This window comes from Sturnira hondurensis, unplaced genomic scaffold, assembly GCF_014824575.4.
Source record: "Sturnira hondurensis isolate 20B ecotype Veracruz unplaced genomic scaffold, ASM1482457v3 Scaffold0010128, whole genome shotgun sequence".
Lineage (NCBI taxonomy): Eukaryota > Metazoa > Chordata > Mammalia > Chiroptera > Phyllostomidae > Sturnira > Sturnira hondurensis.
This window is the reverse complement of record NW_028082759.1, coordinates 24,693,618-24,765,706: the sequence shown is the minus strand read 5'-3', so window position 1 is coordinate 24,765,706 and position 72,089 is coordinate 24,693,618.

Here is a 72,089-nt window from a genome sequence, read left to right as displayed (position 1 = left end):
GTGTCCACTTTTCACTGTTCAATGCCGACCACTTGCTTCCCCTGATCTAACTCCCATGGCGACCCTAGGCTACTGAAGGCCCATGTGGCCTATTCTGCTGAAAGCTTCTTTGGATTGCCTATTTGACATCTAATCTCGAGTATTTCTCAAGGACACAAAACTTAGGATGTTAACATGTGAAGTCTTGGTGTTCCACCTAGAACGTGATGTTTATTCAGTCCTTCCCACTTTAGTTCCACCCTGTGTGTTATTGGTCAAGCTAAACGCCAGAGAATCGTAAGCTAAAACGGAATGCCCTCCTAGACCTCAGCCTCCACTCTACTTCCCATCCATCAGGACGTTCTGCCAACTCCAGCTCCAAACCAGGTCTCGAAGCTTCCTGTGTCCCTGTCTTTACTGCCACCAGCCCTGTCCAAGCCACCCTCCCCCCTCGTCAGGATCAATTCTCAACTCTATTCCCAATTATCTTTGTTATTTTTCTAATATTTTTAATATTAAAGTAATTTTTATATTTGTATTATTATTTTTAAATGGTCAAAAGTATATGTTTTTTTTCTTTACAATTAGTGTCTCGGTGCTATGTACCTGAATAGACACTGAGGTTGGACATCTTTCCTACCCACAGGACAGTGGAGAATGGGTGGGGGGAATCAAGTATTAGAGTATAATAAATGACTGAGGGAAGTGTGGGGACACCTGGGAAAACACAGGAAGAATATTTGTGAGGGTACTTCCCATGAAGCTAATGAAGCTCAAGCTGAAGGACTTCTCACTTATGTGAGCCCGTCTCAAAGCCCAGAGAGGGGCTTCTTCAAAGGAGTTTGCATGGTCATATTTTTTAAACATGCAGACGTTTAATATTTTCACCAAAATTGTAGACAGCATCGTCCTTTGTACTCAGACCTCCCTGAGTTCCATGCTCTCTTATTTAAGGTAGCACTGCAGTGGCCACAGACATTTTTGGAGATCTGATAAAAGGAAGTTGAGTCGGAAATGCATTTATTTCTGGTTTAGTGGAATATATCTTTGTGGTTCACAGTTATTTCAGTGTATAGTCGTGTTCTTATGCTCTGCACGCAACAGTAATGGCTGCAAACAATGTACTTCCCCTTCTTGACACCCATTATCCTGATGTCAAAGTCAGGACTAGAGATTGTGTTGAATGGGTTCTAAAATTTAGCAAATTAATTTGAGTGAAACTACATAAAAGTTTTCCCAGACTCAGTATGGATCATATGTTTATATGACATCACAGGCTGCGAAGCAAGGAACTTTTTAAAATGCCTGTAGTAATTACTTTTAAAGAAATTCTTAACTTTTTTTTATTTTAATAGAACTTTATATTCTAAGATTATTGTCATATAAAGAGGCAATCAAAAAGGCTGAACACAACTTTTAAAGTATCATAGGCTTCTGACAGCTAGTAAAATGTTGTTATTTTTATGGATATTGTGATACAGTATTTGATAAGCTTCGCATTTTTACTTTATTCCAACTAACTGTGATTACACGAGAGGCAAGTGTGGGAGAGGGTCAGACGATGGAAACGTCCACTTCAGTGCTGTTCCTTCAACACCTGTCACTGCAAAGAGGGGATCCCTTTGTGGGTGACAAGGACATGTTCGAGGAAGTTCTTACTTGATGGTCTGAGATCTTGGGAGAAACAGACTGGCTACTCCTTTCACTAAAAACGGGGGCGGGTGGGGGGCATCAGAGAAAAAAATATCGTGTGGCACCACATTAGAAGGCCAAAGGGACGGAGAGCCGGGTATTCCCCCAGTCAGCAGTGAGGGCCCCGGGCTGCCCTGTGCTTGCCTGACTTTCCTTCACAGTCTGTAGAAGTGCCCATCAGATAGGAGTTCGATAGCCAAGAAGAGGCAGTTTGCAAGTAGCTAAGGATTTGTGAGAGAGTGAAAATACCTGACTCTCAGAGCTCTTAATCCTAGTACTGGGGCTATAGGAATCAGGGTTAGTAAAAGGAGAGGAGGAAGCAATAAAAAATGAAATATTGGCATATAGTTTTCAGAGTTAGCTAAGTGAAAGCTAGTGACATGATCGAAGATGTTCATATGAAGCAAACAATGGACCAAGGTTGCTTAATCCAAGTGTGGGTGGCGGCTGAGCAAAGCACACCCTGAGCAGACAAAACGAGTGAGCTGGTGCTGCTCCGCTGACGAAGCCGCTCCTCCCGTTGGCCTCCCATTGTTTCCCACGCAGAAAAACAATAGAAAAATACAATTATTTTTAAAGTTTCTTTCTTAGTGAATAAGGACTTTGGGCCCATCTTTTAATATTTACTTTTTAGTGTGACAAGACTTAAATAGAGTGAAATATAATGTCCTAAGGAACCACAATTTGATTTTTTTGCTCCCAGTAGCTCTGCCCCTTTAATTATTGAAATTAATATTATTTGAGTTTCTATTACATTAATGAAGGATAAACATTGTTTTTCTGAAGTCTCTATATCTAAAATTGACAAAAATTGCCTATCACATGAACAACACAGGCACTTCCAAAGTCAGCCTCTCCAGAATCAGAGGTGGTTGCAAAACCTTGTGTCATATTTATGATGACGTCTAAGTGAATAAGAATACCCAAAACGGCCCTGGCTGGCGTAGCTCAGTGGATTGAGCAAGGGCCTGTGAACCAGATGATCGTGGTTTGATTCCCAGTCAGGGCACATGCCTGGGTGGCAGGCCAGTTCCCAGCAGGGGATGCAGGAGAAGCAACCATACATTGATGTTTCTCTTCCTCTCTCCTTCCCTTCCCCCCTAACGATAAATAAATAAATATTTTTTTAAAAAAGAATGCCAAAAAGGGAGAGACAGGGGACAGTGAGACAAGAATTGAAAATTCAACACTGCTTTGTGTTTATCATTACAATTTCCATGAACATTTATCATATACATGAGTTTTGCTGCTTTAAAAATCTTAATGTCACGGTAAACTTAAAAACTGTTTATTGCATTAGTGAAAATAATTTTTTCTAGAAAAATCCATCTGAATTTTAAACTCATTATAAATAAGTTAATGTGTCTTATGGGCTCTCAGCTTCTGATCAAGTAGAAACACATTCTCTAATGCTGGAAGCATTTAGGATGGAATGGGTTGGCTGAATGCAAATCAAGAGAGAAAGGAGTACATTCAATGCCTTCGGTTTTAGTTTGAAAGTAATGTAAATGACAAACACATCTCTGTGGATTTTCTTGCGGTACTTTCTGTCAGCTGTCTTAATGAGAGCCTCTCTCAGGATGTTAATTTTGCCTTTGAAGAAGTGTTGAATATTATTTAGCTTCTAATGCGTTGCTATGGCAAAGAAGGCTTTGCTGTCTGCTCTTTGGTGGCAGTTAAGCTGGAAGGGTTGTGCAGCCTTCAGATTATTCTTGATTTCATATTAAAGTCTGCAGCTGGGAAGAAAATCTTCCTGAAGGAAGTATGATACACAACTTGGTCGGGAATCAAAACACTTTGAAGTGGCTCCCGAGCCAGGGAGAGAAACCATCTGTCTGTGAAATATCTGTGAATGAAGTCTGACAGCAGATATCAGGGAAGGGGGCGTGATGTGGCAACGGGCTACCACACACAGTTACAAGACGCACTCACATTTCCTGCTGTATCCCCGTTCACACGGACGCCTGCTGTGACCGGTGAACAGCGACGATGGCTTGGCACACCCAGCCCATCATCAAATGCTGTTTGGCACCTGGGGCGGGGTGTCTGTTAGCTAGTCTCTTTAGAATGATCTAACAATAATGCACTGGAGGGAATGTGGGGAAATTGAGCCTGCTAGCCCAGAGAGTTAGAGGAACTGTCCAGGTCAAGAGCATCTCAAGAGGTCCACTTCGATCAAGATACCGTCATCCAATTCAACCCAGACACTCGATGTGATCCGGGGAACTTCGTTTCCACTTTCCTTTAATTACATTGGAATTCCTTAGCACTGCCTTTGGGGAAAGCATCATCTTCTTGCTTACAGAGAGAAACCCTATTAATATGTAATTAATGTGTTAATTGGGTTAATCAATAGGGATAAAGCCTATTAATATGTAAAACATTTCTAAAATGTCTTCTAGTTTTGAAGCTGGGTAATTATATGATACATATGTCTATATAACATGCCTTTTCACAGGTATACTATACTTAAAGAAACAGGGAAACTATACATTGGACAAACATTTTTAACTTGTTCATGTATGATGACTTAATACTATGTGGTATATATTATATTTTCACTTAAAATATTACTTAAAAAGATAACTGCAATGCCTATTAACCATACATGCAATATTTCATACAACTATTTCTTCCTTTTCTAGCTATTGATACTATAAATAGTATTTTATCAGATAGATGACTGACTGCACAGTAGCCTTAATATTATCTGTTGAAGCATTTTTATAATGGCTGCTTGAAAAATTGTTTAAAGCATCTTGTTTCTTGGCATCTATTGCTTGTCTGTTTTCATTGATGCTCTATAAATGCTTCTTGAATGGATGTAAAATGACCTTCTCTGCAACTTTCATGCTCTAGGTCACCAGCACCCCTTGAAAAGATTAAAATAAGAGTCTCTCACCTGGTCTCCCTCAGCCACCTTTGCCATTGTCAGTATTTTCTCAGTGCACATTGATAAGTCTCTAGCAATGTTAAACTACTCATGTCACTGCTCTTCATGTGTCATAAAAATATAAAATACAGAGTCCCTGTCATAATTAAAGCCACTAGAAACTTTGGAAACATAATGGGTTTTGGAAATAAATGTATATGACATTACTTTCTAGAACTGTATCTTGAATGCTTTCTACACAGTCTGAACCAATAGATGCCAGTCTCTCATCTAAGACTTGAACATCACACTGTAACACTCTTCCTTTCTTCTTTATAGAAAGTGCATTGTCTCATTAAGACGACTGTGGCCTTCTGGTGTAAACTGTTGGCTGAGCGAACTGAGGGTTTCTTAATGGATGATTAAATTAACCAGTCTTTGTGAACCATTCCTGTTGCCTGTTCTGGGTGTGGAGAGGAGAGAAAACTGTGAAACGAAGCATCGTCCTAACAATCAGCGTGATGGATAATCATGCCGGTGTAGCAGGTACTGCTGATGCTTGAATTTAAATGTTCTCAGCTATTTCCAGGTGCCTGATTATGGTGCAAATATCAGTGGACTTTCTGGAGAATACGTAATGTCTTAAAAATGTAAAAATATAGATAGTTGTTTGGCTTTCTCTTCTAGGGAAATAAATATTTGACATAGTCCAAAATATGCCTGGGATTATAGCAAGCATTATTGTGCTAAAACCATGATCTGCCATTGAAAGAGAAAGAGAGAGTATAGAAGAACCACCAATGGGTATAATCATGGTAGTATTGTTCATATAGTACATGAATGAGAATCTAAGATTTTAATTCAACTAGAATCATCAGAAAGAACATGATTCTTGTGCATGTCTTTTCTCCAGCACATTACCGCTCTGACGGATATTGCTGCTTTAAAAGAGGCAAGAACATTTCTTTTCTTATATTATGTCAAAAACTAAGCCAAGTAGGAAATATACTTACAATGTAACACAACAAACAAATGAGGAAAACAGAACTAGAGGCATGGAAATAAGGAACAAACGGTGACCAGAGCGGGGGGGAGCAAATAATGGAGGAGAGAAGGGGAAAGGCCTAGTCAAGGAACAGTATGAGGGACCCATGGACATGGACAACAGGGTGGGGACTGAGTGAGGGAGCGGAAGTGGGAAGGGATAGGGAAGAGCAACAGGGAAAAACTGGGACAACTGGAACTGAACAATAATAAAAAATAGTAAGTTTATGCCACACTTTGAACCAAATATTTTAACGTGCTTTTCTTTTTTAATTATATGTTATTGTTTATGCTATTACAGTTGTCCCAATTTTTACTTATATTTTTGCCCAGTTTCTTGGTGCAGTATGTGCAAGTGTGTCTTTTGCATCACACCATCACAATTTGCTAACGCTTGATGCAAAAAGTGCAAAGAGGCTCTCATTCTAGTGAACTTGAGAATCACCGGGTGCAGGTAATTTAGACACACTCATTTTTATGCTGTTTAGCTGAATACAAGTGCAGAATATAAAATGGAGATGTAGAAAAGTGAGCATTTTTAAAATGACTTCCCCAAAGTATCTCACCTTACAGTTGTTAATGAGCTATAGGTCATTAATAATTCAAATGTTTTCTAATAAGAATAGAAAATGTTGATGTCCTTTCTTGCTATCGAGGAAAGACTTATTTGATTCTATAACATGGATTCTGTTCTATAAGGGATAATAATTTCTTATTATTAACTATTGGAAAATACCATAAATGTTTAAAGATTCTGTTTATTTATTTTTAGAGAGAGGGAAAGGGGGGAGAAAGAGAGGGAGAGAAACATTGTTTGGTTGCCTCTCACACCCCCTGCAACAGGGGACCTGGCCCACAACCCAGGCATGTGCCCCAAGTGGGAATCAAACCTATGACGTTCCAGTTCACAGGCCAGTGCTCAATCCACTGAGCACTGGCCAAAGGTTGCAGCTGGGGTTGAAAATGTCACGTTTTAATCTATGAAAATATTGTTAACAGAATTGGAATGAACAATTTCATATTAGTCATTGAGGATAACTGAGGAAAATAAATCATAATTTGATTTAAATTACTTACTTTCTTCTCTATAAATTTCCCTTAGGCAGAATCAGTTTTCTCCCTAAGATTATGCGGTTCACAAGAAGTAAAATGATAAACAAGGGACTATGGCTACTAATGAGTCTATTTACAGTAGTAAAGGGAACACTGGTATCCCACGGCATGATCGGGCTGTAGAGACACCCACCATATCAATCCAGATTCCTAACCAACCACTTATAAGAAGCAAAGACATGGATAGCTATGAATATAATGTCTTCAAGCACTTTTAGAAATGAATGAATATAATGAGATTGGCCAGCTGATCCTAATGCCACCTCGAAACAAAAAAGAAAAGAGAAGAGTTCATGAATTCTAATTCCCAGCTCAAGTCCGCACAAGTCATCCATCTAAGTCTGATCCCTCCTGTGTGCCCTGAATAAGACCATCCTCTTCTGTGGCTCCCAGGCTGAGAGTGCTGGAAATCAGGCCTAAAATCTCATCCTGCGACTGCCATGGTGACAACTCAAATGAAACTCTCAACCTCACAGGGTGACCATTCTTAATATAAAGACATGGGGAAAAGGGGGCTTCTTCTTTTTTTTTTAACTTGCAGTGCTAATCTGAAATTTAATAAATTCTGATTGAGTGCTATGGGATACATACTGTACAGAAAAATGCATACACTTTGCCACCAACTGAACAAAAGAAATTATTCATGTTGGTTTCCATAGGCTTCCAATTCTTTGTAATTAACAAAGAATTCTTTGTTCATGCTTTATCTGAACAAATACATAAATAAACAATTGGATTAAAGTAAAAACTTTTTGTTGAACAATTTATGAATATAAGGAGAAAGGAAGCAGTAACCATGTGTTTTTTTGTCCACGGATCAATCACATTTACACGATCAGGGTTGTTTAAAGTTTTTAAGCTCTGCTTGACCCCATTCACTTATTATCACAATTATTCACTTATTCTCCAGCTATTTCTGTTAATCTCTAGATTGTTCTATTTTATTTCACATAAAATATTCTACCTTTTTAAAGATCAAAGTGGGTAGAAAATAATATTCATAGGGAATGAGTTAATTTATAATTTATTATTGTGCAGAGATTTGCTTTTTAAAGTTCTCAATGATTTTATTTTATTGATTTTATTTTATTTATTTAATTATTTTTCAAGTACAGTTTTCTGTCTATTACTCCCATCCCATCCCACCCCCCCATGCTTCCCCCCTCCCTCCCATTTCCACCCTTCTCAGTTGTTGTCCATGTGTCCTTCGTATTTGTTCCTCTAAATCCCTCCCCTATTTCCCCTGAAATTCCCTCCCCTCTCCCCTCTGGTCACTGTCCCCCTGTTCCCTATTTCAGTGTCTTTGGTTATATTTTGCTTGCTTGTTTGTTTTGTTGTTTAGCTTCCTGTTAAAGGTGAGATCACAATAAGGACATGTGGGAAGACCCAGAATAAGCTACAGAGATGGAGGCCTAGAATTCTGAAGAGCCATCTTTGCCCATGGAAGAGGCCTCCTCGGCCAGAGTGGGGATGGCTTCACAGCGTCCCCCCGAGGAAATTAACCCTGCAGTGGCCTTCAAGGATACTGTTGCCATAAGAGTCTCCTCAGGAAACATGGTCACTTCCCCCTGCAGACCCATCAAATCCCAGCAGGGCCCTCAAAATGCTGCACCAGGTGTGACCCAGCAGCAGGGGTACATACACACTCCAAAGACCGACCTGAATTTTCTAACTGATACAGTCAGAAATCCAGGCAACATGGGTGGGAATGGATATTAAGAATTTGGGATAATGGTGGAAGAAAAATAAAGTTGAATCAGAGGGAACTTACTGACAGGGACTCAATGAGCAGGGATTCTGCATTTACCGTTCCAGCTCAGAGGTGCAAAGGCCTCTGACAGTTTGGTTGATTGGTTAGCTAAAACGTGGACCAAAAATCCCAGGGTGAGCATCTTGTAAATACTAGACAGGCTCCACTTAATGTAGAAGGAGGCACTCAGTGATTAGGGGAGACTGGAATGTGAGAGTGGATTTGTCATTTCAGACCTACTCACTCACACTGGAACGAGAAGGTAGGTCTAGAAGACAGGTTTTTCACCAACACTGTGAGAAACAAGTTTACAAGAGGAGCCCCCACATCCTTGAAGAGTTCTTCAATTGCTCTTCTCTGTAGGTCGGACCTCGCAGCAGGAAGTGCAATCATTGAACTGGGGAACCGAAAAGCAGTGAGTGACTGGACCCCAGGATGAGGGTGGGTGTGACTTTGTAACAGGCAGCAGAGTCAAAGCATCAGTGACAAAAGTCTGACAGATTCATCACAGTGTTCTTAGAATAAAATAGGGAGCCTACTAAACTGTTACTTGGTCAGTGTAAGCAGAAAATTCTAGGTCAGGCGCACAAATTCTTAGCTGAATCATAATGACAGAGACACATAACCCCCTTTTCAGTTCCCAGATTTGAGCTAGCTTACTGACCCAGAACATCACAAATGAAGGGGAGACTGGGTCTCTTTGAGGAAGGACCCTGGTACTCTGTTGGAAATTTACATGATTAATCTTATTTTCAGCCATCCACAAAGAAACCAATATTCTTTTACCGAGGTAACTGCATTAGAGACAGGACGTGATCAAACGTTGGGGGTACCACTGGACACTGGCTCAGAACCGACACTTCTTCCAGGAGAGCCAAGGTGTCCCTGTCAGAGAAGGAGCTTAGAGAGATAGGTGCTGGAGTTTAGCTCAGGGTCGGCCCTGAGTGGTACCAGTGGGTCCCTGAGCCCACCCTGTGGTTACTTCCCCAGTTCGGAAATTAGTAAATGGAATAGATGTGCTCAGCAGTTGGCAGAATCCCCACATTGGTTCCTCTGCCTATGGAGTGAGAGCTATAACAGTTGGAAAGACCAAGCAGGTTAACAGTTGTGAGTACAACTGTTATAAGAGTTTATTCTTATATTATTATTTATTAAGTATTGTATTATTTACCATGTGGACAACTGTAAACCTACTGTTGCCCTCCTCTGTATGTGTCCACATTAAGATTTTTTATCCAATGTTCAAAGCCACATCATTGAAGTTAGCCAAAAACTTAAAGGAGTCAACCGGTGAATGAATGAACAAATTGCTGTATAATCAATGCAGTGAGATACTACTCAGAAATTAAAAGGAGTGAACTGTGAATACATGCAGCAATCTTGATGAGTCCCAAAAGCACTGTGGTCAGAGGAAGAAGCCAGACCCCAAAGGTTACATGCTTTATCATTCTATTTATATGACATTCTGGAATGGGTTATAGCACAGAAAGAAAGCAGATCAGTGGTTGCCCAGTGCTTGGGCTGAGGGGAGTGGGTTGACTATGGAAGATACCTTCGAACAGTCTCTGAGAGATCAAGATAAATGTTGTTTGTGTTGACAGGTACATAGCTGAATGCCCTTGTCAAAACTCTTCGACTCATATCCTTAAGTGGTCATTTTTATGTAAATTTTAGTTCAGTAAAGATGAGATTTAAAAAACTGAACTTTGAAAGAACTGTCTTTAAATTTCACATAGAAAAGAACAAGAAAAGATTCCAGTATGAACTAGCCAGTTAAACAAAAGATTTTTAAAAAAATACTTGTTTGGGGCTTTTAAGAATCTTGTCCATAAATTCCAGTCATAGTAACTCGTCAAAACACAGTCTCCATTTTTGCATAGCGACATTGCCATCATCGTAAAGGATCGTATTTAAAAATGAAAGCAGATATCCTGTTGAGTACATGACCCACAATGGAACCCTGCGTCAGAGCTGATTTCTGCAGGACAGGAAATCGATTCTGCCTGGTGCTCACACAGAGCACATGATGTCAGTTCTCACAGGCTCTAACTTCCTAACAAAGTCAAGTTCTACAGGGTGGGTGGAGTCAGCCTAGGGGGAGAAAAGATTGTTTGGTATGTATTTTGGCAAGTCGTGGGTAGCATTCTAGAATAACATTATGTAAAAAAGCAGTTGGCAGGATTTACAAGAAAAAATGTCTGCCATTTTAAATTATGTTACACATTTCTTTTTAAAACGCCTATAACAGAACGTAACACCGTCATTCAGAAATTGCCTGACACATGCTTTTTATTTATAATCTATTCAAGTACAATATTTCATTCATTCTTAATTAAATGTTTACATGGCTCAAATTTAGGTTCACTTGGAATTACGTGTTTTATTTGAATTCTGAGAGTAAGTAATGCCCCATTCCATCATAGCATAATTTTCAAAATATTCTCTGCAAAACAAACATTTGTGTTCTTAGCATAATGTTTTATTAGCATTTATTACATACTACACTTAGCAATTAAAATTCTCTGTTTTCATGAGCATTACAAAGAGCCCTAATGATTATTTTAAACTTGTCTTCAACAAAAGGCTACTTCAACATGTCATTTTGGGCATTTACACAATGAGAATTCTAGAACTTTAGAAAAAACATTTATAGGATAAGAAAGAATCAATCTGAATTTTCAAAACTTTTAACTCAATAGGACTTACTTGAAAGTTATAAACATTCAGTTTTTAAAATTTTTGTGGCAATGCCATCATACATTGCTCTTATAATAGCCTTCTCTGAGAATCTGAAATGAATAAGAGGAAAAGTAAATAAAAACAAATAATGGAAGTGGCCACGAGGGTGTCCGTAGTAAATCTGGTGAGGAAATTTAGTTTCGGAAGACCCTCACAGTCTGTTCAGACACCCACATAGTAGTTTCATTCCAGTAACTTCTCTTGGGAGCTATCTCTGTGGACCTTGGTGAGTCTGCAATATACACTATCATGTTTCAAGGGGGAAAAGAAAATATATGGCAAGTATTTTCATCATCTTCTTGTTGGAACTGGAAAGGGGTTTCCTTTTCTGAGTCAAGAATAAGCAGATTGACAAAACATGATTCAAGAAGGACCAAGTTCAGAGCCATTAAGGGTGTGACTGTGTGGCAGGCGCCATTCCCCAGCTTGGAAAACCAGTAGAGTTTAAAATATCTCAACCTTTTAGGAAGAGAACTTTTTTTCATTAATAGTCTATTGACATATGCATTTCCTTTCATGTGGACAGATCTGTCTTTGCCTGGCTTCAGATAGAATATTGCCAGAATTATCAGAAAAATTATATTTAGAAAATATGTATGTCCCAATCCTGTTTTCCTGATGGAAAAGATACTTATGACAGGTTAGACACAGGAAAAAAACATTCCTCTCCTTTCCGTCTTCCTGTCTCCCTTTCTCTCCTGTGTGTGTGTGCATGTGTGTTCTACAGAAACATACAAGTTAATAATTTGAATGGAAAGGGATATTTGTAACAAAATAAGGAAGGTTTCTACTTTAAAGGTGTTTATTAAACTCCCAAAGTTCTGTGGGGCAAGGAGTGAGGGGCTTATGCTTCCAAAATAGTGAAGAAAAACAGAACTCCCTAGATCAGAAGAACTAGGTGTTGCCCTTTGCCTGGGTGATGGCCCATTGTAAACATCGCGGTATAACTCAGATATCAGACAAGGACAATGAAAGTCCAGCCCACTGCTCCCTTGGCCACCAGAAGGTGTCAAAATGAATTCATACTCGAATCGTCTATGACTCTCATAGAATAAAATCTTCAGAATCCTGCAGGGGTGTCCAGCCTTTTGGTGACCCTGGGCACATTGGAAGAAGAAGAGTTCTGTCTTCGGCCCCTCATTAAATACGTAAACACTAACAAACACGGACGAGCAAAAAAAGAGATTTTAAGTAAATTTATGATTTTGCGTTGGGCCGCATTCACAGCCAATCCTGGGCTGCATGCGACCCGTGGGTCACAGATTGGACACCCCCCATTAGAGTCTGTCTTTCAAAACAAATAAGGGTGCTAAATTCTATACTGATTATTGTTATCAGTCTTTAAAAATAAAAGCATATAAAACTTCTTTCCAACAAAATTGCTTCTGAAAATTGCTATTTTGGTGAAACACTTCAGAGCAAAAAATGAGATCAGGTGTCTATGTGATAATGTCCCTATTTATTATTGAAAGGGAGAAAAAGAGAGTAAGAGGAAGACTTTGGGAGCAGTTTAGAAGCACAAGTGGACCTGAGAGATATTAGGCCTCGAGAACTGCTGAGCTTTTGTTATAGTTTCAGGCACCTTTCCCAAAATAATTAACCACTTTCTCCCCAGATAATGGCAAAACAGCGATTTGCCTTGAGCCATTTATTACTTTTAATAGTGATCATTCTGTCCCATTCTGGGAGGAGTTTCTCAGTTATTTATAAATACCCCAAAATCTTTTCCTAACTGATTATTTTCCCTAAGATATTTTTCCTTAAAAATATGTCTTTAATTTAAGTTACCAGTTTCTTTTTTCTTCTCTAGGTGTCTGCAAAAAGAGAAGAGAATTTAGAATATCCAAATACCCTCTAATTAGATATTGGGAAGTCTTTTTTCAAGATGATACGCATTTTCTTTATGGTCTTCTTTTTAATGTCAGCATTTTGTGACTTTCTTTCCCTTAATGTGAACCTTTAAAAGCAAAGGAATATTTACCCCAAGTTAAAAAAATACAGACAGTGATACTGAGTTATTATAATTTGCCTACTTAAAACTATCCCATACTTTCCAATTATTTTATCTTTGAACGTAAAAGAAAATATTTAAAAAATGACACTGCCAAAAAGTAATGCAGAACCAAGGCCAAGTGCTGGGTCTCCCAGAAGGTAACACAGGGAAAATGGCAGTATCCAGGCAGGCCTGCAACCCGCTGCCACTTGGGAAAGAGGCAGGGAAGGAAAAGCCTTGGAAGTCTACAGCCGTCCACACAAAAGTGTCAAGAGCTGTGCCGGGTTGGATGCTGGTCTGCTTAGTTACTGTTATATAAGAAACGGCTCTGAAGGGGACATCATTCTATTTCCACCCATGGTTTCTGCAGGAAGAAGGACTTGGCCAGGACTTCTGGCTCCGGGTCTGTCACAGGGTAACTGTCAGACAGGGGTGGCGCTGGGACAGGAAATGGGGTGTGGGGAACCAGGGCCCTGGCTTTGCCCACCCTCCCTGTCCTTGCAGGGCTTCCCCTACCGTTGCTCTGCGGGGGCTCATCTATACTTCCAATAACTACAGCCCACAGGCGGCTGAGCTCCCTGCCAGCTACTCGGGCTCAGGGTGGTATGCTGGTGAACCCTGGGACAAAGGCAAGGCCTTCTGACCTGGCTCCAGGGCTCACCTCCTCTGTGTCTAATCTGGGAGTGGTCACAGAGGGCTGTGACCTCCAGTTCTGAGTGGCACCTCCCACTGTCAGAGACCATGTGGCCTGGCAGACGCCCTGAAGTTATCTCTGGAAAATGCAACTGTACTAAACATTCATTCTTTTGTTTAATTCAAACTCATGTCCATTCACAAAATAATTGACTGGGATCTAAAACTGACCCAAGCAGAGGAAAAATTATGTCAAAGAACCACACACATGTCATAATGAATGTTATGCTGTAAGAAGTCAAGAACATGGAAAGACTTGCTGGGCGTGCACTGGACAAGCTCGCCTTGACCAGCAGTTGCTTAGTTTCATTCAGCTGCTGACATCACAGCTACAGCACAATGTCTAACACATGTCCTCATCCAGCCCTCACTGCTCCCTTCTTAAATAAGTAATGTTTTCAATGTTTAGGGGGAAAAAAGAAAAGGGGAGGGTCAGGCAATTCCCCCTTCCAATAAAGAAATAGGTTACATGTAGAGCTTTTGACAACATCCATAAAAACTTTCATGTTTCTTCCCTCTCATTATACTTATTTTTATCTGTGTTAGTGGGCAGCGATATTAGTCTCCTATTTACTAATAAAGCATACATTAAAATGTTCAGGTCTTAAACAAGTCAATGTAAAGGAAAATAGTCAATAAATAACAGTGCAAACTGAAGACGGACCAGTCACCCGCCTGAAGTCAGGACACCCTACCGCCTACTCGCAGGGTGAAGGGGAATGACTATTAGAAAAGTCTTAAATAAAGCATTGCCCAACCATCACATATTTGTCAAACATCACTTTATAGGTTCACGCAACCCTCTGTCTGAGATTTTCACACTGACTACGTGTCTCCCATTGTCTCCCCTCTCTAGCAAATGCAGCATCTGCTCTGCAGCCAGGAGACAGATGGACAGAACCCCTTAGACAGACTGTGATCCCCACAGTGAACAGCCGTCCCCAGAAGGAACCCCAGGAAACAGAGAAACCCAGGACCATGCTTACACGTCCCTCCCTTGGCAAGTTCTTGGCAATCGAACACCATCCCCTCTCCAGTACTCATGGAATTAGGAGAAGAAAGGGGAGGGAGAGAGGAAATAAGGAAAAGAATGCGTACTGTTCCTGCCCATGACCCTATTTTATAAAATAGTATTAGAAATAGTGATGAGTCCTTAAAAAAAACAAATAAACAGCTTCTATTGCCTGCTTGCCAGGGGGCGGTTGGCTTAAATAAAGGGTTGCTTATGCCTCCCTACAATGATTACTTTCACTTATACTTTCAGCAAACAATTGCTTGGTGTGTTACTGTTAGGAATTGTCAAGGGTTGTAATATTACACGTTGTAAAGTGTCATTTTGATTTTACAACTAATTGGCACTTAAGTTAGTTTTCACTGTAAAGTGGCTAATTGAAATAATCTGTGACTTCCACAAAAGTGAACACCCATTTGGGAAGTTCGCCTCGGTAAGATGATTCAGCCTTTCATAATGACCACCGGTTCTCAGAGCGCTCCCCGCCCCCTGTCATATTGAGAATATGGGAAGTTAAAAATGACCTATTGAAAGCTGCAAGGTCAGGTGGAGGACTACTTCAAATCCTTTCGTTGTGTTACAAAGTGAAGCTTCGAGTCTTAAATTTAAGTACATTTTTCCAATTCTACTTTAAAGCCACAGCAACAGTGACGAAACACATAAGGGTTAGGAGACGATAAGCTGTCTACTTGTCAGTGTGGCAAAAATTTTGTCTGGGAAATTTAGGCCACTCCTCAGTCCAAGTTCTTCGGTGAGTGCACATTGCACATATGTACATTCTACCCCGCCCCGCTCCCACAGCAGAAAATGTCGAAATGCTGAATGTAAAGGAAATGTACACGTTACACGAGTCTGCATGTCAAAGGCACACCACACACGTTTCAGATGGAGCACACCCTCAAGTGTTTACAGGTCGCCGCTGTAAGACAAGGACACGTTGAACATAGGCGGTCAATAAATTATGTTCCTAAGCCTTCCAAACCACTTTTCAAAAAGGGCGCACGGTGAAAGACCAGATGGCTCAGCAGGTTGGCGATTTACGAGCTACCTTTAATCTCTCACCGGACGAAATGACGGAAGGTCATTGTCATCTGCCATCTGCCAGGCAGCATCTGCATAACGAAGTGCTGGGTGTAGGCTTGTTACCGTAGGCAGGTGTCGACCACAGAGGAGATGCGCCTCATCCCAATCGGAAATAATTGGTGTACGACGCCAGAGAAAGGGCTCTGATCAATAGTTTGAGAGCTGGGTTTCCTGACCAAAGTTCGAAACATCCGGAGGTGAAACTTAATAAGAGTGAGGAACTAATAAAAGTGATTTCTATACTTGCCATTCAAAAGAAGACACATATTTCCCCACATATTTTCATGACAGCAAATCAGTATTTCTTCAGAATAAGAAGTTGTTATTCACCCTTCCAATGTCTAACTTTGTAGAACATTTCTCAAAATTGTTCTGTATAGGCACTAGATATATATTTAGAGAACATTAGGAATCTATATGTGTGGCATAAAATATATATTATTTTAAAGTTTCATTTATAAATATATGTGTACAGAAGTAATTGAGATTTTTAGCTATGTATGATTAAGAAAAGGAAAGAATGCATATTTCAGAAAAAGCAAGAAAGAGAAAGGAAATAAACTTGCAAAAATAAAAATTATAAACATAATCTTGATACATCAACTTGCGAAACCCAAAAATGTAAATATATTTGCAAACATACCTAAATATCAATTACTGAAAGACTCTGGCTAATGTTTTTTAAAAAATGTTGAGTACAAATTTTGTGGTTCAGATATTTTTCTTTGTTATTCATTTTTCCTTGAACCCAGAGTGATTAAAGCTTGCATGCATTGAGGCATCTTTATTCCACGAATATCTCGGTGAAAGTGGGTTCTGGTGATTCTGAAGAAAATCTTAGGGATGCAGAGTCATCGCAGTTAAATAACGATGAACTACGGAGCTACGCGGGTGTTTCCTTTTATTTCTTCTGATCACACAGAGGGGACCTGAGTGTCCCACAGGCAGGTGCTAATCTCCCCTTTCACAGGCACAAAAGTCAGGATGTAGACAAGCAAATGAATTTAGCTAAAATATAATAATTTTGTCTTTTTCTCTTACTTATTTTCACAGCTACTTTTATTAACCATACTTCCTAGAAAGTTTTCATTTGTTTTAGTATTTTTAGTTATAACTATTTAAATTTTTAAAGGAACTCAGTTTAAAGTAGTGCTACTCAGATATAGAAAAATCAATAAAGAGATAGGGCAATGTTATAAGAGTAATGAACCACTAATTTGGTTCATTATGTATCTGCAAAATATGTTTACATTATTTCATGACTCAAATAATATGCAAAAGCATATTTGAATTAACATAATGATATTAGCCTTTGTCTGTTTTCCAAATCTATACCCTCTTTTTCCTTTCAGCGCTACCCTATCAACTCATTTTGTATGCCACCGGAATCCATTTTAATCTTAGTCACATGATCCACTGTGTATTCTAGACTAATTTGAGATCACTTTGACTAGTTCTACTTAACTTTTCTACTACTAACCTGATAATGGAGTCTGAGAAATGAATGTTTAATCTGTTTCTGCCACTTCAATCCTTAACTTTGGACTTAGGCATAGCAACTGCTTCCTTATTAGTGTGCTGTGATTGATTTGATGTCTGGCTACATGCACCGCATGTACCTACATGCACCTACATGCACCCTGGTGCATGCCACAGTTCTGAGCATCTGGGGGCCCGAGCTGACAGCTCTTCTGCCTGTTGACAAACTTCTCTGACCCCCGCCACCTTCCCGCCTGTGAAGTCTCAAGCACGGCATCTTTATGCACGTCCTGTCTCTGTACTGATATGGGAACCTTCTTCATAGGGCCATTTAGACTTCTAATAGCAGTTGCTTTCTCTAGATACAGCCTTTTGGGTAGCATATTCGTCCAAAGGCACAAACTTCTAGACCCACAGTGGCTTCCCATTTCCTCAAATTTGGAAGCTCTGCCCTCAACTGAACTTCTTAGTAATAAGCACTATGCTTAGCAGTATAAAGTGTTTTAATATTCACTGTATTCATACATATTCACACTGTATAAGCTTTGGACTGTAGATACAGGTAGGTGTCTTCCGTGAAGAATACAAACTAGGCTAATTTGATAGGAAGGGAGGGGGAAACAGGGAGAAACTGATTTAGCTGGGGTGCTCATCAAAGTGCTCATTTGTATAATACTGCTTTAGGCACTGAGAAAGTTCCCCAAAACAAGTTTCCTACATATTCACATGAGTGCTGCCAAATTTTTATTAAAGACCGGCAAAATTATTCGGCATGTTACCAGTCAAAAAGTAAGTAAGATAAAGACTCTGCACACTCAGTATTTATAAATCTAAAAGAGTTCCCAAGACACAACATAAGGAAGACCAGGACCTTAAGATAACGCTCCGCTAACTGCGTGCACACACGTAGGCAGGTGACCTCACTGAAGCACAGCGTGAGGCAGACACTCGGGTGGAGGGAGAGGAGGAGGGAAGGCCAGGCTGCTGGTCTAGAGGCAGGGGCGGCACTCCCCGAGAGAAGAAGAAACCCTCTGTGCGCAGATCCCTTGGAAGCGACAGACACACGGGACGGCAACGAGACAAGGACAGTGAGCATACGCCGGAGGTCAGCACTGAAGATGGAGAAAAGTAAAAGCCTCAGGTGTGCCCACAACATTTTATGGAAGCCATTTGGGTCAAAAAAGAAGGACTCAAATGGTAGACTGTGTTAAGTGAAGCAAAGAAGGCTTCCTCCTGCTCCTGTTTTGAACAGGTGTCCCCTATGCACAGCATATTCACAAATTAACTAGCGGGGTATAAAAATGTGTACACATTGATATAATCACACAGTTCAAATGACTGAGAGATAGTTTCCCAAAACAGGGCAGGGCAAAACAGGTAAGCACATGAAACACAGAGTTCATTCTTGAGTTATTATTTATTAGCTATTGTATGATTTTCTGTACAAACAACTGCGAACCTAGTCTGCCCCGCCCTGCATGTAAACTCTACAAAACGTGCACATGGAATACCTAGCGCCTAATTTTAGAAGATACAAATGAATGTCTTGTGCCGCACAAACACTTTAGCAGGAAAAGCTGGGGAAACGGTGCTGGGTGTATCGGCCAGGCCCTGAGGCTCAGGCGACTAGAGCCCCCTGGAGTCAGCAGCTGTGTAGGTCAGACTCACCAGGTTCACTTGTACATAAAGTTGTAGGAGAACGATATGCAATTGAAAAATGCATTGTTTCTTACACAAGGCTCCAAACAGGACAAGGAAAGATCTAAGTGTTATTTGTTGCAAGAGCTGAGACAAGACACTGAAAGGGAGGAAAAGCAATGCCTCAGGATTGTCGAGCTATAAGCACAGGCAAGATCATCCATGACTTTAGGGGCCTTTCGGGGAAAGAAATTGTATTTTTAAAACATCACGGTTTAAAGCATTAAGCATCTATAGAGAGCTGTGTTACCTATTGGGAAGTAAAAAGATAAAACCAAACCTATGTTTGAAATATGACAATTTCATTTAATAGGGACAAAAATTAGGACATTTTAAGTCTCTAAGGTTTACCTAAATGGGAATATTAATTCTATGGTTCATATACCATTTTTCTAAAAAGTAGCAAATTAGATCACTGAGAGTTCCCAGAGTGACGGAGCCCACTTTTCTTAAGGGAAGTAAAACTGTAGTGGTTTTTATTCCTTGAAAACGATATTATTTTCGAGAGTCATTTGAATAAACATTAGGATTTCCTCAGTTAAATAATTACCTGGGAAGGGAAGGCTTTCTTGGGGGGGAAGGGTGAATATAACCAACACTCCGACCAACACCATGAAATACTTCTTATAAAACATTCAGACACGACTGCCTGCTTTGGGGATGGCTTTCCATCAGTAAAAAACCACTCATATGGGCACTCACTTACTCAGTAAATGCTGAGTGCCTGGCAGCATTGCAGGGACCGAGGATGAAATGGTAAAGGAGACACAGGGCGCCCCCTGTGGTCACAGTGCTATCGCCGGGGACACAGAGAGTAAGAAAGCAAACAGCTTCTGACAGTGATGTAACTGCTCTGCAGACAACAAAATAGATTAAATTAGAGCTACATCCTGCTTCAGATACATCGGTTGCAGAAAGCATTAGCGAGGATGTAACTGGATAGAGCTGTCAATGAGGAGATCCGAGGAAAGAGAGTGGGAGTTAGGAATGAGCCTGGAATGTTCAGGAAGCGGAAGGTATTTATTTCTCTATGGCTGCAACACGTGAGAAGGGAAAGACTCTCCTGAGGCTGAGAAGGAAGGCAGGTGCCAGAACACTGAGTAGGCTGTGGGCCTCACTATGGAATTTAGTTTTCAATCTTCATGCTACAGGAAGTTGGGGAGAGACCCACTCCTAATTGTCACTTACCTATGTGCTTTATACTTCCATGGTGATAGAATGCATAACTACCCAGAGGTGGGAGCATGCATGTCTTAGGATCTCTTGCACTAAATACAACCACATGAACAAGCTCGCACCAATGGGATTTGAGCAGATGCATCAGCTGCTCACCCAAAGAACCTTCCTTAAAAACAGGTGTTTCCTGTTTCCTCTTCCCCTTCTTCTCAGTTTCGCTTTGCTTCCTGTGGGCTGGACTGTGCATGGGGAGACTATAGCTAAAGAAGCCGTCTCTGGCCATGGAGTGGAAGTCACTCTTGATAAGACAGAATTAACTAGGGTCCTGAGAACCTCCAGCAGCAGAGTCACCATAACGACATGGACTGCCCCTGCCTTTCCCTTTATGGTTATCTCACACAAAAATAAAATGCTTCTTACTTAGGCTACGGATATTTTGAAGCTTTCTTATTTACAAGCAAACCTAGTCTTCATTGATTTCTCCTGATAAAATTGCAAGCAGTGAACTGCGAGATTTCTGTGTTTACCAGGATCATAAAATGCCATGGAGTTTGGCTGAAGCCTTATGGGTCAAGAACAATATACCATGGGCCAAGTTTCTCCTCTTTACAAAGTCAGGTGCTGTTCCACTTAGCTGGGACTCGGAAGGAAATGACCGAAAAGTGTTTTACCTCTCATGAACCAATATCCTTCTCAGAGAACAGATGCACTGATGTTGAAGAGACCAAAAGAGACTGTTTCTCTGGATTTTGTGGCCCTGTGAACAGTCATTTCTCCCTGAATTAAGGTCAGATGAGAGGGGCTCTAAGGGAAATAAACAGCAAACTTCTCATGGGTCCCTCGGAATATTGCAGTGCAGAGACTGAGAAGTTCAAAGCTGCAATGCTGCCGCTGATGCCCAGACCTCACAGGTTGATGGAACTTGCCCTCCCACAATACTGGGGGCAAGTACAAGTGGTTGCTGGTTGGGAGAATCCTCCAGCCTGAAGTTATCTTAAAAGTTAGTAAGATGGGGGGTGGTGATTGGACCCCAACAGAAATGTACAGCCTGTGGCTTGAACCACCCTTTGCCCAGGTGATAAGGTTTTTGTTCTTGAGTGACATGTGGAAGCAGAAACAAAATCACTGACGTCAGAGCAATTGCAGTTAGCATTTTTCAAGTGTTGACATTTCTGCAAAACCTTGAAAGTGCTCTACAGACAAGTGAAATCCAAGTGCCTCTATGAGAGCACTTAGACACAATCACACTGTTACCAGCAATTTTCTTAGAGTCCTGGATGCAAATCCTGGGGGACCTGAAGGCTGTCTAGTCGGGGGGGGGGGCGGCGGAGAAGAGAGGAAGGGGAGCCCCAGGGGCTGAGAGGAAGACGAAGCCAACCGACCAAGGCTCCACGCTGGCAGCATGAGGCAAACCCAGGCTGAAACTGAGAAAAGGCTTGAGTTTTAAACACCATTTTGGGTTCTTGCTGGCCATTTTCATAACCGAAGTTAACAATTCCTGTGATTAAGAGTGGCATGGTATCATAAAAATGACCAAAAGTATAGAATGTGACCTAAAATTGGTTTGCGAAATAGGATAGAGCTACAGTAAAGAATAATTTAAGGAAGATGCCTGGGAGTGTGATGTGTGTGTGTGTGTGTGTGTGTGTGTGTGTGTGATGTGGAAAGGAGAAAGAAACCTTTTTTTTCATTTGTGACTTATTAACTTCTACTCTTTCAGCATATAAAGTGACATAACCATTAAAAGTACACATTAGCTGCTCGGGCCAGAGTTGCATGGGTACAAGCAGGAAGACAATTTCAGTAGTTCACGAGTGATCAGAGTAGCGTGGGCTACAGAGAAGACAGGTCAAGACCGAGGGAGAGGGATGAATTCAGTGCACATTTAGGAGGTGGGGCTAAGGACGTCTGGGACAGGGACTTGACAGCAGTGTGCCCCACCAGCTGCGGCTTGCACAGCTTCCCTGGGGGGTGCTCTGACCCCCCGCACTCCTTCCCATGCTTTTCGGTCATGGCAATTACATATTCACCATCCTGCTCTCCATTAATTCCTGTTGATAACTAGCATCCTGGTCACATGCCTTTGCCAAGGTGATTCTTGAACTTGAATTTCCTACCATACATTCAAACAGCATTACTTCGGTTTCCTTCTACATGATTTAAAGAACCAAAGACTCTGAAATAGAGAATAGGCTGACAGTGTCCAAAGGGGAGAGGGGAGGGAATTTCAGGGGAAAAGGGGAAGGGTTTACAGGAACAAGTATAAAGGACACATGGACAATAACAAGGGGACTGGAAATGGCAGGGAGGTGGGAGGGCTGAGGGGGACTGGGATGGGAGTAAAAAGCAGAAAACTGTACTTGAACAACAATTAAAATTTTAAAAATGAAGAAACATTTTGTTAATACTTGATTTTGGGGGGTGGGCATACTGTGCAATATACAGGTAATCTATCACAGAAAGGTCCACTTGAAAGCTAGGTCATCCTGTTAACCAATGAAACTCCAATAAACTTAGTAAGAAATGAGAAAATCAGTTCACAGATACAACGTAAGCAGTGGAGTAAAAAGTTATGCTGCCTGTATCCGCAATCATGCCGGGAAACTTACAAATAAATAAAATGCAAAAACAACTTGTCATGGTGAATGTTACATGAACTAAGTTATTTTCAAGGAAAATTGCTGCCCAGAACATATAAAGCAGTTTTGTTTTCACAATGCTAGTCTTAAAAGCACTATTTGAATATAACACTATACTTCTAAATCTATTGGGAAAAAAACTGAGCCATCAAAAAGTTAAGAAGTAAGCTGCAGGAAACTGCCCAATTCCACTATAAAATAACAAAATGGCCAAATTATTTTTTAAATAATAGTCAACATCTTTGTTCAACATTCTATTTTTCATTCAAGGACACATGAGCCAACTGTTATATATGATGTATCTTGTAGGGATTTTGAGACTAGCATTACTTATGTTCATAATATTTGGATGTTTTGTATTTTTCTTGGACTTATCTACACATCTGTGTCAGTGCCAGCAAGAGAAAGGAGGGGGGAAAAGAATCCAATCCTGATTCTCAAGTGTTCAGGGTTATAGCTGTTCTTGTTCTCGCATTCGGGTTGTGGGACAGAGTGTCCTTCTCTCCTTGAGTGGACCGGCTGCATCTGCGACTCTACCAGCCTCGGTCAAGTCTGAAGACTAACAGCAGCTCCATGGCATGAAGAACCTGCTGCTTTTTGAGACTTAAGAAGATTCTAGAAGGGGAAAAACCCCTAAAACAAAAAACATGCTGCTTTTGACCAACAATGGTAAGGAGCTACCGACCATTCTTCTGTCTAGACCCTTTTCCTCCAACTTCAGAATAAACAGATTCAAGGTTTACAGCTGCATTGGCGTTATGTGCAGACAAGATGAGTAAACAAAACTCAATTTTCTTCCTATGAGAGGGGGCACAGACCCTGAGAAGCACGTTTCCCACACTGTAGATGCCACATGTCATCTGCCAGGGGGACAGCCTAGAGATCCATATGCTTGTGCCTCTGAGTGACATGTGGACAGCTGCCACGTATTCCTGCAGCATCTGGTTTTCTCCCATTCATCACAGATACACTCACCAGAGTTCCAGAGTTTTAACTGTAGTAGGCAATTCTGAACATGCCCATGGCCCCTCATCTCAAGCATGCTCTGTGGCTCCCTACTCCTTCGACCCTGCCTTCTCTGAAGATGAAGCTCCCTTACCCTTCCAGTGGCTACAACCCAAATAGGCAGTGTGGGTGGCAGAGTTGATGCCTTCCAGGCCAATTTTCAATGTATGAGGGACAACGGAAGCCAGGAAACAAAGGAGCTAGTCTCCATTCTTAGAAGAGACAACGCAGAAGATAGGATTCTGCACATTTCTGAGATGTTCCTGCAGATTCAAACTCTGTGTGCTGCCTATAAATGGAACCTTCAAAACAGACCTTTCACTGTCTTTCCTCCCTCCCTGCCTCACTCCCCAAGTCTCCCTACTTATTCTGATCACCTTCCTAACAATACATGAGCACCAAGTCCTTCTGTATACTCTGCCTGTGTGACTCCCAAACAAGACAGTTATCCGTGAAAAAATACACTGCACAGAAATACACATCTCATGATTATTCAATTAATTTCACATCAAAAATTGCAACACATGTCATCAGTGTATGTTGGCACTTTGAGGGGCTTGAATTGCTTTTGAGAATCTAACAGAACATAGAAACCTTGTCTGAAGAATGTCAGGGGTTCATCCATCCCATACTTAGTGTTTACTCTGCAAGATTCAGAATGAGAACTCTATCCTCAATTATTTTTAATATTTAAAAAAATATTTTTAAAATTATTTCCTGCTTCATTTTTTGTTGTGTAGATAATAAACCTTTGAGTGAAACATCAAGAGCCTCATTTTGGAAGATTAAGGCAAAAGGTCAAGAGCACATTGTCCTCTGTGGGGAAGGCCATGGAGATCAACCCTCTTTCCCTCTAACATCTGTATTTTCCATTCACCAGCACGTGAGCACTTCATCACCATTTCAGAGAGTTTAATACAGTTTTGAGGAATTGCAATGCCTATCAATGTGTGGCAGGAAGCAGAGTTATCAAAAATATTTTGACTCTCTGCACATCAAAGGCTCTGAGTCAAAATATTTATTTTTTAATTCCTTAGGAAGGTTGGGGGAAAAATAGAGACTCCTCAATGAGAAAAACTCTGAATTGTCAAGGTATCATTGTATAAATTTTATTTCAATTTTGACTGAAACAGAACATCCCTCTCACCAACTCTGACAATTGTTTATAGCCAAGAATCATAAACCACCATATCATCTGCCTTCTGCTACCATATTGTAGTAAGAGGATAACATTTTTCTAAGAATTTCTATTGGTCCTGAGTAAAGACAAACACTCTTCTCTCATGGGTAAAATACAGCAATTCTAACATACAGTGTCGCTATGATAGCCACAAGTCATTAGGTGTATCTTCATAACTGAAATTGCAGAAATTAAGATGATATTTGTCTTTCTTTTCCATATAGGTTTAGAGTCCAGCCATTGTTAATAAAAAGAAGATGGTTTTTGTAACATTGATGAAATCTAGCAGCCAAGGAAAGTGGGCTGGAATGCTCATGTGTGAACAATGATGACTTCACTGTACTAGCCAGTGGGGGCGGTAGATGCTGTTGAGTGAGCATGTGTAATGTGTGGCCATCACATTTAAAATGACTGAGCAAGTAGAGAAATGAGTCTGCACCAAATTACACATTAAGCTTGAACACTGCTCTGTGGAAACTATTTGGATGATTCAGAAGGACGCAGCTACAGGCACCTGACCATCAGCAGCTTCATCTCGACCACATGCCTCCTCATGCATCGTGTCTCATGCAGAGTTTTTGGCAAAACATCAACTCACCCTGGCGAGTCAGCCCCCCTACAGCCCAGATATGGCACTGGGAGACTTCTGGCTTTTCCCAAAACTAAAATCACCTTTGAAAGGAAAGAGATTTCAGACGATCAGTGAGATTCAGGAAAATCTGAAGGGGCAGCTGATGGCGACTGGGAGAACTGTGTGAGGTCCCAAGGCACCTACTCTGTAGGGCACTGAGACGTGTCACTGTCCTACATACAGTGTTTCTTGTGCCTGGTATCTTCTTCAATATACGTCTCTATTTGTCATACCACATGGCTATATACTTTCTGGATAGACTATGTATTAGTCACTCAAAATTATTATTTAAAATTTGTCTTCAAAATTACTATATTATTACCCTCCATATTTTTCATACAGAGTATAAAAAGAATCACCGTAGGTCAATATCAGTCCTCAAACTGAAATTTAGGAATCATCGCTTAACTGAAATTCCATCTCAGATTAGAAATGCAAATCACACCCTCTGGTGTCTCACCTCCCAGCCCTGTCTGCGGCCCCTCTAACTCCATACTTCATAAATTAGCTCTCACACAGCTGGGGACCATTTCGGGGATTACAAAAGCTGGAGTTCAAGCTGGGCCCTCCTCACAGACACCGAGCGAAGCCATGAACTCACATTGCGCAGAGCTGTCTGAAAATTTAAGTCAAATCGCTCCCAACTTTTCATGTCAGCAGGTGAAAAATAACCCAGATTAGTTTGGAATAAGAAATACCTTACATTATAATTGCTTATGAGAGAGGAATGTATACAAATGAGGCGGGGGACATACAGGTAGATACATACCAAGAACCGTTGCCATTTTGAAGACCAGCCAGACCATTTTCCTTACACATGTTCCTGCAGGACTTTTCTCTAAACATTCTGTACTTTTTAGAAGTACTTTAATAAATGTTTGGGTTAGCCTCATCTCTGAAGAGCTCATTTATCCACGTATATTAACACATTTCTCTGATTCTTTCCTCTGGTCAGATGCCATGTGATTTCTAAAAAAAAAATCCCCTCATCGTGAGCTCTGTCTCCCTCATCCACACCCCAACTCTCTCCCGTGAATAACAACTGGGTCCATTTTGCAGCATATTTTGGACACAAGGAATATACTGTTGTGATAGGTTTCTCCTGGTTGTTTCATCCCCTGTGCTCCTTCCATACCGTTTCTAAAGGACTCAAATTCCTTTGAATAATAGAGGTATTGGCGGTTCCCAAAGAAATCAAACACACTAGGCTGCTATTTTCAGGTTTCTTTTATTATTTTACAGCTCATATTTCTTTTTATCCAGAGGAATCCATGCCAAAAATTTCAAAGGCACTTTTGGCAGATATGTAAATAAATTGGAGAGCAAATATCCAATTAATAAATTTTGGCAGATAGACTTTTGGAGCCACATGAGAAGAGGAGAATATTTTAATGTCCTTGACCAGTTCACTTCGACCCACATAGTTCCACCCACACATCCCAAACACTGCAGGCCTGGCGGGGGCGGGGGGGGGNACACTGCAGGCCGGGGGGGGGGGGGGGTGGGTACGACCAGGGAAATCGGTCAGGGACCAAAGCTAAATGCTCAGATAACATGAAAGTGGTGTTCTTCATTTCAGCCACTCTGCGTCTTTCTAAAAATAAACTACAGGCACTTCTGTTCACTTGCTTTTCTCTCTCTCTGAGTACCGTTTTTGTTTTCAACTGCATTATTATAGTAAAAGATGGAAACATCGTTTCAATTGCTATGATCCCACGCCAGAGAGGCAGCTGAGGGTTAAGAGCCCGGCCATTGGTTCTCAGAGCCCTCTTACTCTTCATCGGACTGCTTCTTGTCCTATAAATCTGCCCAAAGCAGTGGCTGTACTGAGTCTGAAGGACTCGGGGGAAAAGTGATGTCCAATGTGCATAAACCCAATCCAATTGTTTCCTCTCGTAGAGGAAATGATGAGACCTGGAACAATTTCTAAAGTGGAAAAGCCAAGACTTAATCTTTTCAATGAAAAGAGTTAATACCAACGTTCCATTTTCAAAGCAAGCTTCCATTACTGAAAATAACTTGAAAAATCCCACTTCCATTTGAAAAGTCACGCAAAACTACTTTCATTGATGGCCACTCTACAGAAAGCGCCTCTCACAATTTTAAGTGTGCTCAGTTTTTCCTTTCCGCTGCATGAAGAGCTTCAGAATGCTATTCACAGATGCCGGTTCCCTTTATCATCAGAAATCATTACTCCGACTGCTCCTGGCTCCCCTCCCGAGGAAGAGTGCATCGGACCTGGTGATGTGGAGCTGCGAGACTCCGCAGAAGCCTCCCGCCCTCGTGTCTTCAGCAGACCATCAAATCTGCCTCTCAACCCCTTCCTGAAGACTCCAGAAACCCCTCCTCATTAAACTTTCCCTTTCGAACCCCAGCAACTGTACCTGGGGACGGTGCACGGGCAAAACTCTTCTCTCGACCATCCACTGCTGGGGAATGGAACCTTGACTTATCTAGTCCCAATCTGCGGCCACATTGAAACATCACTTCTATATTTTAGGTTCTAATGCCTCTTACGTGGTAAGATGTTTCCTGAGATTGTGGGAATGAGTGTGTATACAAAACACACGTACACACCTTCATATACACGCACTGCATATATAAAGTAAGCGCATTTCTGTCTGTGAAAAGTGGTCCATTTGTATAAGGACATTTTGCAAGTCAAACAGCTGCCTGTTTGCTTTCTTCTGAGGTTACAGTCATTTCTGAGGTGGCGCCATCGTTAACTCTTCCTTGAGTCAATGACCTTTGAGGTCTTACTTTGCACGAGTCACACTTTTAGCAGCTTTATTAAAGTCTGATTTACATTTCTTAAAATTTGGCTGTTTTAAGTGTAAAATTATTCTAGTGAATGCACAGCTATATAAAATCATCACAATCCAGTTTTCAAACATTGCCACGCCCCCCAAATCACTTCTGCCCACTGGCAGTCACTTCCTTTTCCACCCCAGTCCTAGGCAATCTCTCTTCAACATTCTGTCTCTTTTTTGGAACATTTTATATAAATGTAGTTGTACCCGTGGGATCTTTCACACCTGCCTTCTTTAACTCAGCATAGGTTTCTGAGGTTCACCCATGTGGAAGCACAGATCAGTAGCACGCTCCTTCCTGTTGCTGAATGATAGCTCGCTGTATGGCTATTTTGTTTGCATACCTACCACTGATTGCCATTTCTGCTAGCTCCAGACTGGGGCTCTTAGGAGTAATGGGGCTATGATTGTTAATGTGCAGGTCTTTACGTGAGCATACGTTTTCATTCACTTGTGTATACACCTAGGAGTGGAATTGCTGGGTCACATGGTAAATTTATGTTTAGTTTTTTAAGAAATGGTCAAAAATGTTCTTAAGTCATTGCAGTATTTTATGTTCCCCCCAGAAATTTACGGTCCCAATTTTATCACCTCTCCACCCGCACTTGCTTTTGCATGTCATCCCGACCACACCCATCCTATTTACTGTGAACTGTCATGTGATTCGGAAACACATTTTCCTAATGACTCAAGATGTTGAGCATCTGTTCATGTGCTTATTGGCCATTTATTTATCTTCTTTAGTGAAATGTCATATCAAACTTCAGGCACTACTTTATATCAAGGAAGACAATACAAAACAGAACAAATGCCCCTTCCTCATAAAATAAATACCCGTCCTCACAAAGCTCATGTTTCAATGGGAGGGAGACAGATGACGCAAGCACATTATCTCTGTACCCCACGGTGCTATGTGATGTGAAGCAATGCAGTGGGCGTGGTGGTCCCAAGACTAGGGGTGTCATATTTCAAATAAAATGCACAGGGAAATTCTCAATGATGAGAAAACCGCAGAAAGTCCTGAAGAAAGTGCAGAAGGGATCCATGTGTATATATGGTGAGTAAGTATATACGTATTTATCGTCACACTTCCATTAAAGTAGGTACTGTTATTGAATTCAGAGAAATCATGGCACTTTCTACCGTCCTGCCAACAACACTATTATCTAAAGGAGGGCTTGAGTCACTGATAGAAATATTAACGTCATTTATTAGTTTGGGTTTTTAACTGATTTTTATAGTCAGCTCAAAAGCTGCACAGAACAAAGTATTATAATATGGGGCAGGTAAAAGTAGGTTTGCAATTGCAAGTATGCAAAACTGAAGTTTATTCTTTAATTGTTTATTAATTATTATATTGTTTTCCACACACACAACTGTAACTGAAAACCTACTGTTGCCCACCCCTGTATTACTACAACCTATATGATCTTGTGAATGAAGTGACTGAATTTTCCCAACTAATTGCTGCTATCTATGTGTGGCTTTCTAATTCTGTGCCATAGAAATAAGATAGTTTACACTCTGTCCAATGAGAATCAATTTTGTATACTATTGGACAGGGCTCTGTTCTCCCTAGAACAGCCAGAAACACTCCAGCTATCGCCTTCCACAGTGTCATGTCATTAAGAAGGGCATCTCAGGGAACAAGGGAAGAGTGCAGTCACGGAGGCTCTACTTAGAGACTATGTGAGCACACCAAAGATTGTTTTCGTTGTCTGTTAGAACATATACCAGAGTAGTGATGGGCATGATATACTAGGAAGGCATTCTACTCTATGATAAAAGCTCAGAACTAAAACCGTACTTAGCACAAGCCCATGAGCAATACACACGCAGGTGGCTTAATAAGAGACACCAGACACTCCAGCACAACAGAGGTGACGCGGGTCCTTCAGGGGGGACTGGACTCTGGACAAGCAACACGCCCACCCCTTTAGCCCTTTCCCCTTTCTCTGCAGTACTGAAAATTGGGTGTTTTAATTCCTGAATTTGAATCATCCCTCTTCTACTTGATATCTGAGAGGTTTTGGTTTTGTTTGTTTGACCGTTTGGGTTGACTGGTTGGTTTTCTTTTTCTTTTTCTTTTTTTTTAAGGGCATCCTTGTAAAGAAGAAAGTATATTTTCATGACTATGTGGTCACTTGACCTCTAAACAGATTCTCACATCTGCCCCAGTGCCAAAAGGCAGCTTCTAGCACATGCCACCCTCTGGTTCTTGTTTCACCTTCCCTTGGGTATCAGTGACTGGAAATGCTGCCTGAAAGTGCTGCTCACTTGGGGCATTGCCAGCTACACTGAATGGGTCTGGGTGGAATTAGCCCTATAGCCCAGCCACTGCGCTCTCGACCAAAATGTTAGAGTTCCCACCACCAGGAGCACTGTCCAAACTGAGCATGATATTTCAAGGGCAAGAGGCAGGAGAACAGCAGAGACAGACAGAAGGGATGTCTAGAAAGTGTTAAGTTTTAATTAGTAAAGCTAAGACAGGACTAAGGTAGTATTGAAGGATATCACAAACAAACAAAAAAAGGACAAAAATTCTGGAACCATAGGTATTATGCCAGGTATGTACTGTTAAAAATCATGGGTGTGGTCCCTGGCCCAATAAAGCCTATAAATCAGTATGTAAGACAATCAATAAGGAATCCAAGGAAATAAAGCATGTTAATGCTACCTGTGTTACTCCCTCTGAGTGTAATAACTGGGAAATATGAAAAGAAGGAACAAAAGTGGTCTAGATTAGACTGCAGAGTCAGGAAAATCCTGAGTCATGGACTTACATAATGATGGGACTCAACAAGTGAAGTGTCGGGGTGAGAACTGCAGGTAAAAGGTATAGCATGTACAAAGGTCCTGAGGAAGAAAAGCACTTGAACTGTGCAAGGACGGAAAAAAAACAATGAGGCGGACACAGGAAAAGCATAGAGTACCCAGACATGAGCATTGAAAATTAAATAAGGGCTGGATCACATAAAAGTTATGAATGGTAAATATTTGGGATTTTATTTTAAACTTAATAAAATATTGTTGAATAATTTTAAGCTAGGGCTGGCATGACCTTCTTTACCTTTAAGCAAGATGACAGTAGCTGCTGGGTGAGGCATTCATATATTAGGAAGGACGGCCACGACAAGGCCACTGGGGGCTTATATCACAGATAAGAGGAGAGAGAACAAGGCTGTGGACCAGAGGGAAAGTGGTGAAAATGGAAACCAATGGGAAAACGTTGCTATATGTTCTGGAAAGGAGAAGAGCAATTCTTGGAGATGAATTGTGGGGTGAAACATGGACAGGAGAAGTGCAGTTCCACAGTCTCTGGTTCACATCATTGGTGCCGATTAAGGAAATGGGGGTGGTCTGGAGGAAACAGTAGGTCTGAAGGGAAAGGTCAAGGGTGCCATTTGGTTTACCTGAAACTAGTACAAAAGAATGACGAATGCAAACTCTAACTGAAAAATACAATTTAAAGGGAAGGGTGCCACTTGGGACATCTCAATTTTGGAATGTCTAGGAGTCAGTGAAATCAATACAAGTTCCCATTCGGGTACAGGAGCATGAAAATGAGGAGATAAATTAGAGATAGAGATAATAACTTGGAAAATTTTCAGAAATACATGGTATTTTTAAGACAGAAATGAATATGCTTTTGGGGGGATGAGGGTGCGTAAGAAGTAACATCCTGCAAATAGCCAAAGATTTTTAAATCTAGAAAAGGGAAAAATATAGAAAAGAAAAATGAAAAAAGTCACTAAAGATGTAGAAGGAAAAACAATACAATATGGTGCCATAAGGGGCTATTAAAGAAAGTTTTCACAAAGAGAGGGACAGAGAAAACTTTGTAAATACTATCAGAAGGTTTCAATAGACAGAGGATTAAAAATTCTTCATTGGGTTTGACAACATGAAGTTCCTCATTCTTTTAACAAAAGCATGTTCAGTAGACCAGAGACATCCAAGGCTAAGGGAGTAGGAGGGGAGGGGGCAAAGGCAAGTAGCTCAAGCAGAGAACCTGATGAGGAGTAACTGGGGACATATGATTAGCAAGAACTTTTTAAGAATGAGAGTCACTTGAAAATGCTGGTGAAAATAATCCAATAGAAAGTCTGCAGATGAAAAACCAGAAGAAAACAGGCATTAGATATGATGTTGGTAAGAGGATGCCAACCAGGCATTTACTGGGGACAGGCTAAACTTACATACATTTTACTCAGACAGAATCTACAGGTTGGGTCAAGAAGACTTGAGAGAGTTCATGAGGCTGGCGTGGCCATGCTCAACAGACATAGGGATAATATAAGTCTGTGGTTTTATGAGATGTCATTCATTGGAACTGCTCCAACATTCATCAGATTTTCACTTAGTCCTGTCTTAGAAGATTTAAACAACTTTGTGCATTTGTGGAGATACTGGATATAAATGATCATTGGGAGCTACTGCCTGGCTCTGCAGAAGTCTTAAAGCAAAGATTGTTTGGGGGAGACGTGGTGAGGGAAAGGAATGCAGGTCAAGTAAACAGCTTCAAAGAGAAATAAGAAAAAGGTGGGCTGGGCAGTGAACAGGCCCAAAGCAGATCACCACACTGTGACTATGTGTCCACTGTCTGTCCCCTTCACCACACAGCCTGGTGGCCTTTCTGTCTCTCTCCGGAGTTTCTACAAGTCTACAGTTGTCTTCTCTACACCAAGAAAAGTATATGGAACCAACGTGTGAATTATAAAATTTCTCCCATTTTCACAAAGGCATTGCCTAACTTTGAGATATAGTAAAGATAGGTTATGGTGTTTTTAGAAACTTTGTGGTTGAGGAACACTTAAGAAAATTAAAGGGGATTCTGTTTTCAGAAATGGTTAGATTTGAAGCAATGCCTGTTAGGAATAGATATAGAGAGATGACCTCTTTTAAAAATAATAATAAAACTATAATGAATGACTGATGATCTTGAATCACCTGCTGACTCAAATGATGGACCGAGCTTCTTGGAAGGGAAACCTCACAAAACGCTTTTCCCACGAGGTTTGCAGCAGGCATGGGTTTGCTCCTGGCTTGGAATTCCAGTACAAAAGCCTTTCTTGTGGTGGCTGGACTCTGTTTTTCGGATGTAGCCAATTCCAGGAAATGGACTGAGATGAAGAAATATAGTGTTTTTGTTTCGGCCGGGGCGGGGGGCGGGGCGGACCTTTATCTTTTGGTTTGGTGTCTCAACTGGAAACCTTGCAACAAAAAAATGAAGACTGCTTCCTCTCAAAGAAGGTTTTCAGAGTTTGACTTTCTGTCCTCAATATGGTTCTGCGATTATTGAATTTTAAAATTAAAAAGTAAAATACTATTTTCCCAATAGAGGCCTCATGGACCCACCAGAATTTCTGGTTGCCAAAACTTGGAAACCTGGATTAAGTTCAGCTCTGGGGGATTTTTGACCTCCCTGGATTGCTATTGGCATATTACCATGTAGCTATGGGTACAATAGAAAAGTCAAGAGTTTCCCATGAGGTCTAACATAGGCCATGAGGGACATAAGGGACAGAGTCCTCCTCAGCGTCAGGGGATTCTGAATCATCTCTAGTCATCATTACAATTTGTCAATCTGCTTCTCCAAAGGGAGGGAAACTCGATTTTGCTTTTTGTGGTTTGAAGCCCTCCCACTCTGTTCTGAGACACCCATGCGCAGGGGACCTCACACCCTGGAAGTGCCTGTGGCCCCCTTTGGACACCCAGGGAGAGAAGGGTTGCTTAGAAAGTGATGGTAAAATTTCAATTACGAAACCATTTTGCAAATAACTTCAGAGTCTGGGTCCCCAGACAACTTTAGAAGAGGCTGCAGTGTTGCTCTAGGTGTGGGGTTTTGGAGAAGGGGTATAATTTGAGGTCCCTTTTGCTTTTGCTTTTTCAAGAAAAATAAAGTCAGCTCTTGCTTTCCTAACCACAGTCAGTTTCATATTAAATTTTTTCTGAACTCTCACCTCTAACAGAAAAGAGCTCCAAAATGGTTTGAATCATATCCTGGGATGGAAAAAGTTGCACATTTTGAGAATTCATTTCTATGCAGGTTTAACATCATTATTACTTTAGGCCATCATGGTCTAGCAGAAATTGTCTGATAGATATAATGATATGTTATTGAATTATATATTATAATGTTATTAACATATTTCATTATATTGATTTTAATTTGAAATTATTAGTTTATGTACCTTTGAATTTCACAGCTTTAAATGGGGGGGGGAATTGAGGTGCTTAACTAACCTGATGTCCTCATGCATATGTGTGTGTACACATACATACATACACATACATACATACATACACACATATACATACATACCTACACACACACACAATTCAACTCTTGTCAAAAGCCTTTCTTTCCAATATTTTATCTATAATCCCCCATGTAAACTGCTTAATATAAGTTCAGATAGAAAAGTACTTCAAGAAAACGTAAGAAGCAGATATACTGAATTACATAAACAAATCTCTTGATTATTTTTGTTTTATTAGTTGCTATGAAGATCCTATTGTGATTTGCAAAGCTTTTTTTCAAGCTAAGGAAATCTAGAAGTTTAAAGTCATCGAATGCATATCAAAAAAAGACCGAGGCTTTCTTAAAGAAAGTGACAGGAAGGGGGGAGCACCGTGTGATCAGGAGACTGTGTCTGATGGAGCGTCAGTAACTCTGAGTTCAAGGTCCTGCTCCGTCCTCAGGTAGAAAGCCACTTATGTTTCCTGGGGAGAAAAATCTTAAAAAGGAAATGAAAAACGTTGGACACTTTCCATCTGTTCCAAACCTAAACATTATCTTACTCTGAGGAATAACAAATGCAGATGTGTTTGTTGTTGTTTTGCTCAGTTTTGTTTTCTTTCTTTTTCTTGATCACAAATGAGTTTAATTTAAATTTAAGTGCATTTATTCAATTTTGATTTTATGCATTCCTGAACAATTCATGCTGTGAGGGCACATATTTTAACTGACATCAGTGGAGTGTAATACCTCTTCTTTATTTTTCCACTTGTGCTCTGTTTCTCAGGTCCAACCAGGCACACGCACTTGTGAAGTTCCACCCCAAACTGCTGCACACATAGAACTTAACAGTTTGTTACATTTCACCTACTCGATTCCCCAGATTATGGACACTCGAACCCCCCCCCAACACTCTTCACTTCCACAGACATTTCTGCCAGGCTCATCCTTGACCACTTTATGAACATGTGAGGGAATTTCTATTACACAAATGCCTAGGAATGGAATACCTGAATTAGCCATAGGGTATGTTGATAATTTGACATATTAGTGTTATGATGTTCTCCAAAATGATGATGGCCAGGACATACTCTCCCCAGCCATATGGAAAAGTTTCCACATTCCACAGCTCCCCCACCAGGAGTACTAGCCAATTTCCTAATGTCTAACAATCTCACAGTATCAAGTAAAAGCCTTTAATTAACTGCCCATTGCCCTCAATTCCAACAGGTCTCAGCATCACTTCGGATGTGCGTTCACCCCAGTGTTTCCTGCTACCTCTCAAATCCCGCCCTTTGCCCTGGCTTTGGGGGCACACTGCTTCGGAAGCCTTCCCTGAACGTTTCAGACACGAATTCATTGGAGGTTTTGGAGACCGCAGACACTTCCACCCTCTAGCATGTCCTCTACGCTGCCCTTGGCATGACCCTTCTTCACTGAACACAAATAATACCACGAAATTAATCATATTTACTATAGTTCATGTTTTTTAAAATCCTTTGTTACCTTGAATCACAAAGGTAAATCCTTCTATTTTTCTCTCGTAAATTTTATTGTATGACCTTTCCTGATTATGACTGTGACCCATTTGGTGTCCACCATATACATGTGATATATTAATAGAAAAAAAATGTTTTAATAATTTTAAATTGAAAGAGTTTACCATGCTGAGTTTAAATAATCATGAGTTAAACTATTTCAGTAACATTATCGGGAAGAATCTTCACTTTCTTGTCTTTTATACTAGTTCTATGGTAATTTTTTCTCTCTGTGAACCCACCTTTCCCGAGGCACTGGCCTAGTGAGAGTCATGGGGCAGGAGAGAAAGGCCCCAGTGTGGGTGGGCACAGTGGTTTCCACAGCTGAGAGCTGCTGTGAAACACGGGCAGAAAACCCTCGTGCCCCTCACACACGGAATCATGCCTTTGCTGCCACTACTGACCAGACAGCCCTGTCGCTCAGGGGTCCACTTCAAGCCCTTCAGGAGAAACAACAGGGTATTTTAAGTGAGAGAAGAGGAAAAAACACACACCGCTCACCCAGCTGCCTGCTTTGATCCACTCTGCCCAGCAGGGTCTGACTCCCTGCTATGCTGTGGGTGACCTTGGCCTGCAGAGGGGACCCTGGGGGTGAGCACTGACAACCACCTGCCTTTGTAAAGTGCCAGCTGAACCTTGCCTTCAGTCTCCAGGTATTTCTCAACATCAGGATGTACAACACCTGCAGGGTAGATGGTGTTCTGATCATTTTTGCTAACAGTCCTGAGGGGTAGTTATAGCAAAAATTATTCCTAGCTTTACCAAAGAAGACACGGGAGATTGAAAATGTTAAAATATGTACACAAGGTCCTAGACAGACATTAAAGTTAGGTCTATTGATTCTGCTGTTCTAGCTATTATTGTTATTAATGATTGTATCAATTATTTTACTAGATATTGTTTTATAATCAAAATATTTTAGAAGTACACATAGGAATAGACGAAACATATTAATCTATAAATTATTTTGAACGTACTTATTCTCCCATTTAAAAAAAGATTTTGTTTATTTTTAGAGAAAGGGGAAGGGTGGGTAAAAAAGAGAGAGAGAGAGAGACATCATGTCTTTGCCTCTTGAGCACCCCTACTGGGGACCCGGCCCACATCCCAGGCATGTGACCTAACTGAGAATCAAACACAGGTCTGCACTCAGTCCACTGAGCCACACCAGCCAGGGCTGAACATACTCATTCTCATAGATGTGCAGAGTAAAGGAGATACCTCTGAAAAACAGCCAGATGCTCAAGTAGAAGAGTAAAGGATGAACAAGAAAGTGGTGGAGACTCCTGTTTTATGCAACATTCAGCATATTCACATAATACTTTACTAATTCACTGTCTGTACCCAGAAATTACAGCCTCACTCTGAATATAGAAGCAAAAATAATCTTTTGTAGGGACAAACATATGTATTTCCATCCATGTATTGCTTTGTTTCACTACATTTCAATGGTTGCTTGTTAGAATTGATGTCTGAAAGGTCATTACCTTAAAAATTTTTTTCATCTTGCACATTTACTGTGAAAATTCAACAGAACTATTCCTGTAATTACAGAAAAGAATAATTTGTACATGCTTTGCTTAAATTTTCAAAGTACTATGTATTTTTTTCTCTCAATTTTTTTCCTTTCTCCCTTCTTCCCTCCCTCCCTTTTTTCCTTTCCTTCTGTTTTTCTTTTGCTACCTAGGTACATATCCATTGAGCTATCAACCCTCTATCTATAACTTACATGTTATATTAAAAATCATATAAATACATGATTTTTCGCACCTGTGATTAAAATCCTATGGTGGTATTTAGTCGAAGTCAAGTGTCTTGGGTTTCAGAAAAAATGTCCCTGTTCTTTTTGGCATTGTTTTTGAATACTAAAAATTCGTTATTAGACAAAGTTAATTTTCCATGCTTAATTTTTAAAATAAATTTATTATAGTTATAGCAAATATTTTCCTAGCTTCACCAAAAGAATAGAAGACGTGTTTATTTAAAACTATGTATTCAAACTTTGCGTAGCTTTCACAAATATAATCCTTTTATGCTGAAAAATTCCATGTTTGGACTTAATCAAGAGCATTACCATAAATGAAGACATTTGGAGTTCATCTGCATTTTATGTTACCACTGCACAAACATGGGAATAGTAATACTTTTTAAAGTTTTCATTATTCTTAGCCTTAGTTTTCATTAAAATACGTGTAAAGTTTTCATATATTTTAACAGTGGGTGGTGGGTAGGCCCCCGTAAGTCATCAGTAAATATTCAGTATGGCTTTGCAGATACTAGCTTTGTTGCATTGACTTGAGCTAAATTTGGTAAAAGCTGGTTTCTGCTGAAAGTTCTGCAGTTTAGACTTTTAGATCAGTCATACCCTGAGATGTTGATGAATACATAATGTCAGGATTGTCTTTCTGAAGAATGTTTTGAGTATATTTTCCTGAAATTTTATTTATACAATGATGACAAAAATAAAAATTTGGCCATACTCAATTAGAATTTTTAAATTATAGTTTACTGATTTTTCTTTCATTTATTTGCTCAGATAATATAGAATTATATAATTTAAATAAAACTAGGTTTCATGAATTCTATAGAGATTTGACAAGCAACTTCAGTTAGCATGATAATCATGATTAGTTTAAATATGTATTTTCATCACCTTAGAACTAATTCTGCAACAGCAAACTGGTAAAGAGTGGGATGGCGAATTTGTCAGTAGTTGTTACTGGGGTGACCACCTAACGGAAGCAAAGGTAAAGCTCCACTATGGAAGAAGTCCACTTGAAAAGGAAAGGAAATGCCCAGGCTGGTGGGGCTCATGCGGCTGGGTCATCAGTCTCCCAGCCGGAGCACAGACCCAGGTTGTGAGTTCGGTCCCAGTTTGGGTGCATCTGAGAAAGTAACCAATCGATGGTGTTTTTCTCTCTCGCATCTCTCTCTCTCTCTCCCCTATCATTCTTCCTCTCTCTCTAAAAGCAATACAAAGATGTCCTTGGAGGAGGGTAAAAAATAAATAAGTTAAATGACAAGTCTAAGATTCTGGTTGAAAAAAGGTAAAGGGTGCGAGGAGACCCTGCTGACGTTCATCACTTTTGGCCTGTCTTCAGCTTCGACTCTCCACAATTTTTGTCTAGACGAGTTGGTATATAAAAATACATTCCACCCCTAATGGACTGTGCCTCTAGAGCTTGTCCAAAGATTTACGTTCTTATTTTGTGTGTGGTATGGATCTAACAGATTCCCAGAAACAATATCAATGAGAAAGAGGCTCTGAAAAGTAGCAGTGGCTAAACACTTAATATAAAAAATATGTTCTCAGGCAGTTAGAAAAATTCATTTTTTTTTAACTAACATGTTCTGAATTAAAAGAAACACTGACTCAAATAACTGACATGGTTTTAGACTATCATAAAATAATCTTCAAGTAATTTTTAATTTATTCTTTTTTTAATTGAATATTTTAGAGTGACATTGGCTAATAAAATTATGTGTTTCAGGTGAATCATCCCATGATACATCACCTGTATCTGGTATTGTGTGTTTGCCATCCCAAGTCAAGTCTCCTTCCATCACCCTCTCTCTCTCTTTTACTCTCTCCTACCCCTCCCCACCCTGCTTTTTTCTGGTGATCACTATACTGTTGCCTATGAGGGTTTGGGTTTTTTGTGGGTTTTTTTGCTTAATCCCTTCACCACTTTCACCCAGCCCCCCAACACCCTCCCCTCTGACAACTGTGAGTCTGTTCTCTGTGTCTATGAGTTTGTTTCTATTTGGTTTGTTAGTTTATTTTGTTCATCAGATTCCACATATAAGTGAAATCATATGGTGTTTTTCCTTCTCTGACTGGTGAATTTCACTTAGCGTTATAATTTCCAGGTCCATCCATGCTGCCGCAAAAGATAAAATTTCCATCATGTAAGTGAGCCACAGCTTTCTTATCCACTCATCTACTGATGGGCGTTTGGGCTGCTTCCAACTCTTGGCCGTTGTAAATAACGCCGCAGTGTATACAGGGTGCTTGCACTCTTGCAGACTGGTGCTTTGGATTTCTTGGATACATTCTCAGAAGTAGAATCACTGGGTCATAAAACAGTTCCCTTTTTTTGCATTTTAATTTACAGAGACAGATATAGATAATTATGCTTTATTAAAAACCTATTATTGGAGGTCCAAATCTTATTGTATGGATTCAGAAACAATTTAAATGAATTCAAAATTAATTTGAATGGTTTATGAAGTTATTACTCACCCAAGTGTGTCTTTATTTCTTATGATGTATTCATATCTTTAAAAGAGATTTTGAGATTGTTTCAGAAATTGATGCAAAGAAGTATTGTACAAACATCATAATATTACAAATACACAGAAATTTTTCTATTAGTTAAAGCTGAGTAAAACCTTTATTTAAGTGGTAAAATTGTCCCAAGACCTCTAGAAAGGCCAAAGTGCACCCACTGGATTATGGCTTCCACCAAGACTGACTGCTTTTCCTACCAAGGACGACGATACATCAGTGTCTTGCAGCCGCCTGTCACTGTCAGCAAGGGCAGGTGTTCACAGCCCCTCACTGCCGTGGCATATCAGCAATGAATGTGAAATTATGCAGAATGAAGAACTGTCTAAGCAGGTTTGAATTTTAAGTCCCGATATTTTACTTTTAGATGTGTACCTCCGTGTATGGGGGTGGTTAGGTAGGCATACGTGTGTTTCACTTTTATGTCAAAAAATATGTTGTGATTATTTTAAGGTCAGAAGAAAATGATAAGTATAGACATATATTTATATGTTATAGTACATCACTATATATTCATAATTATTTTTATAATACTTCTAATACATTCTTTTTTAAGTTTAATATCTATAGAAATATTACAGGATTTAAGGATTTGGTAAACACGTGTGCTATGTTTGTCCATCGGATAGTTCTCATTATTTTCTTAATTTTTTAATTTTCAACAAATTTAATAACTTACACTTTTTGAAAAATTTCTGTTTCAAGAATTAACTCAGCAATTTTCAACTGGCATGCCACAAAAATTTGTAAAACATGCAATACCTGACTACTTAGTAAGCGACACTGACCTCTTTTTCCTTAGATTGTCAAATAAGAAAAAAAATGACCACAGCCAACACAGTAGCCACCCAGAGTGAAGGAATCAAAATTATACCTATTGTTTGTCATGGTGATAAAAAATACATATTTTTGGTGTGCTGCAGAATTTTAGTAATTGGTTTCTGTGCACCATGACACGACGAAGGTTGGCAATCGCTGCCTTAACTGAATATGCATCTGTGTGTGTGTGTGTGTCAGTGCAAATGTGTCTGGATCAAATGTAAAACATCGTGGGCATAACAAAACCATTCAAAGGAAATGTGACTCTCAGAACTCACCACAGAAACAGACGAACGGCTCTTTTAACTGCGATGGGAAGTGGGCGGTATTTGGTAAGAGCAACCCTTAGAAAAGTTCACAGGAGGACCTCATTCACTCGGATTTCATTCCATGGGCCTCTGTGCTTCAGGTTTGGGTTGGCATACATTCTCCACAGATGAGAAAACATAAAATAAAAGTAATCCTTCACATATTTTCACCCTCTGGGCAGTCATTCCTAAACAGTAATGCAATGCCCTGTCTTTCATCCATTCTGGTTACTTTTCCGTGTGTTTCACATCGATACACCCTGCTTTAATAATGCTACCTGGACAAATTCTTAAGGAGACAAAGAATAAACGAGTATTCATTGTTTCCTCAATAGACGAGTGCCAGGAATCACCACTGCTGAGCGGGTAAGACATGGAAAATCAAACTAAAGCATTAGTCATATACTTAATTTGATTCTATACATAGTAAACATTAAAAGTCTGGCTGAAAGGATAGGAATATAGAGGGGGAACCATAGCACCCTTTTCCCTAAAATGTTACAATATATTATGGGTACAACTATTTTTAATGGGATAAAATTGTGATATATATTCTATCATGAAAGTCATGATTCCAAAATTTTTCTGAGATAGTCTATACACCATCCATTCTGTATTACCTACCCCATCATTATATTTGTATTTTCTAAACCTCATATTCTATTTTTATTTTAGAATAATATTATTCCATATCTCTAGTGGAAATATGAAAATGGGCTATGGGTAATTTGAGAAAGGGCTTATTAAATCCTGCTGCAGGGCAGCCAGGACCTGGGAAAGCTCTGTCAAGGAAGTCAAGTTCACTGTTCAAAAGTCAACCTATTTCAACAGAGACAGTTTTTCAGGTTCACAGCAGAGAATTTAAAACTCCAGCTACCCCCACGTGGTTTGTCTGTTAACGGTGATTTTTTTAATAGACACAGCAAGCAGGCTGATACTACTCAAGTTTTGTTTACCTCACACAGTGTTGTAAATATTTACACTCATCTAGTATAAAAAAGTCAGAATATTTTATTTACAAAGCTGCACCTCCAGCTTCTTTTAAAAATCAGAGTATCTGGGAATACTTAACCCTCATTTCCTCTTCACAAGAGTTGCCTGAATGAAGTGTACGTTCCACGCCACTCATTCCACTCACCTGATTGGGTGAGAGTCAGATGAGCTTTTACCCTGCTTTAGAACTACAGAAAGATGTGCTGGCCTCCCACGACCTACCTGAAGAGTTATGTTATTCTATGAACAGAGAAAAAATGTTTCCCGGAAAAGAAAATGAAAGGTAGACATAGTTGTATCTATTCAAATTGGCAAAGGATAGAGTTATTCTACTTATTTGTAATGTCCAAATATTTAAAACTCCCATAATAACTTGACCTAAGTAGCTTAATGGAGGTGTGCAGAGTCTCTGTAAACACTAAATAGTCTGACCAAAGAGTATGTAGGTAAATGGGAAATAAATATTGAATTTATATGTAAAGTCTATTGCACTCAAGTAACTTTGGTATATTCATTGGAGAGTTTATAACACGATCGACCTAAGTTTACACTCCCACGGTGAAAGTAGGAAGCAAATCCAATTATTTTCAGCTACCAGTATATTATGAGCTGGATGCAGGGGGCAAATGAAATCGAAATGAGACCGAACTTTTTAAAACACAAAGAACTCATTTTTTCTTAATCTTCATGGTGTGGAGGCCATGTGTCCAATCTATCGATGGCCTATTTTTGATCTTTCTTATGCTTCTATTACCCATGGACACTTAGTTTTTCTTCTAAAGCCCATCCCCCTCACAATCGTCAAAAGGGGTTTGGCTGTTCTTTGTTTTTAGTGCATCTTCCTGACAAAACTCGCAGCAATTCAACGCTGGACTTCCCTCCCGTCCTGCTGCACCAGCTGGCCAAGTTTTCACTCCCGTGAGCAAGTGAGCCACTTATGCTGGCACCCGGGAGCCTGCCAAAGCATTGTGTTTAGTATTATAATGTATTTATTCTCTAGAGATTAGCATTATTTTAAGGGGAAGGGATGTAAATGAACATGAATGAGGGACCCATGGACGGAGTCAAGTGGGGTGGGGTGAGGGTGGGAGGTTAGGGTTAGGGTTAGTGCTGGTGGGAAAATGGAGACCTCCATTTTCATTGATGCAGTTGAACGTCAATAAAAAAGTAAAAAAAAAATTATTTTTCAATATATGATAGTATTCTTAAAATTTCCAAAAATGTATTTAAATTCCTGGTTAAAATACATCAGTTATAAAGACACACATGAATTATGAAAACACTACTCATTAGTCCAAAGAAGCACAAAGCTGTAACACACATGTTTAATATTTTCTGCTAAGAGATAAAAGTCTGAATTAATTTAGATTTAGACTCATACAACAGATAATTACTTTAAATTCATTTTCACCTTTTATTTCTTTAGTGAATTTATATTTAAAGTTCAATGTTTCAGCAAACACAATATCTGGAAGAGGATCTAAATTACCGTTTCTGAAAATATGGTACTTGCAAAATATTTGTGAGAAATATTAATTTGTATTCCACTAATATGTAGTTTTTGTCCAAAAGTTAAAGATCTCTGCCAACAATTTCTTACCCTAAATACAAACTGATGAAGCAAAAACTGTCAGCCCTTTAATTTAATTCAAATAAAAAATAAAACTTCTACTGAATGTATATGTTAATTTGAGTTTCTTTCCCATCCCACATTTCTTTCCCTTCACACATTGCCAAGTGAACTGAGCTCATTTTCATCATGTTTCAAATTCAAATCAAATCAAATGAATCAAATTCATTTAGCATAAAGAGTCAGGGCATTCAATAAAGAGGAAATATTCTATTAAAGTAAAATAAAATGCCCAACCACCTCCACAATGCTTTCTATTACTGTCCAAAGAGGTTACAGCACTGTATCACTTGTGTATTAAACCACAGAAACAGGACATTCGGGCATTGAAAAATGATACATAGAGTATATGGTTTTTCAAAAAGGTGATATACTAAATATATTTTGGAAAAAATTAAGTGTATAGTTTTCTAATTAGGATTAAGGAAAATGTAACTAATGTATATTTCCTACCCTTATTACATTTGACAGCCTTTAGCTCCTCCATTGGTCCCTGGTCACAGAGAGGTAACTAAACATAAGGAACGCAGACTGTTTTCACAGCTGCCCTCACAAAGCCGCACCTACGCTCTCTGGACCACACAGGGGGACCGCAATTGCTCAGCTGGGAGAGCAATACGGAGAGATGCCTTGCTCACATGCAGGCTTCCTCAGCTCCACTTAATGCCCTGCTCAGTGAAGTCATCAATTCTGAGTGCATTGACATATCGGTATATGAACATATCAGTATATGAACATATCAGTAAGAAGATTTATTTTGGAAAATCAGGGTTTGGGATGACATGGAAAAGAGGAACACTGTAAAATAGTTAAAATCCTGTAACTGTAAGAGTTAAAAGGTAATTGATTGGGTCCATGGTGCCCACGAACATATCCATGACATCGCAGACACAGGCTTCAGGATGAGACAGAGGTAGTGCAAGCAGAAGGAACAGTATCATCGTGTAGGGCTGCATTCTGCTCGCTGAAGTAATTTCTTAGTGCACTCAAGTGAATTCTCCCTTTTCTCGCAGCTCAGACAATCACATCCATTACACACACACACACACACATCCCTCATAACCAAATTCTCTCTTCTGCCAATAGAACAGAGTGAAACAGAAGGGAAAGAACAATGTATATGCCGAACCTCATATCCTAATATAGCATCCCTGGGGTCACGTCCATCTCTGACTCATGTGTAGCCTTAGAACCAATATCCCCCTAGCTTCAAAAAAAGGATGAAAAATATTTCAGGCATTTAAAAGTCTAATGAGGCATATTCCAATCTTCTTTTAAGGGTGTAAGTTAAGCACATGAAGGTGAAAATTTTACATTTCCATATGTTGTTTCCTTCTTAAAGACAACCTTTGAAATGGCCTTTAAGAAACAGGAAATCAATTGATTCGCAGCTATGGCATTCCAACACAAAAATTAACACTCAGATTTCTGTTAGCACTTTCTTGAGCATTCAGAAGGCTTTACAGATTTAATCCCACATAGGAGTGAGGCCAAACTGCTGAAGACAGAAATCTCAGCTCACCTAGTAGTTCCAGCTTATGTCCAACAGTTCCCATGGGGCTGTCCTACAAACTCGCGCAGTCTGGCTTAGGCTTCGTTCTTACTGATGGTAGGTTGACACTCCCAGACCTTGGTGAACTGTAACAGTCTACAGTTTCCTCCCAAATCAGCTGCCCTTGTATGGATCTGTCTCCCACCTGCAGTGGTTCTCACCCATATAAGTTGCTCAATGACAATGTCTATTTTTAACGGAAGTAACCAATACTCGTTGTGTTTCTACCCTTCTTTCAAGCATTTTGAATGTACTAACACATTTTATTTATACAAATACTCTATAAAGTGTGCGAAGTTAAAGATAACTTAAAGATGAGACAACTGATTTAAAGAGAGCTTAGGTTCTTTCTGAGAATCACAGACCCAGAAGCCACAGAGGTAGGGTTGGAACCAGAGCAGACGGGCCTCTGAGCCTGTCCTCGTAAACACAGCGTCCATCTGCCTTTCTGCTTCCCGTCCACTCTTCCTGTCAAAATCTGAATATGAGATAAGGCTAACTGTGGTCTACAGGGAAGGCTGGTTGATCCATCTACATTTATCTTGAACATCAAAGAACTCTGAATGTGCATAGCATTTTATAAAAAAAATAAAACATTCTGGCTTATGTCTGAAAGTAAATACCAAAGATTAGGGTAATCAAAGACTAAGAACAGCTTGCTAAGTCTCTGAATATCTGGATCTAGAGGATTTAACAAAAACATCGTAAGCGAAGGGAAAAAAGTGTTGATATATGTGAAATAAGAAGAAATGATAGCTAAAATCATAAGCATCACCCTAAAACTGACTTACAGGACACCAGCCCACAAAACGATGCAGTGACACTGTTTAGAATGACACACAGAGAGTGTAGGGGCACAGTTTTAACCTCACCACAGACCTGCCGGCCACTGTGCCTCGTCGTTCCAGAAGGTGGCGAAACGGAGACCAGCCTTCTTACCAAGGTAAGAAAATAAGTAGGAGCACAATGGTCCGACAGCTACTTGGTGATAGACTTTACTTTAAACCTTTCAGCACTACTTATTTTTAACTAGAATATTTTCTGAAAATGTGATCTCATGAGCTTTAAGAAAATATAGAAAATACTAAACACAAATTGGGAAAAATAAATAACAGAGCCTCAACCACAAACTAGATTCATTTCAATCCGAATCCTTGGGACATTTTTTTGGATTTTTCTGTTTCCCAAAGTCAACGTGTATCAATATTTTATTGTAACTGTATCTCTACCACCTCCTTCTAACACTTTCACCTTTTTGCAATGTAGACTCATTCCAGCAAAATCAACTTCATACAAAGACTTCTATTTTTAGGGCTGAAAATGTCAGATTATTTGTTGGCTTGGAAAAAATCTGCATGTTTGAATTTTTCTCTTTTAACATGGATGTTTGGTGTCATGGAGACATGCTGTATTCCAGAGATACAACAATATTTTTTATTTAAATACTTGATTTTTTGGACCAGTTCTTCAATTCTTGAGGGGTATTTTTTAAAGCTATTTTTTCTCTTTGGTTAAATTCAAAGGAGGTTTATATTTCTCCTAAAACAAAGCAGATTTTAACTGCAAAAGGTGTTTTTCATTTATTTTGGATGTGTCAAGGGTACCTTGTGGGTATCATGTAAGTAAAAGTGTGCAGAGTTAGCACTTTTTTTTAAGATAAAATGTACCTATAGTGAAAAACAGATATTAAATGTATATTTTGATGAATGGTGACAAACGTGTACATGCAGTAACCCACCCACTGTGGAGATCTCATGCTTCTCTTCCCACCATTGGTCTCCATCGCCCACTGGCAAAGGCAACCTGATTTCTATCACCAGGTGTTTCTACCCATAAGTTCTAAGTCCAAGAACTTGATACAACTGGTCCTTCTCAAATTAGTGTTTGTGTATCGTTGTAGTAAGAATAGAGTGTTATTTCTGTCGCATTCATATTTCCAGTTTTTCAAGAACCATATATTAAAAACAAAACAAAGAACAAACGCTTTTTTTCTCCACTGAACTGACTTGGTGCCTAGACTAAAAACCAATCATATCAGTGCACACTTATGAACTCTCCATTGATTTTATTCATCTGTCTACTCATGCTGAAAGTACACTCTCTTTATTACTGTAGCTTTATAGTAACTACAGAAATCAGATACGTACTTCCTCCAACACTGTTTTTATACTTTATGATTACTTTGACTATTGTAAATACAGTGCATTGACACTTTGTTTTCAAATAAGCTTGAAAAATTCTACTGGAATTTTTCCCAGGATGACTCTGAATCTCTATTTCAATCTGGAGAGAATTAAATTAATAACAATGAGGAATCTTCCAGTCCATGTACATAGTGTTAACTTAAGTCATCTTTAATTTCTTTTACCAATTTTTATTGTCCATGTGTAGATTGTATACATATTCCCTAAAATTTACCTAACTATTTCATGTTTTGATGTATTTCAAAATAGTACTTTAAAAATTATATTTTATTTGTTCTTGTTCATGATATAGAAATGCATTTTGGTTATTTACCAATTCCCCTGAGAGCTTGCCAAATTTACGTCTATCTCCTAGCTTTGAGGGGGCACAGGAAACAGGTGGCAGATTCTTTGGGATTTTCTTAAGTGACAAAGTGTGTGTTCTGCGTTTAAAGAAGGTGCTAGTTTTTCTTCCCAGTCTTCATGTCCTTAGTTTACTCCTTGTTTTACTGACCTGTACACAACACTGCGCTTGCATAACAGAACGGCATGAACATACATTCTTCGGAGGAAGTCCCTAGCTCAGCGTTGCCCCGCGATCATAATGGCGCTGCTGGGTCTTCCCAGACGCACTTCATCACACTGAGGACATTACCTCAATTACTGATTTGTTGAGCGTGTTTATCAAGAGTGTGTGTTGAATGCTGTCAAATGCTTTTGTCTGCATCTAGTGAGATTTTTTTTTTCTCACATGAACATTGACATTGATTGTTTTGAAGGAAAACACTAGCCTTTGCATTCCTGAGATGAACCCAAATTTATTATGGGGAAAATCCTAAAATTTTGTTGAGGACTTATATTTCTATATTTAAGAAGAATATTAATTTGTGATTTTTATGACATCATTGAGTTCCTGTATCTCTCAGCTATAAGAACATACACATAAGTTATGTATATATGCAGATAGGTATGTGTTTTGTTTTGGTTTTTTATTTGCTAGATTGTCAGTTTTAATAAATTTGTTCATCTCACTATAAGGTTAGAACAAATTTTTCTCCTAAAACATGGATTGGTCTTTAACAGTCACAGAGTCTGATAAATACACAACCGGTCTTCAAGCTGACTCATGACTTTCTGGTCAGAGTGGGGAAGAAAATGGTTAGACTCTAGCCAAAGGAGGAAAGTTCATGTTCTGTCTGAATCTCAATTAACAGTGAAGCAAAAAAGAAGTGTGAGTGAATTAAGTCACCACAGTGCGTGAGTCCCAAATATCTCCGAATCAATCCTCACTCTTTGCTGTTGGGGCACACAGCTGTTCCGCCTGCAGGTCCCAGCAGGTGCCTCAGTGATGGCCAGGATCCAGATGTGTCTCCTGCTATATTTGGCAGAGAGAGGTTCTCACCTGCCACCCCTGACCCTTCCTAGAAGGAAAGTACATGTGACAACATGAGACCTGGTCTCAAGAACAGTAACCAAGAATTTAGTTCCATGTTCATCAGAGCCGGGCTGAAAAGATTTGGGAATCTCCAGGCAACATGGGACCCCCCCAAACTATTATCATGTATAGCTAAAACCTGTCTTTCTTTCACATTTTAATATTGCTTAAATGCAAAAACAACTACATTACCATTCCGTTGTGCCTGCCAGTTTGCCGTCCATAGGGGGTGAAGTTGACTCTAGTGGACACTCCAGTGAATACGCTTCCTGCAAAGGCGGATCTGTAGTTGCTGTCACTTGCTTATTCAACAGAGGCCCCAGGTGAGGAATTGAGAGTGTCTCAGACAGGACATAGGAAGGCATATGGGCTTTCCGTTACTTGCATGTGCATGAATCCTGACAAATCACTCCGTTCATGTCAATCTCCCTCAGGACAACAAGTGTACTCTGAGTGAGAGGCAACATTACCTGTTCACACTTACACAGGTCGGGTGGTCACCACTGAGCTCTGTGTGATATGCCACAGTGAATTCTAACTGCACAAGAGAACCCCAGCAGCCAGAGAACCATTCCTCTGTCCTGACCCTCTCATTCTCCAGTGCTGTGAAAATCTGCTCTAAAAAATGAAACACATCTTTCCTTTTAGACACTATTCAGTAGGCAATTCTTTAACTATTGCTTTTTTATCTTTTCAGAATACTTATAGCGAGAGCAAGTCATTTTTTTTCCTGCCTCCCTCACCCCTACACAAATACTTTTTCATGACCTTCATTTGAACTGGAAAAATAACAAGAATTGCATAAATATTCTCAACCCATATGGTCTCATTAATTTTCTGTGTGTTTCATTCTGACCTTAGGTTGTCATTATTGCACCTGTTAGAACATTCTGCACACATATTATAGATTTGACATTTTGAAGATAGTTTCTGTCAATAAAAATTATAGATATTTATACTAAGCACTACAGCTAAAAATCATCCCACAGATGCTGGGGAATCTAGATTAGAAGGAAGGCAAAAGCACCCCCCAAAATATTACTTTTCCATTATGGTGTCAGAGGCCTAAGAAATGCCTAAGTGCATTCTTGGCATTATTACTTAGTGAATTAAAATTAACCTACACAAAAATATTCATAATGGCAATTGTAAAATAATACAGTTAACACTATTTTTCATAAACTTCTCTGTTATAGATAATACTTATATGATAGGCCATCATTCACTGAATATTGCCTAACTTATACTCTCTTATTTTAGTCTTTTATTTTATTTAAAAAGTAATGCATTTTCCTGGTTTATTTTAATAAAATAGTAAAAAATATAAACCATCTCAACCAAAAGCTCATCTTCTCATTCCCATAACTGACTGAATTGGTACTAACCCACATACTCACACAAACACACACATCCTTTATTCACAAATCCCTCAGGAACCTGACTGACTGAAAAGTGAGAGAAGGCAATGATTGTGAACCCAAGTTAAAGAATACTATTCAATCAAACCTTATATTAATATCTTAATAATTAAGGAGAAACTAACAGGAGCTAAGACAAAAAAAAATTACCCAGCAAAAATGTTAGAAAGAAAAATAATTAAATGATATTTTAGAATATGCTTTGGTGAAAAAATAATATTTATTGCAGAGATTAAATTAAAATTTAACTGAAAACTTAGTTTTGGTGGCAGATAAGTTAGTGAGACAAAAAATAAGATTAAATGGAGCAGTCAAAGTAAATTAAATAAAAAAAGAAAATACAATCATATAATCAGTATCAGATAAGACTATGTGATCAGTAATAAAATTCAGACTTAAGAAATAATACAAATTGCTATGGAAAGAGAGAAAAAACACAGGTGAAAAGTCCAAAATGATAGGTGTGATGGTTAGTTATGTGTGTCAACTTGGATAGGCTGCAATAGCCAGTGATTTGCTTACACACTCTTCTAGGTGTTTCTGTGAAGGACTTTCGTAGTTGAGCTCAACATCTATACTCTGTTGGCTCTAAATAGAGGAGATTTTCATCCTTCATAATGTGGTGGGCCTCATCCAATCAGCCTTAGTCCTTCAGAGCAAACCAGCGTTTCCTTAAAGGATACTTCTGCCTCGAGACTGAATCATCAGTCTTACCAGAGATTTTTCAACCTGTCTGTCTGCCTGTGGATCTGTGACTTGCCAGCCCCCACAATCTTGTAAGCCAATTTCTTTAAATAAATCTCTCTCCTTGATAGGTAGATAGGTAGATGAATAGGTAGATGTAGGGGTAGATGTACATAAGTAGATGACTGATAGATATAGATTAGATAGATAGATAAGTGATAGAGACATCTTACTACTGACTGTTTTTCTTGAGAACCTTGATTGACAGTAGGAGCAAAAGATAGGCAATTAACAAGGAGTCAGAATATTGATTGGCATATCTGAAAAATATATATTCAAAGATTCAATAAATATAATGATTTCCAAAATGAAGGGCTATATGTATTTTTTTATTTATTTATCTTTAGATGGGAAGGGAAAGAGAGAAATATCAATGTATGGTTGCCTCTCGTGAGTCCCCTGCTGGGAACTGGCCCGCAACCCAGGCATGTGCCCTGGGAATCGAACTGCGATCATGTGGTTCGCAGGCCTGCGCTTAATCCACTGAGCTATGCCAGCCAGGGCTATTTTTTGACTAATATGTATAACTTTTTGTAGGCTCCTTAAACAAGAGGACAAAAAGCGAGGTGGAAGCAAGTGGAGAAGGTGGCCTCTTGTGGCACAGGGGCTGCACCAGGAGTCTGGGGTCTACACTTTAACTGTCAGGCAGCCTTTTCACTCGCTGAGCCTCGAGGGTCACTTTATAGGGTTTACATCAACATTTTATAGCTATTCTCTGGCTGCTTCTTTTTTATAACTGCCCATCTGATCCCTCCCGGAGATGCTGCCCCAGCAGGGGTGAGGTAATGGCCAGTTATGGAGGTCAGAATGGACGGCTTTCTTCACCCACTCACCCTTCGCCTGCTGTTTAATGACCGCCAGGTCTTCCCCGCACATTCTAGAGAAACAGGCAGGAGCAGCTCTGAAAGGAGGAGGAGAGGAGGTTTAGACCTAGACCTTTCGTACTGGTGAGTGGCCCAGCTCACAGAGCTTCTTTGAGTACAGGCAGGGGTATGATTAATCCAGGCAAAATGCAATAGCCTCTGGTGTGGGAAGAACCATGGGACGCTGCACAAGACCCCGTTAGGCCCCTCCCTCGTCCTGCTGACTAGAATGAAGATTCTCTGTGTCAGAGCCACACAACGGTGAAGAAAAATGCCAGTGCCCAAAGCACAATTTTGAGATTATGTATCTAATTAATCCATGCTACAGAAGGAAAAATAACATTTATACTTCTTGGATTTTCTTAAAACACTGAGCATTTTTGGTTTCTTTCAAGTCTTGCTCTGATGGATTTTACATTTTACTGAAAATCCAGAAAATATGTCATGTCGATGAAAATGCACAGCCCAAAGAAATCCTTTGGGTATCGGGATGGTTAGTCTGATGTGTCATCTTCGCTAGGCTATAGTCCCAGTTGTTTCATGAAACATTAATCTGGGTATTGCTGGGAAAGTACTTTGTAGAGATGGCTAATATTTGCTGTCAACTGACTTTAAATACCCTTGACAATGTGGATGAGCCTCATTCAATCAGCTGAAGGCCATAAGAACAAGACCTAGATTTCCTAGGGCAGAAGTTCTGCCTCAAGACTACAGCAGAAAAACCCACCTGAGTTTCTTGCCCTTCAGGTATGAGATTTGCCAGGTCCCACAACTGCATGAGTCAGTTCCTTGAACTAAATCTCTTTATATTTATCATCTATTCTATTCTATTCTATTCATTCTGTTTCTATAAAGAAGCTTGACTAATACAGTTATTAAAATTTAAATTTATCAAAGATATACATAAATTTTTCCTTGGATGTATAAAGTATATCTATAGAAAATTCTAAGGAATCCACACATGCTACAAAACTGCTAGAGCTACCCTGTAGTTTGGCAAGAATGCAGGATATGAGATTCATACACAAAACTCAGCTGTATCTTATATACTAGCAAGGATCAAATTGGAAATAAAATTAAGAAAACAATTTCACTTATATAAAATTGAAAATAAAATACATAGGCACAAGTTTAAATAAAGAAACACAAATGTATACATTAAATACTACAAAATATTGCTGGAAGAAATCAAAGACCTAAATAAATGGAAAGCTATCTCATGTTCATGAGTTAGAAAGCTGAATATTGTTTAGGTGTTAATAATTCCCAAATTGATCTATATGATATCAAAGAAATTTCTATCAAAACTCCAGCTGGTTTCTTCATAGAATTCAGGAGCTGATCCATAAATTCATGGAGGAACCCAGAATGACAATGGTCAAAAAAAGGACAGAGTCAGAGGGCTCACACTTCTCAATTTTAAAATTTAGGACAAACCTATAGTAATCAAGACTTTGTTATGCTCTCATCAAAAGTAAAAATAAAAGTAATTCTGGGAGCTGATGGATGTGCTGATTAACTCAGTGGGGGAATCTTCCACAATGTACACACAGACCAGCCCATTGCACACTTCAAATATTTTATAATTTTATTTGTCAACTATACATTAATACAGCTGAAGGGAAAAGAGTAGGATATTTGCACTTTTTTAGAAAAACTTTATGATACTGGTGTAAGGATAGACACATAGATCAGTAGAATGGAGACTCCCTCATATTTATGGTATGTTCATTTTCAGTAAAGGTACCAAGACAATTTAGTGAACATGGTTGCTAAGTCTAACACTATTTTAATCAAATATGTGGAAATGGCAGGAATACATTTTCCCATCAATTTTCAACTTCCAGAGAGTTTATTTGTTACAAAGCATCCATTACGATGTTTATTTTTTTAAGATTTTTATTTATTTATCTTTAGAGGGTAAGGGAAGGAGAGAGGGAGAGAAATATCAATGTATGGTTGCCTCTTGTATGTCCCCTTCTGGGAACTGGACTGCAACCCAGGCATGTGCCCTGACTGGGAATCGAACCCCAATCTTTTGGTTCGCAAGCCCGTGCTCAATCCACTGAGCTACACCAGCCAGGGCACAATGTTTATTTTTTATCTTATACTGTAAAATGACAAATTTTGTAGATGGTAAATCTCTGAGTTCTGCCAGTAATTGTACTTATCTTTCTCTTGTCCCTGTCTCAGTGCTTAGGGGTCACTAAACCTGTCTCAGTGTTCAGGGGTCCAAAATGAAGGTATTCCTCTTACTCAGGTCTCGTGAGATTGGATTGGGGAGGAGCCCCAGACACCACACCGGAAGGACAGGTCCTAACCCATAGTTCCTAAAAGGGGAATCCGGGGCACAGGTATGCTAATAACATGCCAGGCCAAACGAGAGTTCAAGAAGGTTTAAAAGGTAAATAAAAATATCATTTCAATGATAATCTCTTCTTCCCCGGAGAAGCAGGAGCTTCCCTGGGAAGACAGAGGACAAAGGAAATCAGTGGTTTCTAAGGGAAGAAACCGGTGAGGCAAGGTGGTATGGTTCACTAGTTTGAATGACCTCAGCAGACGAGGGCATAAGAGCCATTTGTAGTTGCCTGGCACCTCTGCCCCAGAAGTGATTAGGGAAGAGGGGGTTGACCCAGAGTCAAAAGGATTGCAGGCTGGTACAACCACTATGAAAAAGAGTATGGAATTTTCAAGAAAACTAAAACTGGATCTGCCTTTTGACCCAGCAATTCCACTGCTAGGAGTATATCCTAAGAACCCTGAAACACCAATCCAAAAGAACCTATGCACCCCAGTGTTCATAGCAGCACAATTTACAATAGCCAAATGCTGGAAGCAACCTAGGTGCCCATCGGTAAATGAATGGATCAAAAAATTATGGTATATTTGCACAATGGAATTCTATGCAGCAGAAAGAAAGAAGGAGCTCCTACCCTTTGCAACAGCATGGATGGAACTGGAAAGCATTATGCTAAGCAAAATAAGCCAGACAATGAAAGACAAATATCATATGATCTCACTTTTAACAGGAACCTAATCAACAAAACAAACAAGCAAAATATAACCAAAGACACTGAAATAGAGAACAGGCTGACAGTGATCAGAAGGGAGAGGGGAGGGAATTTCAGGGGGGAAGGGGGGTGGTTTACAGGAACAAGTATGANTCCTACCCTTTGCAACAGCATGGATGGAACTGGAGAGCATTATGCTAAGCAAAATAAGCCAGACAATGAAAGACAAATATCATATGATCTCACTTTTAACAGGAACCTAATCAACAAAACAAACAAGCAAAATATAACCAAAGACACTGAAATAGAGAACAGGCTGACAGTGACCATAAGGGAGAGGGGAGGGAATTTCAGGGGAAAGGGGGAGGGTTTACAGGAACAAGTATGAAAGACACATGGACAAAAACTGGGAGGAGGGGGAAGTGGGAGGGAGGTGGGGAGGGCTGGGTAGATGGGCTGGGATGGGAGTAAAAGACAGAAAACTGTACTTGAACAATTAAAGTAAAATTTTTTAAAAAGCTATGAGGGAAAAAAACTCCTGTGGAAGCAGTGGAGTGTGGGCTCTGATTTGGTAATGTGAACGGGGCGGTCCGGACCGCCACTGTGTCCATGAGTTGTCTAGACCTGGGAGGGAGAGTCCCTCCAGGGTCACAAGACCCTGGTACTCATCTAAAACTTAGAATAAAAACACATGATTGATACACCCTCCTTGTCTCCTCTACTGCAAAGTCAACCCCTACCTGCTTTAACTCTAATGGTTGGGCCGCTGACATTATATATCCCCATCCCCAGGAGAAGGCACACATGGACCAGTCTCATCACACAGGTGGGCTAAATGCATGAGGTACAGGATGGTCTCCCAAAGGTGCCTCACCACCTGGGACTGTCCACCCCTGAGTTTCCAAAAACAGTAACTGGGGGAGCAGTGAGCAAACACAGTGCTAAGCATAGCACCAAGTGCTGCCTTGTGGCTTTATTTATTTCGGGATTCTTCTTTGTGATATTTGGACAGCCCTGTACATGAGAAGCTAAGCCAAATGCAAGCCAGCATTCTCAAATAAAATATGCAAGCAATAATATCAGCCCTATCATTAGGTAACCACCATGCAAATGTTTTAAGTTCTCTCAGTGATACTGGCCAAATGCAAAACTTAAGAGACCCAAAAATCTCTCCCTAGGCTTCTGACCCTCCCCTTTCCTTCTTTCAAAATGTTTGTTTTCTTTCCATTTTTTGTTAAGGAACATTTTTTTAAAGCTTTTTCTTTAGCCTCTTTATAAAAACTTAGAGCCATAGAGATCCAATTGAAATTTTTCTGCCTACTATTTTTGCGTTCATTTTAGTTAAATTTAGAGAATCCACCATGTAAACTGTGGCATTCTGCATCATAACATGATTGGAAAAAAAAAGATTTGTTTATAGAACAAAAGGCCAGATGAGACTTTAAGAAGATTGAAAGTTCAAATAAAAATTGATTATTTTAAAGTTCAAATAAATAAGATTGAAAGTTCAAATAAAAATAAATCTGAATATATTAATAACCTCATCCCCTCCTCCACATAAAAATTCATATTTCCATATATATGTGTACACTATGATAAAAATGGGAATTCTTGTCTAGCCACTGTTTTAATTCTCAAAGAGAAGATCTTTCCTTGAATTTTGCCCATTCATAAAGTTTTAATTAGCCACATTTCTAGAACACGACAATCATGCTGCTGAAAATCAGCCACAGTTTTGATTTACAAATCTGCAAAGAATTACTTGGTAGCAATCAGAATGAACCAGGCAGCGTCATGCCCAAAGCTTTCTCTTGCAGCGTAAACACAGGCAAATGGTATGGTAATTCTCCTTGATTGCACTGGTTGGGAGAATTCAGTAGAAGCAGCCAAAAGCGAGCTCAAGGTATGCTGTCCACTGGGCTACATGTCACAAAACAGCTGAGCTTGTCTACTGTGGGTTGCACAGACAGGGTGGGCAATAGTAGGTTTACAGTTGTCTGAATGGAAAATACTACCATGATTAATAAATAATAATGCAAGAATAAACTCTGTGTATCATGGGCTCACAACTGTAAACATACCATTGTCCCACGCTGTTTGTAAAATCTATGTATCTATTAAATATAGGGTTCAATTAAATGCAGGCGTGTTACTCAGCTATGTCACTGAGGAACAAGTGCCATTAGGAAAGCAGAGCCATCTGCTTGGCAGACACTGAATTTCAGGCTTTGTCTGAGCTAAGGTGGAATTCGGCACATTTGGCACGGCATTCCAACTCTCCCATAGTGCTTTGCTCAACATTTTGTTATTTATGAGTACTGTGGCTATTCAAGGACAGCCGAGGAATAAAACAAAGGAAAGCTGATTTTGTCATTTCAAAAATAAAGTTCTTGCTCCATCTTGCATGTCTGTTAACATGTTTTTGTAGCCAAGTTTTATAAATTTTTGCAGCAAATCAAATTTCCAAGGAGAACTCCAAGGTGCTAGCAGCTTATAGTCACTATGGGGGAAATGAGTATCTCTAATAACATCAGCATTAATATCTTTAACTCAAAGGAGAAACACCATACACACTAATGATGAGATGCTTAGGTTCAAAGTAGGATTTCCACTTTCAAAACACGTATCGTGTTCAGCGGCCGAAGTTACAAAGGATTAGGTCATTGGCTTCCGGCTGCCCATTTTGAGGGTAAACAAGGAACTGTGATCCATAAACCTGGGGATTTCGGATTTAAAAAATCATAAAGCATGACAGCCATATGACCTAAAAAGACGTGAGGTGAGCCCTGGCCAGCATGGCTCAGCATGGTTGGAGTGTTGTCCCATTCACCAGGTTGGGAGTTCAATTCCCAGTCAGGGCACATACCTAGGTTGTGGGTTTGCTCTCCAGTTGGAGTGTATAAGGGAGGCCACCTATCAGTGTCTGTCTCTCACATCACTGTTTCTCTCTTTTTCTCCCCCTTCCTCTTTAAGATCAACAAACATATTTTAAAAATACTTGAAGTGAAGTTTCCAAGTTTCCATCTCTTGTTAGAACCAAGGCTGCCCATGGGTTCTATGGTGCCAAAGGCAGTGGGAGTCCTTACTGGGTAGAACAAAGCTCCTTCAGAGAGTATGTGGAGAGTGTTGACCGAGTCTCCCTTTCCATAAAAGATTAAAATGACAAAATACAAGATTACTCTCTGTTGCGTAGCACACAACAAAATGTGGTAAATTTAAATTAGCATTTTTAATGCTGAAAGTAAGTTATTGATTTACTTCTAGCCCTCATGTTGGGCAGAAAAGATGAATATACCAAATCCCTAACATTTTTTATACTCATACTATATGCCAAGCTTTGTGCTATGAAAATTATAAACATTATTTCATGTATACCTAGATCCAGCCTAACCCATACAATAAACTGGTAACGCCTTCCCCCTCTTTTCTTTCACAAATGAATACACAAAATCTTAAGAGAGTAACTTCCCCAAGTCCAACCTTCAAAATGTTGTAGCCAGGAAGTGAAGGGCTCAAAAATTATTTCCTAGTAGTGACATTTAAAAGTACACCCAAATGCTGCTGGTAATTGATGCATCATTAGGATCAATTTCAGAGCATTTCTAAAAGGTTTTTACAATATTAACTTTTACAAAAAAAAAGGGGGCCTTAGTAGAATTTAATTTCCTTTAATGGGATGTAAATGACCATGTTGAGACAAATCCTTCACCACACACCTAAGACTGTAAGGAGGTATCTTCCATAGTTTTTTGAAAGCGGGGTGGCTCATTTACATTCACCAGTCTCCAAGTCAGCTCACATCAGAAGGGCTGCAGCAGTGAGCCGGGGAGTGTGTTTTCCGTTGGGGGAGATCCCAGAGGGAAAAGGAACACGTGAGGCTGGGGAAGTTTACCAGGACGTTACTGCTGCCTGCTAGGGAAAATTTCCCTTTATGGAACTTGACCAGGGTCAATGGAAAACAACTTTGAATCTGGAGAAAATTATAGGGTTTATCTTACACTCTTGGAAGGCTTATCTGTCAGGACACTCAATCGAGCCATCCTGTTATTGCTATTTCTTTAGAAATGCCAAGTAAATAATTACACAGAGATGACATCAATTGAAGCAGAAGTTCCTATCCAAAGCTCAAGACTGGATGAAAATAGTGTGGAACTTCCCACACAGCAGATGGTGTTTTCACTCTGATGGCTAATTCGACAAGTGGAAGGGAAGACATGAAGATAAAGTGGAAGGAAGGCAAACTCGAGATTGTCCTGGATTGTCCTGGTTTGCAGCTCTCTCAGTACGATCCAGGATGAGGTCTTAGGCAGAATATTATTTAATCTGTCTGAATGTCAGTGTCTTTATCTATAAAAGAAGTATGCATGAGCCCTGGCTGGTGTCATGGAGTGGGTTGGGCACCAGCCTGCGAACTGAAGGGTCACTGGTTCTATTCCCAGTCAGGGCACATGCCTGGGCTGTGGGCCAGGTCTCTGCTTGGTGTTTGTCTCTCACAGTGATGTATCTCTCCCTCTCCTTCTCCCTCTCTCCCCTTCTCTAAAAATGAATAAATAAAATCTTTTTTAAAAAGTATACATGATATTAATAATTATATGCATTAAAAACTATATAAATATGTTTAAATTATATATATTTAAATCACATACATATAAATATATATTGCCTGAGTTAGTAGCAGATCTAACGGGTAACTATTATCACTAAGGTAACTGAAGACTTAATCTTACTGATATTTTTAATGGTTGTTCTGGGTCTCCTTTTTAGCCTTGCTTCCTCAAACTTATTCCTAAAAACATTAGATTTATGAGACCAAAATATAGTGATCCTTTACTATTATAATCATATAAAAATGTAAATGGTGAATTTCCTAAAATGGGAGTACAGTAACATGATGATATGTAAACATTCCTAAAATTCCTTTAATCGTGGTATCTTCTGATTTTTTTTTTTCTGTAGAGTGTTGACTGCACTGGAGAAGATGTGACCACGATGAATGCGCATGTATCGCTTTTCCGCAGCTGTCTTTCTGCAACATCGGGCAGAACCACAAGAAATGGCCTAGAGCTCTCCAGGCCCACTGGCAGAAAGCAGGACAGTCATCTGGAAGGTGTAAATTGATTTTGAAGATTCTACGTGGCCTTTGAGGATAGAAGTGAGTTAAGCTTTCAAACTTCTGAGTTCTCTAATGAAGAAAAGGCTTAGGAAATTCTCTCTTCCTTTCAGTTAATTCATCCAGCCACTTCTAACAGAGATCCAAATAAAAAGTGGTAGAAACCCCATTTCTTGTTCATAAACCTGAAGAGACTTCAGAGTAAATAAAGGATAAAACTTGAAGGATAAAAGAGTAGAAGAACCCATTATCTGCATCCTGTTTATTCACCATGTAAGAGCGCCCTTTGATGTGAACACACATCTCTCCCCGAGGCAGGGCCAAGGGCGGTTTTACTTCTGTAATGGGTAATTACTATAAGAACTCAAAGAAGAGAGCAAAACTTCTTGTGAGAGTTTGGGGGACAAAAAGCACGTACCCTAAAGCATCTATTCATTCTTTTGATAAAATATGAGTTCCTAGTATTATTCTAGGTACTAGATATAGAACAGTCATAAAAATTAACACCATTTTTTGCATGTGCCTTAATACCTGCTTATTTCCCTTAAAAACCAGAGATGTAAGGCAAAATGAACAGAAGGATTTTACTTGAGAGAAGAAAGTGGAAAGAGTCCTGACACGTCAATCATTTAGAGGGCCGGTCATTCACCCCTTGGTGCTTTCTGCAGTGACGAATGCTGCTGAGAAAGCCCGGAGAGGAACGGGACGTGTGGCCTTCTTAAGGACAGTGGCATGCTGGCCCAGACACCATGGTGCAGTGGGCTGAAATAAAAGTGGTAGATAAAGAAATGGACACATTCATCACGGACCATTCATTTGAGAAGTTTGGCTCTGAAGACAAGAAGAAACTAGGGCAGTGACAGGTGTATTTATTTTTGTTTACTTTGATAAATAAGAGGGTTTAATGGAGAAACTTGGAATTTAATAAGGCAGGGAACTGTCATTGAGAGAGAAGCTGAATGCATGGGAAGGAAAGGACCAACCTACACAAATTTCTGAGGAATCAGGAGAAGAGAGAAAAGAAATATATTTTAAACAGGCAAAGGAGCAACTTGCCAGTGGAGAGGAAGAGGCAATCTGTGTCTTCTTCATTTCAATGTGCCTTGAACTTTCACATGCACACAAAAACCTAGGGAACATGTTAAATGCAGACTTTGAAGTCCTGCAGGCTAGAACCCTTGGGAATTCCAAGTGAGAACCTGGTGAGAAAGACAGAACAATGAGGACAAATAACTGGGTATGTACAGGAGAGACCTAGGCAGGGCCGGGGAGCCCCAAAGCAAGACTAGACCTTCCTGAAGGATGGGAGGGAGTATCCAAGTCTCTTTTTAATTAAATATCAGCCTATTAGCTGCCAGTGGGCCCGAGTGGGCCCGAGTGAGCCATGGGGTACAGAGGAGAAGTGATGCTAGGCAAGGGGCCGGGCCTTTAAGGGGAGAGGTGTAGCATTCTTTCTGCTCATAAAATAGAAACAGATTCATAGATACAGAGAACACACTGACAGCTATCAGAGAGGAGGGAGCATCGGAAGGTGGCCGAGTGAAATAAGTGAAGGGATTAAGCAACAAGAAATCAGGCACAGATATCAGTATGGTGATCGCCAGAGGGAGAAGGGGTGGTGGGTAAAGGGGGCGAAATGGTGAGAGAAGGAAACTAGACTTTTAGCGGTGAACACCCAACATAACGTAGAGGTGATGAATTATAGAATTACAGTCTTGAAACCTATACATTCTCTCAATAAATTCAACTTTCAGAGACAGAGTAACTGCACAAATGACCATGAATGGTCCTTCTATCCTCCAAACATTACCAGCAATGCTCAAGGACGCACGTTTCTTCTCAACAAAATAAAAGAATATGTAGCACAGCCCGGACAGAGGAGAGGCGGGCAGTGACTGGGAGGAAGGATGGGGGAAGACGGTGATGGATGACACCGGAAGAGAAAGAAAATCAGAACAACAGAAGAGCCTTGCTGTGGTCGGAGACGGGGGTGGTGATACATGAGGCTTGGCAACTGTTTCCCTTGGGGGGACTCGCCTCTTTTCTTGAACTTAGGGTTCTCTTCAGTGATGCTCTCAACTCCTTTGTGTGTTCTCCCCTTGGCTCGCTCCCCTCTGCCAGTATTCATAGTATAAAGAGAGAAGAGGCACTGAACCCTTTTATCTGCGAAGAAGAAGTACTCCATTCTCAAAATATGAGCTCGTAATGAAATGTTAATGGACACGCTGATACAGAGACTCTAACCAGCCGCCGGCAGCGGTATAGCAGGGGCTTGGCATTACACTGTTTTTAGTTTCGGCTTAGTAGATACACCACTGCTTACACATGAAGACAATATAGCAGAGACTATATAAAGTCTTTTGAAATAAAGTAACCACGTGGCAAGGAATATTAAGAGGCTGAAAAAAACAACAACAATGTGTTCAAGAGTCAGAAGGAGCCTCGGAAGTGATTTTTCCTCCGGGAGGTTTGCTGAACCCTGGGGAGCCGTGTTCGCAGAGCGGGGGGCAGGAAGGAAGCAAAGCTCCGAGCCCCGCTGAAGTTGGGAGTGTGGGAGGGGACTCCCCACGTTAACCACCTCAGTGTGTGGGCCAAACTGGAAATAAACCTGGCCCACACCAAAGAGACTGTAAAAGAAATGGCTCATCTCAGGCCTTGCCACAGAGTGAGGCAGAAAAGAAAACCTCTGTGGAGAATTTGTCCCAAGATGGTATTCATATGTGTTTATAGCTTCATTTTATACTACCCTAGATATTTCAAGCTGATAATTTAGTTTAAAATGGTCTCAGTTGTTGTACTCCTGGGAACACAGTAAAACTTTTCTCAAGAACACCGCAATCCGGATTAGCTTCGAAGAAGCCCCTCAGACCCACTTCCAAGAACACAGAGTGGTAAGCAACACACAGGGAAATGGTCCCCCATCGGATGACCACCAGCCGAAGTTTCAGAACCTGAACACAAACACTAATTACTCATGTTGTTCTACTCAGTCCTCTAACGAGGCCATCCTCCTAGTCAGCCCTAACAATAGCCTCTTCAGAGGCTCAGATCTGGGTGACATCTGTTAGCAGATGCACATGTGTCTGGCCACACACCATATTCAGGGCACTGAGTGTCCGCGGTCCTGAGCACACAGCGATGCTGATTTATAGGGACTTTTGGAGCAGCTCATTCCCAGGGAGCTATCACATAGCCGGGAAGAAAAATACACACATGGAAATCAAAGTGAATGGGGCATTTTAAATAACAAATACGGGCTATTGAAATTAGGAAAAAATGTAAACATAACTTCTCTTCCATGCTTACTCATAAAAGTTAGCCTTTTACTCTCCCAGAACCTCTGGGTAAGAAGACAGACGTTAGATAGAGAATTGACTAGGTCCATCCTGTTTAAATCTTTCTCCATAAATAAGGAGGGTAGAAATGCTGTTTTTCAGAATACTTTAAGGAGCTATACTACTCATTCCAGTCCCCCCACCCTGCCTTGCATTCCTGGTATCTGTTCCTTAATACGACATCACTGGATCAATTAGATGAGTATGTTGCACTCAACCCTAGCAGGGTTTTGGGTGGTTTTATTTTATTTTTTTTATTTTCTTGATCTCTTTTCCAGATCTGGTGCTAACCAACATCCAATAGCAAAGGGTAGTTTATCACCATCACTGTGCTTTTGCCTGAAGAGTGACAAGATCCTCAGCCAGTTGTTGAGAGCAAAGAAAGCATCTTCAACAAACACCCGCTGTTACGATTTAGCTTTGCAGGAGCTAGGCTCCCTGCAGACCCTTCTCATGTTGTTGGACCAGGCCAGTTGCCCTGCAATGGGACTCTCCAGCAAGAGACTCCAGTGCTCATGGCCCTACTTCATCCCCAAACGAAACCAGTGTTGTTCAGGAAAACATGTCGCAAGTCAGAATGTCCTTGATTAGGATGGAGCTCAGAGCAGAATAAGAGTGGCTCTTTAAATCTTAGGAGAAAAACAGCCTCACTTTAGGTCATATTCAATACATATGGCAAGTGTATTGTTTCACTAGGAACACATTCAACAAACTCATTTTCACTTGCAAAAATAAGGTCGACAGGATTGCCTTTATTTTGTGGATTTGGGTCCATGTCACTAGAAAAAAGGAAGGAAATTCAGACACCAGATAAGATGGTTCCGTGGCAGACGGGATGGCGCTCTCGAAATTCCACGACCAAGTATGTCTTTGCTCCTAAGGCATGTTCACCTGATAATCCAAGGACCCGAGCTAAAATTCGAATTCTCAACATCCACAGCTGCTAGCCATGGTGGCCCTTTTTAGTGAGTTAAGGCTTAAAGCCAAATCCTACTTTCTGTTATAAAGGATACATTCTGCCGCCTCCTTGGTGATGTCGCTTTGTGATTCCGGTTCATGAGCCAGTTGCCCCCCAGCAGAATGTAGCCCATTGTCACCACAGAGGGGTACGTATGCCACATGGTCATGACTGGTAAAGGCCATCTCACTGTGTACTTATTAACAAATGCACTAGTGTAACCAAGTAGAAACTCCATTTCTTTACTACAACCTGCCTCCTTCTCCCTCACAGGGCCACTCTCTTACTTTTTTAAGCTCCCAGGACAATGAGGTTCTGGTTGGCACCAAATAATTTTAGCAACAAGGCCTCCAGTATGTTGACCCTGGAGATGGAGGTTTGGTCCTTGGGCTACACTGAGGCCTCAAATGTGTGTCAGCTCGAGACGCAGAAATGCAGTGAAAGTGGGTGAAGCCCACGTCAGCTGACCTCAGGAACAGACGAAGTGGTTGCTACTCTCATACTGACCAATCAGTTGAGACCATGACCCTGATGCCATTAGTCACTGGGAAGAATGACTTTTTTTCCCTATACAAGCCAACCCCTAGCAGCCATATGGGAGCCAGGGTTTTGACTCACCTGTTACCCCTGAAGCGGATCTCTTTCTGAAAACAAACCCTTAGTTTCTGTGCCTATTGGGGTATGTAGTGAGCAGGCAAATGGACCCCTTTGGGTCTGTGACAAGAGCCTCCCCCACATGGGTTTCAAGCAGAAAATGAATGGTAGACACTCCTTGGAAGGAGACTTCCTGTGCCTGGATGCCAACAAGGAACCTTCAATAAGTTTGCGTTGTAACAGCAACGGCCCCGTTTGCTGTATGAGAGTCATTCTGACACAAGAAGAGAGAAATGTCCGTCTTTTTTCTCCATCCTTGGCATCAGTAGTCTCTGGAACATTGCACACAGCCTCAAAGTAATTAAAAGATGCCTCAGGAACTGCTGTGAAAACAAAACAGCCATCAAAGACGTGAAGTTCCCGCCCTCTCCATCCCTCACACTTCAACATCCAGAACTTCTTTTCCATCTGCTTCATCTGTGCGAGGTTTGTTTGAACGAAAGATTTCACTGAGTACCAAAAGGGAAGAAAAGTTGAAAAACCCTCTCCTATTTAATCAACTAAAATGATATTGTGTTGTAAATTATTTGGATCATCACAATGGTGCAAACCTCTTTTTATGCACAAATGACGAGCTGGGAAAGGTTTATTTGAAACCATAACAACAAAACAAAAACGGTACTGCTGTCATCCCTACGTTGCCAAAGAGGATGGACCGCGCCTGGTGGGAACATGCTGTGCACATGTGTGCGACGCCTCACACTCTATGACCACAATAATGAGAGTCTGCATGTAAGATAATGCATGCTAGCAAATTACGCACTAGCGTTCCTAAATGCGTCCGCCGTGCCAGTAGGTTTGATGGAGCTTACAGGCTGTGTCTTCGGGGACGCATGATGGAGATTAGTGTTGACACACAGATTTTGTAATTTTCACTTCTTCATTCTATCAAAGGTAGGACGGAATTTTTAGGTAGATTCTTAGTGAGTCGAACATACGAGAACAGTCTCCTGCCGTTGAGACCGAGGCATACTGTGGAAGAACTCATCTGAGTCTTTCCCAAGCTGTCATCCAGATTTCGTGGGGTCTTGGAAGACACGTGCGCTCCAAAATCAATTTGATGTTCTTGATTGCTAATGTTTGCTTGACGGCCTTAACACTAAACATGTGTATACACACGTGGCCATTTAGCAGCGCAGTGCCTGTGCGCAGCCCGTGCTGCTGCACTTAACTCACCGAAGGGACCTTGTCTGCACGACAGGTCTTTCATCTTCGCAGATTTCAGACGATGGAACTTGACTGAGTCGCACGACTGGATTTAAGAGACCCCTTTCCAAAGTGCTCCACTTTGCGGATCTTTTGAGGACGGGATGAATCCAACCTTCAGCCCGCACTGATACATGTTAATGAAGAAAGGCTGTCCAAGGCTCCACGACTGCTCCCGAATCTGACTGTTTACACCAGTTAGTTACTCAGATAAGATTGTAGCAGCAGTGACATATGTCATGTGCAATGCCCCACAGTAAGTCGTTTAAATGAATGATGTCACCCTATAAAGCCGCTTTGAATTTTAAAGAAGACTGCATTTTTAGAATCTTTCATTTAAAGCAATCAAATTGTACTGGCACATCTTCTACATTTTCATCTTCTCTCACTTCCCTTTTGGCCAATAATACTGACACTTTTTGTTAGGGGGAAAGTATATAAATATTGAGCTGTCTATAGCATCAATTTGGGTTTTTTTCCTTAGGTTTTTAACATGAGTTGTTTTACCACAGGATTAGAAATAAAAGTAATTGCCTTCTTTTACTTTTTTGTTACCTTTGGTGTTAGAATAATCAACTTCGGACTTTCCTGGTAACACAGAAAGACGTGATACTCACATGGAGTTTTTATCTCATTCAGGGTCAGGCATTTGCCTACACGATTGAATGTTCCTGTGGTACAATATTGTATTGTGTCAGTGAAACAAAAAGGAGAGGTAGGGAATGAGTTGATTTTGACTTGTTTTGTAAGCTCTCTGAGAAGTTTGAAGACTAGCATGTATTACAAATACTGAAGCATATGGAAAGACTCCTGAGTCGCCTTTTCTGAGTTCCATAAAAGTGATTTTCACTGATTTTTCTCTGCTTTATTACTGAAAACACTGTCTACTTGATTTTCTATCTTCCCTTGTTTCTCTCAAGCGCAAATGTTTCTACATTATCTGCTATTCATTTGATTTCTTTGACAGTTTATACAAAACCTGAAGTTCACTCTTTCTTCAATGTAAGTGAATTGAATTTATTTCAGCATACGCAATGAGTTTCCCTATTAACTAGATACATGAATCCTCACAGTTAAGTTGTAAATAAATTTGAAAGCTGAATTAGTCATAAAAATTCCTGTTAACATTCCCGCCACTCCTGATAACTTCACTTCCCTCAGAGGTAATGACTCCAAAAAAATCAGTGATCTAATTATGTGGACAAGTCCCAACATTTTACTAAATTGTATTGGGAAATGTATATCTGTGGATTAATAATCAGCAAGGCATTAAATCACAGGAAGCACGTCACTGCTTTTGTATACTAAAGAACGCAATCATTGTTGCCAAACTCTCACCAGTATTTTCTCTACCCCCCACCCCTGTGTGTGCTGCCCACTGGGATTCACTGCTCAGTGCGTGAGGGCACTCAAGAAGCTATTAAGCAGGGCAGCTCTTGACTTGGAATGACTTGTTGAAGTAACAGGAGACTGACTAGTTAAAAAGGCAAATATTTATATACTAAATATATACTATATATATAATATATACAAGATCTGTCCAGAAATATCCAGCCACGTGCTATGAGAAACAGGGACATTTATTGAAGAAGATACAAGAACTATTGTTTCTGGCTATGAACTTCTTGAGGAAATCTGGATCGTTGGTACCAGTTTGAATCAAGTCACCAGCAGCTGCAGCACAATTTGCGCTGTACTCATTGCATCGTCCCTGAAAGCCTTCTGAATCATCTGAACAGTTTCCGCAGAGGAGTGTTCAAGCTTAATGCAAAACTTGATGCAGATTCATTGCTCACCTCACTCAGTGATGTTGAATGTGACGGCCACAGAGTACACATGCTCACTCAACAGCATCTACCACCCCCACTGACTAGTTCAGTGAAGTCGTCATTGTGCACACATGCGCATTCCAGTCCACTCTTCTTAGCTGCCAAGTTACACCAATGTCACACAAACTGTTCTCCTTATGTTAATAATGGCTGGATGTTTCCCAGACAGACCAATATATAATATAAATCTATATATACATAATATATAATGTATAGATATTACATAACACAGTGGTACTTGAGTACTCGTCCACTCCAGAACTCCTCAAACCCTGTACTCACTACATTTGAAGAGAAAAAATGCTTCAGCGCCTAGCACTTGGTCACCGCTCACTGGACCTGCTAGAACTTGAGTGCATCACAACGCCATCCCACAAGAGAAAATGCTTCATTGATCATCCCCTGCTCACCACTTCTTGGAACAAATTAACAATGACTATTGAGATACCACCGTATCTACAAATATTTATATGTATGAAATAGACAAAAATTACATATCACAGAGATAGGATTTGTTACAATGACAGAAAAGTTTCTCCAAAGATTGTCACTCTGCCCTAGTACTAAATTCTTTCCCTTTGTCCAAGAGTTTGATTTCATATCACCTTTCCTTCACTCAATTTCTTTTCCTTGGTAGTTTCTAGACTTTTCTCTAATCAGGGCTCAATGCCTTCTCTCCCACAGACCTATATGCACAGCGATCTCCTAACACTCAATCAGCTGCCACCCCACACTCACTTGGCCTGTCCCAGACCCACCCATACTCAGTGGCTCCCTCACCTCGTCTGTGTTCTCGTCCCCACCGTGCCTCCAATAGTGACTCTCTGCCCATCGCTCTGTTTCATTTCTGCTGCAGCGTCTGCACCCTTCTGTCCCTCCCCCCTGGAACGTGAGGAGGGTGACAGCCACCCCTGTGCAGCTCAGACCGGCCCTCAGTGCCCAGAGCAATGCCTGGCCCACAGTAAGCACAGAGATAGGGACCAGTGTGAATGCATGCCTCTCTCCTTCCTCCCTGCAATACAGGGTCACCCGATGCCCTGAGTGCTGGTCCCCCCTTGTCTTCGAGGCCCAGAGCTGCCGCTGGCTCTCCTCTTGATCTGACAGAGAGCTTCACTATGGGCCAGGGGTTCTTAGCACAACCTCCAAATGTATTTTGAAGAATAATATTGACATGAATTACAAATGCAGCTCCTTTACCCTCCAAATGTTGGCCTTATATCTCACTAAAATATACAGCTTTTAATTATTTTTTTCCTAGAAAACTGTATATGGCTGAACCCATTAAAAATATGCTAGTGTTACTTATTTGCATTTTTACTTACTATCGGCTCTCTTAAATCTCATTTTAGTATTAAATAATTTCCCCACAATTAAATAGAAATATGGACATTCCTGGGAGTTGAGTGATTTCTGTCAAATTATTTTCCTTTCCAGATGCCACAGTTTTATGTTGTGCAAATGATCCTCTCATTACCAGATGGGACGAGAAAGAAAGTGCTTCAGGGCGGTATATGCTCTAGAAGCCTGTACATTAAGTAGCTATAAAAAGGCGAAGCTTTGTAAACTCGCCAGCAAAGTATCTGAGCTCAGCAGTGCGGACTGGGGAATGCAAACACTGAATCCCCCATCTGACCAGATGTGGACATTCCTGATGCATAAGTTCAGTCAACCAATACAATGTTTTCAACTAAAAGCTTAAAGTGGTGATAACAATGCTAATGTTCTTGCCTGAAAAGTATAACTGAAGCAGACAGAGACGCACACACAAAATTATCTTGCAAACCAAGCCCAGTGTTTACCAGACTAACTGTTCTTTTAGCCTAGTTTTAGAAATCCACAACTTACAGTATGCGAGACATAGTTAAAAGGATTACATAGAGATAACTGATGATCGTATTTCATTATCGCTCCAAACCTAGCGTTAACCACAGTTTAATTGCTGCGACTCTAAATGTGACTATAGGAGAGGCATTCACGGCATAACTTCTTACCAGCATGAAGGCCCAAGCACCTGCTCTCTTCTGATTGAGAGATGTGTACTTTCAACTACGAACATGAACTTGGCATCCCTCTAAAGATGCTGTTGCCGAATCCCCTGTTCGCTCTGCCAGCATCACAGATAAAAACTCAAAGAGGAGGGCCACGCTTGGACAGCTGTGCCCCCAGCCTTAGGTCTGACTCACCAGCATGGACTCATCGTTCCTTCCCGTGGCTTGCCTCACTGTTTCATGTTTTAGTTTTCCTTTCCATTCCCGCACACCTGGGAGGCCACTCTCAGTGGATCCCTGAACCACGGGACGAACCTCCAACCTTCAGTTTTTTCACTGAGATGGAGGGTTTGCTTTACTTGAGTCTGAAAGCCATGCTACCTCTTTCCCCACTCTGGACAGAGCCAAGGCTCGTGGAGTAGTCAGGGTCCCATGACCCAGCTTGACCCTTTCAACCTGACCGCCCAAATGACACCACTGTGGGCTTTCTCTTCCCAGAGCAGCCCGCCTGCTGCCCACTCTGTGCCGACAGCAGAGAGGTGCCCGAGATGCCCTGCCAGCTAGCTGAGAGCTGATTGCCACCAGGCGATTGGCAGCCACCGTCAATGGCCTGCCTCGTTTTCAACGTAAATGCTTTCTCAGGTTTATTCACATTTTATGTGTTTATGGGATACCTGGGCTGCTGTTTGAACTCCCTCTGGAGAAGTTTCCACAAACCCCCTGGGAGTGTGGCAGAGAAGGGCAAAACACTGCCGGTTCATGGGGTACGAGGCGGTGCAGGAAAGCCAGGGTCTTCGTTCCAGGTCCCGCTGGGTTCCGGGCAGGAGACGTTAGAGCAGGTGCGAGGGCACTGTGGTGACACTCAGCCTGGGTGATGTCGGGTTTTACTGCGTTCTTCACTGGATTTTGCAATCATAATTTTAAATTTATTTATTCTTTCTTCTTTTAAATGAAAAGATCTATCGCTCTATAAAACAACTTCACAATTGAATTTAGTTTATTACTCTAGCATATTCTCAAAATGACACTACAAATGCTATCTCGACCAAAATCCAGGTTTTATTTATAGTTTTATGTTACATGATGCTTTCCATACAAACAAAAAATTCCTCGAGCATTCAACATCCCCCTTGCATGCAAAGAAAGTATACGTTTTTAAAGCTGGTTTGCATATAGGCTTTAAACACTTTTATCCTCAGGGGAATAAAAAGCCAGTTAGCTTTCTATCAGAAATGAAAATTACCTTTGCACAAGAAAAGCTTGAGTAAATGTATTTATAAATAAACTAGTCTTCCTATTTTAGTTAAAGTTTCCCTGTATGCTTTGTAATTAGTATTTCTTCTTTTGTACCAGCAATTTTCAGAAACTTTTTAAATTTCACAAAAACTCTATTAACTT